The sequence below is a fragment of the Calliphora vicina genome, chromosome 3 (genome assembly GCF_958450345.1).
Source record: "Calliphora vicina chromosome 3, idCalVici1.1, whole genome shotgun sequence".
Taxonomy (NCBI): domain Eukaryota; kingdom Metazoa; phylum Arthropoda; class Insecta; order Diptera; family Calliphoridae; genus Calliphora; species Calliphora vicina.
Genome location: NC_088782.1, coordinates 1,956,706 through 2,027,081, shown reverse-complemented (window position 1 = coordinate 2,027,081; position 70,376 = coordinate 1,956,706). Strand labels below are relative to the sequence as shown.

Sequence of the window (70,376 nt, the reverse complement as noted above, 5' to 3'; positions counted from 1 at the left end):
AAAGAATTGAAACGAAATGTAACTGGTGTGCTAAATTTGATTTTCAATTACTTTAAACTGAAAACTATTTTGAAAATATTACAAAGGTTTACAGCTTGTTGGCTTTGAAGCTATTAATACAATTTTCATTGAATTATTTATCTGAAACGGGTACTGTTTTTTATCGTTTGTTAACTCTTACCTGATTTTTAACAAATTGAAATTGATATTGAGAAAAGCAAATTTATATTGAGAAAAAACCAATTGAAATTGACAAATCAAAATTAATCTAGGGAAAATACAAATTTAAATTCAGAATAGCAAAGTAATCTTGAGAAAAACCAATTGAAATTGAGAAATCGAAATTTATATTCAGAAAATTAAAAATGAAGTTTAGAAAATACAACTATAAATTTCTGTTAAACAGACTTGAATATTCGTATCAAGTATTTTATAAAAACAAAACTAAATTAAAACAAGTAAGTAAGTATGGTCGGTCAAGCCCGACCATATAATACCCTACACTAAGTAAAAGAGCAAAAACATTTTTCTTTTAAAATTTCAATCATTTATATTTTTGAGTGATTTTCGGAAGTGTGCCTTATATGGGGGCTATGACCAATTATGGACCGATCACCATGAGTATACCAAAATTTTTAAGCGATTTATGCACGTTAAAGTGATTTTCGGAAGCGGGTCTATATGGGAGCTATGGCTAATTATGGACCGATCGTAACAAAATCTAGTGATATGAATTTTGTATATATAAAACTTATTTGGACCGCAATTTGTGGAGATACATTTATAAATTAAACATTTATGACCGATAAAGTCCAATTTCGGAAGGACATTTGTATGGGGGCTAGGTGAAATAATGGACCGACTCAGAAAGTGATTCTTAGTCGATCGGTATACTTTAAGTTGGGTGTTAGACTAATATTTTTGGGCGTTACAAACATCTGCTGTGTAGGGTATAAATAACATAAGAATTTTTAATTCTCGACATAATTTTTATTTACTCAATGTGATTTCATTATAATTTTTTTCTATTCTGAAATACAATTTTCTTATTATTAATTTTATTTCTGAATTTCAAATAGTTTTTTTCTCAATATTAATTTGCATTTCTGAATTACAATTTCTATTTTCCCCTGTGGCGTAACTTTTGAACGCTGTTTTTAATAACATATGTCATTTTGAAGGTTACATATCTGTCATTATTCTCACTTTTGTACCAACGAATCGTCATATGCGGGAAGTTTTGCTTTACTTTAATTTGAAAAAAAATGCCGCAAGCATACCGATTGCTCACCAAAGATTATGGTGAATGTTTCGGTTTCATCGCGCAAGAAGTGGTGATTTTGACACGGAAGACAAAGATCGGACTGGCCATGCCAAAAATGTTTGAAGATCAATAATTGAATTGATTTCAAAACATTTGCGGGCAGCAGGATTCATCCAAAAGCAGGGAAATTGAGAACCATTCGAATTTAAGCCGAGACACTAGGATATTCTGGTTTAATCGGTTAATTGAGCAAATTATTAATCGGATTCTAGATATAATCGGTTAATTTTAAATTATTCGTTTAACCGAATAATTTATATTTAAATTTTAAAGTGAAAATAAAACCAAGAATTGTGTATACTTATTTAAATATTTTATTAATAATAAAAAGAACAAAAACGTGAAAAATAAACAAATCATAACACAACATAATAATTCAACCCAAAAATAAATAATGTTTTTAAGTTTTATTAAAACTCGACTTGGAATAACTCTCTTGCTGATTGTAGATGTTGGAGAAATCGAAAGTAAGGCATGATGAAGAATATCCAATATCTCAGTTCTTTTTTAAGTTATTTTAAAATCATCAGTTTTGAATTATTCAAACAATTAACCGACCAAATTAATCAGTTAACCGATTAACGATTAATCGATTGAATACCCTACGAAATGAGGCTCGAACGCTATAACAGAATACCATTTTTGCACCGAATCATTACTTTCGATGAAAAACGGATCCATTACGATAACTCGAAGCGTAAGAGATCGAATCGATACCAAAGTCAAATATCCATGGCGCTAAGGTCAGGCTCTGTATTATAAGCTGCTGAAATCTGACCAGACCGCTTTCTCTGGTATACAGAGTATCCGATAATGGCTTGATTCGTTCTTGGCCTCAAAACATGACCAGTTCATTTGGCTCGGAATCGATATGAACTCAAATAAAATTCGAACTAGGTTGAATTTCGAAAAACCGAAAAAAAAGTTTCGGTAAATTTTATAAAACGAAACGACAAACGTTAACAAAATTTTGGGCCTCATTTTATAAAACGAAACGACAAACGTTAAACAAATTTTGAATGGAAAATATTCAAGTTTCAAACCCTTTCCCCAGTATTTTTCATACAAATTGCTTACGTTTCTGAACGCTTCGTTTTACAAAATATTCAAGTTTCAAGTTTTTCCTAGTATTCTTCATACAAATTGCTTACGCTTCCAAACGTTTCGTTTTATAAAATGAGACCCTATATCAGGATTATAATCTGTTAATCTATATATATAAAAATGAAATGGTCTATGTATGATTTCTTTATTATTCGATTCAAAATTTTCAGGAGATGGTTTGTAAAGAAAAAAATTCTAAAATTCCGGGTAAAACTCGGATTTTTTTTTGAGTCCAGCTCCCATACTTTAGCAGTACAAATTTAGATATTTTATTTGCAAATAAATAAGAACAGGTAAATGCATTAGTAAATGCTACCGGGCGAAGCCGGGCGGGTCAACTAGTCTATCTATATACAGTTACGAACAAGAAAATAGCAGTACCACTAGGAAATTTTTTTGAAACAGCGTACAACGTCTTTAAAACTGTTAAACTTAAAATTTTGTTTATGCCCATAATCGGTCAAGCCTGTAATTTTTTTGTGATGTAATCTTTTTGTAAAAACAATGGTAACTTCGGAAATAAAGGCTCTTATATATGACAATATGTATTTTTTTATTAACATTGAAATAGCAGTGCCGGATTATTAAATTAATTTTTTTTATTTTTTTTTTAAAGAAGTCAAATATTTTTTAAGATTAAAGTACAATTTAGTTAAATATGCTGAATTTATTGTATATTTAACATTAAAAATAGTTCTTTTTTATATAATTCATTGCTTAAGGAAAATTAATTTTAAAGTTATAAAAATAAGGAAAATCTTTTCCACATATTCAACTTTATATCAAATGCTATTGAATAGAAAGAAAAAAATAAAAAATGGGGACTGCAAACGGAAAACTGCACCTCAGGACGATCGAAATATCGTCAGAATCATCAAATGCAATCCATTTAATCTGTCAAGCTAATAAAAACCGAATGAAATTTAGAAGTTATTGATATGACAGTAAGGAGATGATTTCTAGATGCAAACTTCACAGAACGAAGTCCAAGGAAAAAGCCACTATTAAAACAAATATATAGTGGTACTCGTTTGGAGTACGCTGAATGCCGACTGGTTTGCAAGCAAATATCTCAATATTTTGTGAACTGGTGGGTCTAAACTGGTTTTATTTGGAAGTTCAGGCTGTAGTCAATATATTCGACGTCCACTCTCTTCTGTATGTCAAATTCAGTACACTGTGAAAAAAGTTAAAATATTTCAAAATTTCGTGGTCTGCTATTATCTTGTTCGCAACTGAATGTATATAAAAATGAAATGGTCCATGTGACCATCAGCACGTGAGAACGGCTGAAGCGATTTGGCTGATTTTTTTTATTCGATTAGAAATTTTCAGGAGATGGTTTGTAAAGAAAAAAAATTCAAAAATTCCGGATGAAACTCGGATCTTTTTTTTAGTCCAGTCAATTGTAATAAAAAAGCTCCCTAAAGTATGCAGTACAAATTTAGATATTTTATTTGCAAATAAATAAGAACAGGCAGTTGTATGTGGGTTGAAGAAACTTGAAGAACTAACATTAGTAAATGCTACCGGGCGAAGCCATGCGGGTCAACTAGTTTTAAATAATTATAAGTCAAAATTTAAAATTTTTGCCAAAAATGTTAACTTTGGAATATTTTTAGACTTAAACGATTATTTCAGATACGTCATTGAAAGCGCTTATCACTTGATATCAATAATTCATATGCAGACTTTGTGAAAAATATGAAAAAAAATCATGAAAACATTTAAAAAGGACTTTTTTTATCCTTTGATTCAGCTCACCAAATACTTAACTCAGGGCAAACATTTTGCGAAACGATATTTTTTGGGGCCATCCTAATATAAATATATTCTCTAATTTCAGAAAATTTAAATATATACATTTGTAGACTCAGCAATTTATTGAATTCAATTGTAAACCACACCACATAGCATTCATCAACCAAATCGATTATTTATTTATGGGTATGTGTATGTATGTATGTTGTAATTCAAATCATAAATAAGAAAATTAAATGAAATGAAATAGAAGTGGTTAAGAAATACAATCTACTATGTATACTTATTACTTACTAACCTAGTAAGTAAGATTTTGTAGTATCTGACGAAAACACCAGCACATTCAGAAGATAATTTAATTTTATTGTTAATGGGTGTGAATATTTATGTATTTCATGCTCGTCCTTGTTTTCCTGTTACGCATTTCCTTGTGTCGATTTCTTTTCTTCTGTCAATTGAGTAAGATGTTTGAATATTGGGTACTAAATGAATTTTAAATACCCTTCACTGATACTCAATATAAAGTTATTTTTGTCTAAGAATTTTAAATTCCTCTGTTGTATATTTTTAACAAAAAAATTAACAAAATGTAAATTTCTATGTATATGGGTGAAAACAGTGAAATGTAAATGAAACAAATGTATATCCTTATAATTAAAACCCTGCACTTGAAACTGAATTAATTAAAATTTCATGTTGCATAAACTGTAAAAACATATGTATGTCCAACCTCTCACAGTACTTGCAAACTCATAGCGGTGGGAGTTTACCATGAACTATGAAGTGTTAATCAAAAAGTCAATGAAAGCAATAAATGAGTTGTAAAATGGAATCGTATACATACAATAAAATTTTCATATGGAACAATATTCCTATAAAATTTAACAATAGAATTGGAATTATGTATATTCCTTTTAGACATTGACAAAAAACAATTGGGGGATTCAAACGGTCTCCTATTAGGTCGTACTGTCATAAAATATTTTTTTAGTTTTAATAAATTTTTGTTGGGTTTCAAACAAAAAAGCAGACCGTTTGAATCCCCCAAATATAAATTTTTAATATTGATTTATGCATTCTTGTGTTGAAATGCTCGTGCTTATATAATTTCAATGCAAAACTAGGGGAAAAAGGAAAAAACTCCCGGGGAATTTTTATTCATAATTAGGCTGTATTTGAAAATAGTTTATTTATTTTTTTACTATGTCTTTTTTTACTATTTCTTTTATTTACTATGTCTTATAATTGTGTATCATTCTCAGAATACGGAGGATAACAATGATTTGCTAACAAAGATTTCAATATTAATCCCTATATACATACATAAGGAGTTTTTAAATTTATCATAGGTTTATAAAGTAAATTTTGTATGAAAATTTCAAATATTCGGGGTATTATCTAAATATTTCATACATATTTAACTAATTTTTTATATCACTGCAGAGCTGTTAATGAATCTTTAGTTTTTGAATTAATTCGCGAATTATTCATGCCCTGAATTTACAAATTCTTAATTAATTCTTTTCACGGAAAAAAATTAATTGAATGAATTTTGAGTCAATTCAAATTTGATTTCAAAAATTCAATTTGATACAAATTAATTGTAATTGTAATTAATTGTTTCTAATTCAAATGAATTTGTCCAGGTGAATTGCAATTCATTTTCAATTCATTTAAATTGATTTCATTTTGAATGAAGGTTATTCATTTCAAAAAAATGGAAAATTACACTCTGATTTTTTTACACTTTTACACAACAAAAACTTGAACAAAATTCCATAAAAAGTACGACTTTTTTCTTGTTTTTGTTTTTTAAAAGTGTAAAAAAATCAAAGTGTAATTTTCCATTTTTTTTAAATGAATACCCTCATTAATTCAAATGAATCAAACTCATTTGAATTGAATTGATTGAAATTTTAATTGATTTTGTAAGTAAATCTACACTATCGTTTTGTTATTCAACTAATTTTTTATGTAAAAGACAGCAAGCATTACTACTCTCTTTTTTTATCACCTAGTATAGTACAAAGACAAAAAATTCTTGGATTTGAAGTTCCCATGATATACTGGAATTGTCAGGTAGCGGTAGATTAGGAATTGAATTATTAGGTATCGGCGTAAATCCTATCAAAATGGGAAAATTTTGTTTATTTGCTAAAAGAAACAAATTTTGTATGGACAAAATTCAAGTTTAAAACCTTTTCCCCAGTAATCTTCATACAAATTGTTTATGTTTATGAATGTTTCGTTTTATAAAATGATGTCCTTAAATTTGTATTTTACATTTCCCCTAGATCTTCTCTTGAATTTTATTTCATTCGTTTGAACTACAATTCATTGTTCTAATTCATTTCAATGAATTCAAAATAAATTCAATTCAAACGAATTGGAAATGAATTGAAATTTATTTTAACAAATTCATTTGAATTAGAAAATAATTGCAATTCATTTTACAGATTTATTGGAATTGAAAACAAATTGCAACTTCTTTTTACAAATTCATTTGATTGGAAAAGAAATCGTTTCTACCTAATTCGTTTGAATTGATTAAAATTTCATTCAATTCTTTTTTGATGTCAAAAAATAATTAATTCATGGACTCATTTTCTAAAACGCAACGACAAACGTTAAACAAATTTTGTATGGAAAAAACCTTTTCAAAACCTTTTTCCCATTATTCTTCATACAAATTGCTTACGTTTCTGAACGCTTCGTTTTATAAAATAAGGCCCTCAAAATTTACCTAATTCGTAACGAATTAAAATCAAAAAAGAATTATTCATTTACAGCTCTGATACACTGCAATGCCTTAAATGTGAATTTTGGGAATAAATCCGTAACCATGGATTTATTGAAATCAAAATTTGGCGATATTTTGATTTCGAGAAATGTACCTGCCAATTGGCCTCCAAGGTCGTGCGATTTGACACCTCTCGATTATTTTCTATAGGACCACGTGAAGTTACTGGTTTATGCCGATAAATCAGTAACAATTGTGGCATTGGAGGCCAAAAGTAAATTAAAAAAAAAAAAAACGGGCTTTGAAACCCCAAGATTATCACCTTATTTGATACATTTTATGCTTTATTTTGAGGATTATATATGAAAATTGTTCTACTAGTATTGAAACTAAATCGTTTCTTTAAAACTAGGTATCTTCATCTATATAACTCAAGGACCAAAACTGCTGAAAAAAAAACTGCGTCGATTGGTCAATGTTATTTCAAAGCACCATTTTTTGTTCTTGTTAAAAATTCCCACACATAGCCAAGAACTCTATTTCACTTCTATTCGAACTACGCAGTAATCTCCAGTATCATAAAACATTTGGAACACATCAATATAGGTACCAGTAAGTTTATATTTTCATACTTTTTTCTGTTAATATTCATATTTTCTGTATTGCCGGTTTTTGGACGGGTGTAGAGAATTAAATTTCTGAAGTAATGTCATATAAATTCAAAAAGGAATTTTTGGTTCACAATGTTAATAAGCAGTACCATATTATATACCATATAAAAGGTATTTTGATACCCATAATCAGAGAAATTTGCTATATTTATAAATGATGGATGTGTGGCACGAATAATACTAAGGAATAATTTTTACATTTTCAAAACAGTAATTTCATATTTTCAATTCTACTCTTCAATTCAGGAGTAGTTAATTTTTCATTTTGTTGCTTTTCATTTTTACAGTTTAATAATAGGTATTAAAAAAAAACAATCTAAAAAAATGTATTTTACATTTAAATAAAATAATAATAAATTGGAAATTGCCTGGTCATTTTGAAATTGACGACAGCCGCATCACCGTGAACTAACAACCGCTTCTTTGCGAGCGGCATCTTGTAAGAGTTGTGTGTCGACTTCATCGCCCGGCAATTGAACGTAACGCACTACGGAACCGCGTATAAAACAATTTTTTACCGACAACATGTGCGGATACTTTTCCGGATCGGTTACACTGATATCGGTTAATTTTATGTTTAAATATTGATCGACACTATGCAAAGTTCCACAGATACTGAAAATATAACAAAAATAATTAATATTTAACCGGCTTTTTGTATAATAGACAAACAACACGCTCTCACCTTAAATCATTTTTCAATTCAACAACCACATCTTTCCCAACCAAAGATTTAAAAAACGAATAAAACAACTGAAAGACAAAATGGTTTAATTAATTGCAACAACTTATATTTCAATTACTTACCATTATATTTTAGTTTGTTTATAAATTGTGGAATTTACTATTTTTTATTTATTTTTTTTGTTGGCAAACGTTTTACCACAGACATGAAAAAATATTTAGCGTCCTAAACAGCTGTTCGTAAACTAAAGTGAAGTTGGCTGCAGTTTTCATCAGACCGAGAAAGTGTTACCAGATGCACTACAAAAATAATGTGTACTAAATGGTATATGTCTCTACTATTTACACCAACGACTGCATTAGTCAAGTCACTTACCTTAAATTGTGTGAATTTGTATACAGAATGCCGGGCAATTAAACGACAAACGTTAAACAAATTTTCGGTCTCATTTTATTAAACGAAACTACAAATGTTAAAATAAAATTACTTATATGGGAAATATTCAAGTTTTAAACCCTTTTAACGGTCCGCAATGAGGGCATTTATTTTAACGTTTGTCGTTTTATAAAATTAGACCCTTAAAGGGGGGTCAGACGGCATGTATTGCTTGTGTTTTGTGCCATGTATTGGGACATTTTTCCATATGTAAACATATACATACCGTGTGATCCATATGAAACTTTGTGTATGTAAAATACATGTGTATTACTCGTGGCATTTTTGGCAATTAGAGCATGTTCTATTTTCGTGTGTATAACAGTGTTGTATTTTGAAATACAACACTGTGAGAGTGCAAAATAAAAAAAACAAAACAAGAAAGAGTAAAGAAAAATCATAACAAAATAAGTTTCATTGCATTAAATATATTTATTGTTATTTAAAAATGTTTTAAATAAATATATTGTTAAAAACAACAAACATATAAACTAATAGAGGTTATGTCACATGCAATGACATATGTACGTTTGAACGTGGAAATTATGAATCGTATGTATAACGTGAATTTTGACATACACATGGAATTCCATATGTATCGAATACATGTCCCAATACACAAGCAATACATGCCGTCTGACCCCCCTATTACTGTGGTTGCAGTAAGATTTTTGACAACAGAAGCAGGTTTATGACAATTACATCTCGTCAATATGCTACCCTACGTTAAGAACCTTGTAATTTATGGTAAATATTCAAGTTTCAAACGCTTTTCCCAGTATTCTTCATACAAATTGCTTACGTTTCGGAACGCTTTGTTTTACAAAATGAGGCCCTAAATAAAATATTAAAGTTTTAAACCCTTTTTAAAGTATTCATCATATAAATTGCTTACGCTTTCAAACATTTCGTTTTATAAAATGAAGCCTTAAGTTTTTTCCGTAAAGATACAGTATTATTTCTGCACAGATAAAACTGATTCATTGCGATTTGTTGCCAATCGAATAATTCGATATTATCCATAGAACTTTTGATACTAGCCACTAAAAAATTAGTTGATACAAACCAAAAATTGATTTTTAGTATAAAAAAGTGAAATATCATAATCGTTAATAACTTTGTAAATACTGCGATTTGAGACAAGAGATGCTCAATCTGTGATCACTGATATTTCATACCAAAAATTGATTTTTGGTATAAAAAAGTCAAATATCTTAAATCGTTAATAACTTTGTAAATACTGCGATTTGAGACAAAAGAAGCTCAATCTGTGATCACTCAAATGTTATACTATAAATCGATTTTTAGTATAAAAAAGTCAAATATCTTAAATCGTTAATAACTTTGTAAATACTGCGATTTGAGACAAAATAAGCTCAATCTGTGATCACTGATATTTCATACCAAAAATTGATTTTTAGTATAAAAAAGTCAAATATCTTAAATCGTTAATAACTTTGTAAATACTGCGATTTGAGACAAAATAAGCTCAATCTGTGATCACTGATATTTCATACTAAAAATTGATTTTTAGTATAAAAAATTCAAATATCTTAAATCGTTAATAACTTTGTAAATACTGCAATTTGAGCAAATATAAGCTCAATGTGTGATCACTCAAATTACATACTAAAAATTGATTTCAATTCCGGTCGATTTCGTTTATGTTCTTCAGATTTCGTGTAATTTGAAGGAGCAAATTTCGGAATTAATTCCACTTTCGATCGGAATTGAATTCTGTGACAGGTCTGATAAGCTCAACCTCTGATTTTAAGGAAACTAATCCTCATCTGTGATCACTCATATTTTATATCAAAACCGAATTTATCGAATGTAAATAAATTCCAAGTAGCACATCAGTGTTTAGTTGAACTGATTAGGGAATTAGGGATTTAAATCCCCAGTGGCTTCAAAATAAAAATAATAAAATCTGCTGAAACAGAAGTACTCACACTGATAAAACTCCTCTTGATCGTCGAAAAAAGTACGCCCCTTTTAGTATAAATAGCGCAGCCATTTCTAGATGGACATTAGTGCGCGAGTGAATTTCAAAACGTTAACATTAGTGAAGTAAAAATAAAAAATAATTAAACAGTGAAGTGAAAATAAAAAAACAAAAACAGAATTCCCAACTAATACCGGGTGTACACCCCCAAAAGGATTTTGTATAAAAAAAACTGGGAATAAATTCAGTGAAAAATGTGTGAAAAGCTTCAGTCCTTTTTTGTATGTTTTGCTGCAATTATATCCTTATGGCCAACAAATGTCCTGTGTGATTATGATAACCAACCAAAAATTAAACTCAAAAATGGTGATCTCGTATTGGAGGCAGCCCACGATCGCAACATAACCTTTCGTTTATCACGCGATTCTTCGCTGTTCCTTAACAATGTGAATTTAATGGAAAAAATACGTCAACGTTATACGCCTGCCATTGTGGATAGTGAGACTAAACAAACGGAAATGTACTCCACAGATGAAATTAAAAGTGAAATTCATAAGTTACACGATGATCTTGAGCGGTTTGCCCACAGACTGATGACATCGCAGAATCGCACAAGGCGTACTCTGCAATTGGGTGTGATTCGTAGAAATTTGGGGCGTATCAATAGATTAAATGGCAGATTGTTGGCGTTGGAACGTAAATTGAAAAAGGATGAATGTGCTGAAGCCACAGAACCTTGTAAGAATGGTGGAACGTGTTATGATTCTTACAACGGGTTCCATTGCGAATGTACGGAAGGCTATACGGTATGAATAGGAGATAAACAGTAAATTTTTACATTTAAACATTGAATTAACAATTAAGGGGCGTATTTAAATAATCGATATTAATGTTTATGGGTGGTTTGTTTTGTTTTCATCAGGGAAAAACTTGTGAAGAAGATGTGGATGAATGTTACTTGTTGTCGGGCACTGATTTAGGTTGTCAAAATAATGCTGTTTGCATTAACACACCGGGTAGTTACAAGTAAGTTTGACATGCGATTGCAACGTTTCTAGTTTGTCAAATAATTTCACTTAATTCGTAGATGTAACTGTGCCAAAGGATTCAGTGGCACCCATTGTCGTTTACGTAATGTTGTTTGTCATCAGGACCAATCACAGGAACTCTGTGCTCATGGCACCTGTGTACCGGCCAATAACCAACAAGGTTATACTTGTATTTGTGAACAGGGTTGGACACGAAATACCACTTCCATTAACGCCACCAGCCTGGCATCGCTGGCTTGTGATGTTGATGTAAATGAATGTGAAGGGTCGAGCAATCCCTGCCATAGTGAATGTATTAATCTACCGGGAAGTTTTAAATGTGGCCCTTGTCCGGCAGGTTATACTGGGAATGGTATTACCTGTTTGGATATTGATGAATGCAGCAGTAATAATGGTGGCTGCAGTTTGTTGCCAAAAGTTCGTTGCATAAATACAGAGGTGGGTTGGATATTTTTTATTATTTGGCTTCATGTCAGATATTTAGGAAATAATTTCTAATTCCCCCCTAGGGTTCCTATCTTTGCGCAAGTTGTCCACCGGGTTGGGTGGGGGATGGTCATACATGCGAATTAGCTCCTTCCAATTCCTGCAACGATGAAAAGATATGTCATCCTCAAGCCAAATGCGAATACATATCAGAAGTAGCCTCTTGCACTTGTCCGGCAGGCATGTTCGGTCATGGTTTCGGACCACGAGGCTGCCATACCAACCCCTTAACGGATTCATGTGAAAGTCATATATGCCAGGTAAGAAAATAGACATACATCTCTCTGAAAAACTCTAAATTCCACCAACATTTGCAGAACAATGGCACTTGCTTATCATACGGCCGTACCACATCATGTCTATGCCCCAACGGATACTCTGGAGCTTTGTGCGAAATAGCCGATGGCTGTCATCCAAATCCTTGTGAAAATGATGGTACATGCAAACCATTGGCTGTTAAAGGATTCAAATGCGTCTGTCTACCCGGTACAACGGGTAAACGTTGTGAAGTTCTGCGCAGTGTTTGTGCAAAGACCATGCGACTGCCTACGGGTGTACTTAAATATCCTACCGATGATGTTCCAGAGTATTCGGTCAACGAGAGATGTGCCTGGATTATTCGCACTACGCCAACACATATACTGAATGTCACATTTACCAAATTTGATGTTGAAGGTAGCGACGATTGTACCCGCGATTGGTTGCAAATACATGACGGCAATAGTTTGGCCTCTCAACTAATAGGAAGATTTTGTGGCAATGAATTACCATTAGGAGGTAATATTGTGTCTTCACATCATCTCTTATTCTTCTGGTTTAGATCGGACAATGCCACAAATAGGCCAGGATTTGATATGTCTTGGGTTTCACAACCTCATGTGTGTGGAGAGACTCTTGAATTGTCCAATAAAGATGCAGGAGTCATAAAGTCACCCGGGTATCCAGGCAAAACACCTATAAACCGTGAATGCCAGTGGGAACTTTCGGCTCCTTATGGTTACCGTTTCGCCATTCGAGTGTATGACGTCAATCTAGGTACCCTGCCCAATTGCACTGGAGACTCTTTAAAGGTACAGAATTTATATAAAATAAAAATCAATATTTCTTCTTAATTTCTTTATTTTAAGATGTTTGATGCTGATTTATTGCTCAAGCAATATTGCCAAACCTCTAAGGCTGAAGTTTTGCGTTCATCCTCCAATAAAATCTCCCTGCATTATCACACAGATCGTTTTAGTGCCGACAGTTCTTTTCAATTGCATTACGAAGTAGAATCCGGAATACCACATTGTGGTGGTATATTTACGGAACCTTCTGGTTACATAATTGGTCCATCCGAACAGGCCACCTGCTTATATCTAATACAACAACCCCAGGGCACACAAGTGAAGTGGGAGTTCTTAGATTTGAAATCTTTCGAAGTGACAAATTGTAATTTGAATAGAATTGAGGTAAAATGTAGGTTTAATTTTTCCACAATGCCAACTAATTTATACATTATATGATTTAAGATTTTTGATGGCAAATCCGATGAAGATTCTCAGCTATTAGTGGCCTGTGGAGGAAAAATTCCGGAACCGGTAGTAAGCAGCTCTAATTATATGTTGGTAAGATACAAAAACTCACTATCCGATGAGACTAAGAATAATAATCCAATCAGAGCGAAATACTCTAGAGGTAAGTCAGTGAATAAGTTCCTCTTAAGAGAAATTCCTTCATAATCTTGAATAATTGCAGTCTGTGAATTCCGAGTATTTGGCCCTGACTCGGGTGCATTAAGCACTCCTAACTATCCCAAACCTTATGTAGAGCATATAACTTGTACTTTCCATATCTACGGTCCCGGTGATTCTTTGGTTTTAGCCAATTTCACCGATTTCTCTCTAGAAGAAACCATAACCGTAACAACTAATATTAACGATACTGTGGATAATGTGGTCGCCAACAATAGTATTACCGAGGTTGATAAACTAAATGATGACTCTATATCATATGTGGATGTAAGCTGCCTAATTCTATTTATTTTAAAGCACTTTTTAACAGTCAATTTGTATTTGTTCTTAATTTATTTTCAGGTTTATCTTTCTGATGCGAATAAACGACGATACCACAAAGGTTCACCCATGGTACTGAGATCTGAACGTAATCTAATGACCATCGTATTCCATGCAACTACTAATAGTGAAAAGGCTAGAGGATTGCGTATTGAATACAGTTTTGAAACTATCGAATGTGGTGGTGTTTTTACAGAAAATAAGGGATCGATAGATAAAACCGTAAACGGTGAAGACTGTATTATAATTCTTGAAGCTCCCGAAGGAAAACACATCAAGTTGGACATGGAATACACCATTTATGGAGATAGTGGCGCACTTTTAATATATGCCAATCAAACAGCCGGAAGAGATTTCCTTTTGAAAAAGTAAGTTGAGACTTTTAGCTTAGGCATAGATTTCTATAACTTTGATATTGAATTACATGGACTTGCAATCTAGAAGAATCCTTCCTATGTTAAAGCATTTTTTTAATATCTAATTTTCTAATCAATCAATAATACATATTTTTTCTAGTGTCACAAGATCATCTGAAATACGGGAAACATTCAACTTTAATACAATTACCCTTATAATGAATCAACGAATGAAAATATCCGGATCATACGAGTTTATCAGTACAGTACAAGGTAGGTACAGGAACTCATGCAAGTTGTATGTAAACAAATGTTAAATAACTAAACTACATTTTAGCTTGTGGTGGCAATTATAGTACATTGTATGGAGCCGTCACATCGCCATCATGGCCCAGAGCATATCAAGCAAATCTTGACTGTGTTTGGGTAATAACAGCACCTTTGGGAAACAAAATCGAATTACAAGTACATAATTTCACCTTGGAACCCTCATGTTCCGGAGATATTTTAGAAATAAGGTGAGTGAAATTCAAAATCTTATAATTACACTGTGTATAATTTTTTAAGTCATGTAAATATAACCATATACGGACACCAAAAAAAATCGAAACTACTTTTTTAAAGCTTCCTAAAGATATGCTTTAGTTTATAATCATTTAATATTTTATGGTCCAAAAGACTTCATTCCTTTAGTTTTACATTGACCTACCTAAACGGTGTTAAGAATCATTTCTAGGACGTTCATATGTTCTAGAAAGATGTTTATTGAGATCTTCTGGGGATATTTTAGAAATAAGGTGTAGTTGATTGTCTCCATGAATTTTGAACGGTTTGCTACCTATGGACCTGAACAGGGTAAAAAACGATTTTTTTTTAAGTTTTTTTGCGATTTTGATCTTGAAGCTGAAGTTTTTTTGATTTTATATGTTCACAATTTTCGCGGAAAATATTTTTTAATCGAATTTTTTACTTTTTGACCAAACAATTTTTTTAACAATATATTTATCATTAAAAGTTTGAATGTGAAGCTCTCTTACTTGTTTTATTTTTAAAGACTTTTAATAATTGTATTTTACATGTCTCTTAAAGGAATGGAAAATTCTCAACTTCACCATTAATAGGGCGCTACTGCGCCAGTGAAATACCCTCCCGCTTAGCATCGTTTACCAACAGCTTGTATATAAGATTTACTAGTGACAGCTACATCGAAGGTCCGGGATTTTATCTTAACTGGGAACAGACTACAACAGGATGTGGTGGCAAATTAACTGCATATAAAGGTTCTATACACCCTCCACACTATGACTCCACTCCAGAGGTAATAGCCATACATAATATTCACATGATTTGCGATTGGCAAGTAGTTGTTTCTCAAGGATCATCCATAGATTTGAGAGTAACAACTTCCACAGATGAGTTGGAGTTTTGTCGTAAAAATAATTTGAGAATTTATGATGGTGGTTCCACCTTAAGTCCTTTACTTCAATTTAACTGCAGTAACATTCTAAAGGGACAGATTATGCAATTAAAATCTACCTCAAATCAACTTTTAATTATTTATACTTTAACACAAAACTCCAAATATGAGACTCCCGAGTTTGTACTCGACTATGAAACCAACTGTAAAACTGTTATTGATAATTATCGTGGTGTAATTGAATCGCCCAATTTCCCTGAAAACTATCCCGAGAATCAGAATTGCGCTTGGGATCTTAAGGCGGGTCGCAACAACAAATTAACATTAGTATTTTCCCACCTTAATATGGAGGTGGATGATATGACATGCGAATATGATTATGTCGAAGTTTGGGATATGAAAGACATGGATATATTGAAGAAACATCATTTATGCACCTATACATCGGAACCGTTAACATCTGAGGGAAATCGTATGATAATACACTTCGTTACCGACTATTCCAACAACAAAAATGGTTTCCGATTGGAATACACGCGCAAGGGCTGCGGAGAGCATATGGATAATGCATTTGGTTACATCACTTCACCCAATTATCCCTACAGCAATGATTTGGATTGTGATTGGTTTATTGAGGTGCCACCGGGAAAACAAATATTTTTGAATGTGGTGGAGTTCCATATAGACAGTGATAGTCCGGATTGTAACCAGAATATGTTACAAATTAAAGAATTTAAAAATTCCAGCATAGAACTTGGTAAAGAATGCCAAGAACAGCAAATTCCTTTATCGATTACATCCCCGGCCAATCGTTTATATGTACATTTTCGTACGAGTGCCACAAGATCTCGTAAATACTTTAAGGCATTTTATCACACCAAAGTGGCCTCGTGTGGTGGCTCATTTAGAGGTACATCTGGCTTTATTAGTTCTTCAAATTATCCTTATTCGCCCAATGCCCAGTCTTACGATTGTATTTGGGACATCACCGTACCCGACTCGTATGGCATTCGTTTAGACTTTAACGAATTTCATCTTAGTGACTCTCCAAACTGCACTGAGGCTTCAATGGAATTTTCGAAAGTTACGGGGGCATCTATTCAATATTTGGACAAATTTTGTGGCGTAGAAATGCCGAATATTAAACTTGTGCACGGCAATCATTTGAGAATCGAATACAAAGATAGAGGCAAGCAAAGTTTGGGAAAATTTGCCATAGAATTTAAAAAACAATGCGGAGGTCTAATAACGGAGTCAGTTGGTTACATTAAGTCTTTGGCCACAGAAGAATGCATTTGGGAATTTGATGTGAAGCCAGGTATACTATATTTATTTACAAACCCCAGAAAACTATTTCAAACAAGTAACAATGTATTTCCATTTTAAGGCACTCTAATAAGTCTCAACATTTTACAATTGGATTGTTACTGTCGTATGAATAACGACAACGTGGAATTGTGTAAAAATGGTTTAGGGGTAAGTTTTGCTCTAATGGAATCTAAATTACAACTAATTAAATAAAACAATTTTGCAGTTTAAAGAAAATCATTTTGATGATAACCTACAGTCAGGCAATTATACTCTGTATACGTGTGAAGATCACCAAACCGATCTGGTCTTCGAGGCATCAAAATTACACATCTTTGCCAATAATATTAATTTCCGTGCCAAATATTCCACAATACAGCATTCATGTGGTGGCTATATAGAATCGGCGAAGGGTTCATTGGCTTCTCCCTACTATCCTTCGACATATCCACCAAATATTGAATGTACTTGGGTGTTGCAAGGAACTAAAGGTAGTTTCCTGGAATTGCAATTCGATCAATTGGATATTGCCAACTCAGAACACTGCAATGAAGATTATTTGGAAATAAGAAGCTGGTCAGAGAGCAAAGTATTGGGTATATATTGCGGCTTAGAGAAACCCGAAAATACTTTGGTCTCTTTTGAGAGATTTTGGTTAAGATTCCATAGTGCGGATGGTAGCACCGGCAAAGGTTTTAAACTATCTTGGAACTATGGTAAGATTAATTGGAAAAACATAGACAAATTCATTGCAAATAATAATTCTAAATAAATTTTAGCTCATCTAAATGATTTAGTAAATATTACTCAAGGATACATATCAAATCCCCCCATTAATATGGTTCGAAATGATGAGGAACCCTATGCCTGGCGCATTTTAGTTCCCAGAGGTGAATTCATTCAATTGAGCTTTCACGAATACAACAAGGGGTTAAATGTGAGAAAACACTTTTTTAAATCTGCGTTAATTCAATTTAACTTTTTACTTTTACGTATTACAGCTTTATGATGGTTATGATGAAACAGCACTTTTGGTTGACATACTTCCATCTCCTTGGCGTTTTGTATCAAGTTCGAATGTGGTCTACTTACAAACGGACAACGACAATTTCGAAACATTCTCTATATTATGGAATACCACCACGAACAAACCTCTCGACAGCAATACAACACTGACCAAATGTCATTCAGAAGAATTTATAAAAGTGCATCGTTTTAATGCCATTCGAGTTATTTCACCTGGCTATCCCAAAGGCTATGAGCATGGTCTTCATTGCGATTGGATTTTCAAACCAGTTAATCCTATAGAACATGTCGCAGTAGCTCTGTATGATGTTGACCTAGAAACCACAGGCGATTGCTCTGCGGATTATCTGAAAATTTCTACATCCGTTGAGTTAGTGTCTTGGCATAAACAAGAACAGTTGTGTAATGGTTCCAATGTTCGCAAATGGATGAAAGAATCTCCCTTTCTATGGGTACATGGTACACCACACATTAAATTGGATTTTGTGACAGATATGTCCGTTAATCGTACTGGATTCCTAGCTAAAGTTGTGGCCAAATGTGGTTCCAACATGACCGATTCCGTTGGTTTCATAGATGGCAGTTTGTTGTATGATTTCAATGATGGTCCTAATACCCAGTGTATTTGGCATGTCAACGTTAAGCCGGGTAAACGTATACGCGTGCAACTGGATTATCCCAGAGTTACACTTGACAAAGACGATTTTGATGAAGAGTGCAGTACACATGCGATGCTTTACGATGGTGTAGATGATCATGCACCACTCATATCACCCGGAAGATTATGCTATCCGCAAAATATCACCTCAATCCATGTAAATTCCACCAGCAACCATTTGACCATCAAATATAAACTAAATCTGGATAAGATAAGTGCAAAACTTTCACGTACTAAGTTCTGGAATCTGACATATCGCGAATATTCCGAATGTAGTGAAGAAATACGTTTAATACCACAAGCTTCAGTGATAAATATCACCTCGCCACTGTATCCCAATGTGCCACATCCACATACTGAGTGCGAGTGGCGAATAGTGGCACCCCAAGGAGAAATAATTGAAGTAGAGTTCTTAGAGCGTTTCGACATGAATTCCAGATATTGCTCTCAGGAATATCTAGAACTCTTTGATGGTTCTACTTCATTATCGCGAAATTTAGGACGTTACTGCCGTAAACCTTCTAACTTAAGGACCACACAAAATATATTGTACATGCACTATCTGACGGACATAGCGGAACCTCGCAATGGATTTAAGGCACGAATTTCAATTAGCCGGTGTGGTGGTACATACACAGAAAACTTTGGCAATATTATGTCTCCCGGATACCCGGCATCATATCCATCATCTACACAGTGTGATTTTGTCATTAACTTACAAGGCAAAAGCCTAATACGCTTAAATCTCATTGATATAAATCTGCCCTTCGACGAAACTAAACTGAGCTCATCCGACCATTTGGAAATTATTACCATAGATGGTGCTGATGCTAATATTCCACCCATAATGGTATATGGCAATACTACAAATAGAACTGAATTCCTGATTGCATCCAATAAGGCCATTATACGATTCCATACCTTCTTAAAAACAGTCAACTATAGAGGATTTTCAATGAAATTCAATTCGGATAGTACCTATTGTTCCAATACAATAAATGGTGTTTCCGGCCAGATTACCATGAACCTTGCAGCTAAGCCTCACTATCAGAATACATGCACTTGGAAGATTACTGTGCCTAAAAAGCAAAGAGTTCGTTTGGATTTTCTAAATATGGAAGATATAAAGGATCAAAATTTGACAACGTAAGTAAGAATAACTGCTGAACTGAAAAAACTATCTATATCTATATATAGGTTATAATGCTATCGTATTATTGATAAATATTAATTGAAACAAAAAACGTATTTCCTTTCCTTTCCAGCCCATTCCGTATTTCCCTTTTTAATAATTTCGATTTAACCTCAGAAATTACATCATTCACAACTAGTACGTTTAATCCCAATACTGTCCTACAATCAACGGATAACTTGATGTATTTGAAAATCGTGGTACCAAGATCTGATTCAATATTGCGACCTTTAAAAGCCCGTTATAGCTCAAATGAGGAATCTCCCTGTCCGACCGATATAGACGAAGAGCATAGTATAGGTTCAATAAATATACCTGGCTTGGATACCGTCTTCAGTGACAATTTCTATTGTGGAATTAAAATAAAACTGAATGAAGGTGAGACCATAGCATTCAATATCTCCACACTTGTTGTCACTGGTAACGGAAGAATGGGATTATATAAGAATCCATTAATATTTAAGGACCTCTATTTGAACACATATTATGGTAATAATCTAACCGATTACATACATGCACAATCCCAACCTACGGGTTCTCTTTCGATCAATCAAAATGCCGCTAGTCGCATACAGAGATTGAAGATGTCTTATAGGAAGTATCCATGTGGCGGTGTAGTCACTGTCGTAAACACTGGCAAGGATATTAACTATCCTCAAGGAAATACAAACTATAACGGGAGACAAATCGTATGTGTGTGGACCTTAGTGAAACCATTTGTATCGTATGGGACGGACAAGAGCAGAGAATTTAAATTAATCGGAAATTTCTCATTCACAGAATCTTGTGAGAATGAGTATGTTGAAATAATTGAGGGTCAGTGGATGAACCGTACCTCAGCTAGAAAGATTTGTAAAGACAGTTCCATTGATAATTTTGAATACTTAATATCAAAGCGTAATACCTTCCTGGTATACAGTTCCAGTCATTATCGTGCGGAAAAATCAGCTTTTGCCTTGAGAATAGAGAAGAGCCTCTCGTGCTCTAGTGAAACTATGGTCGATATGACCACTTCCTCCATTAGGATTGACCAGACTTCCTATAAGAACAATCAAGAGTGCTCTTGGATATTCCATACCAAACCGGGTCTATATCTGCAAGTGCAGTTTCTGGGCAGATTCTTTATTGAGAATTCTCCCAACTGTACAAAGGACTATTTGGAAATTCAGCGTGACAGCGACGGACTTTGGATGCCCGAGGCACGTTTTTGCGGTAGGGAGGTACCATCCGTATATAATTCAACTTCAAATCGCCTTCAGCTTATATTCCGTACAAATGAAAATGTAACTACTGAAGGTTTCGAGTTTGTTGTTCAAACTCATTGTTACTTGGAGGTGAATGTTACTTCAACCCAACCACAATTCATTGTAAGTCCACCAAACAATGCCAGAAGTTGGCGTAGACTGCATTGTCAATACATGTTCAAAGCAAATGAAACCGATAAACGAATAGTTGTCCGAGCAAAGTTTGACAACCAACCTATGGTCTTTGTTCGAGACTCTTGTAGACTGGGTTTAATGACGGTCAACAAACGTGATGAAAATGGACTTGACATGTTGGGAACGCAACATTGTCAGCTCGAATTGGAAGAGAGAGCTTACAATTATCTACGTTTTACATATGATTCGTATGTAGGACAGAAATTCACTTTGGAATATGCCTACGATACGTGCGGTGGCAATTTGACAGCACCCACTGTCATACGACCTCTAAAACATGAAACGGAAAATACTTATGACGATAACATGAATTGCATCTGGTACATAACAGCACCGCCCGAACACTCCATTGCTGTGAGATTTAAATATTTTTCCACTGAAGAGAATTACGATCATCTTAGCATTTATAGCGGAGTTCAAATTAAAAAGGAAAAACTTGTGGCCAAGTTAAGCGGCAACTACTCCACCAATACCCCTATAGTTGTAGATAGTAATCAGGCAGTTATAAATGCCATTTCGGATAGTTCGGGCTCGGGAAAGGGTTTTGAAGCCCACATTGTATTTATAGCGAATTGCAATGAGCGCATTTCACTCACCGAAGGCAATTCTCCCTTAACATTGGTTCGCGTTTTGAAAATCAACTCTAGCGAAGAGTACATATGTAATTATCGTATAACCGCTCCCAAGGATTATCGCATACGAGTCGAGATTAAAAAGTTACAAATAAATACCGCCAACTCAACGTGTCAAAATCGCCAAATGAAATGCGAAAATAATTGCAATTATTTGGAAATATTTGACAATCCAACAACATATGATGTGTCTTTTGGTAAATTTTGTTCTCCGTCCAGCACGAATACGACGTTTATTAGTTCCCATGAGTTTGCCTCAATAAAATTGAATGCCGATAAACCGGGTCAATATAATTTTGAAATAATCCTTAAAATGGAAAAGACAGAATGCGGTCTCACCGAATACAAATTGGGTGATAATGAGGTGAGCAATCGCATGTTGAGCCTTGCGATGTAAACTCAGAAATGTTTTAATTTTATTCATGAATTACTTTTGCAGAAATATAAATTCACATTCCCGCCCAATGGATTAGCTAAATATGGAGCCAATGTTCATTGCACTTGGCGCTTGATTTCTTCAAACCAATTGGAATTCTTGTTCAATTACATGGACTTGCAAAATAAATCACAAGTCACGGACAAATGTTTGGATTATATAAATATTAGAGATACCTATGTAAGTAATAATTTAGTTGTATTTTATGAATCTTAGGATAGCTGGTTATTGTTGCAGTTGACTGTTGAAATTTTTTGCCAAATCGGATAACTCTAATACGAGCTTTTGTGTTGATTAAAGTAGTTGGGGTGATGTTTTAACCAATTTGGAATGGCTAAGGTCCAATGGCTGGTTAAACAATTTTGTTTCGTCCCTGTTATCCGATTTTGCTCAAATATTCAGCACCAAGAGATACAATACTCTACAAAGAGCGGTCATAGTTTTAGCTTCATTTGTACAATGCTTTTATTTGCAGGCTGTAAATAATTTATGCGGTAAAGCTAAAAATTTCACTATTATCTCCAATAAAAGTTACCAGGATTATGTGGACATAACATTTCACAGTGATTTCACAGAGGAGGGAAAAGGTTTCGAGTTTGTTGTTCAAAGAATTGATGGTAAGAATAATACAATAATAAATATATATCATAACAAATCTAAAATATGTTGTTCTCTTCAAATTCTAAGCTTGTAATCGTACTTATAATTTGCTAAGTAAGAATATTGAATATCGGGGATATGGAAAGGAAAACGAAGTTTGTATGGATACCATAGTAGTGCCAGAGAATTATACACTAAACTTTTTCATCACTTCGCTATATTTCAAAAACTATGACTGTACTAAGTTGCACTTTAAGGTATGTATTTTCTTTGTTTTAGTATTAACTAATTAGATACTTAGGGCCTCATTTTATAAAACGAAACGTTTGGAAAGGTTTTAAACTTGAATTTTTTTCCATACAAAATTTGTTTAACGTTTATCGTTGCGTTTTATAAAATGAAGCCCTTAGATACCCTTACAAGTTAGAATTAATTTTTTTTAACTATTTTATTATTAAAATATGTATTTAAAGAATTCAGCATCATTTATTTATATACCCGAACTCAACCCGGTTAGGGTTAGGGACATAAATACTGTTGTCTCATTAGAAATGTCCACTTTTGCCCTTCACGCACGCTTTAAGTCGCAATGCAGTCTTAAGAATGGCAAACCATGTTAGAGGACACGGTCCACAATTTGTAATCCAGAGTATTCAGATCGGGGCAAATTGTTTGAAAGCCAGGTTTCTGAAAACCCACGGATGGTTTTCGAATGAGGAATGGTTTAGTGGCCGATGTTTTCACCCCTCTGAAAGATCAGAAATACTCGTAGTTTGTTGAATATATCTGAAAAAATAGGTGCATAATCAGGATCTATAGGTCCATAATCTGTACCTAGTTTTTCATATATATTCAACAAAGTACGAGTATTTCTGATCTTTCAGATTTGTGCCCCCATAATTTAATAAAAAAACAATATTGAATAGTCTATAAGCAAAGTCAGCAATTTGTATGCAATGGGCTTTAATGCAAAAAAGTGTTTCATTTCAGTGTTTTAATTTGTATTTTTTTCTTCCTTTCAGATAATTGATCTCAAAACAAATGAAACTTTATTAAATCGTTGTCAAAATGCTTACTTAACTATCAATTTATACACCAAAACCAATGCCGTTCGCATTGAGGCAGCAGAGTATACGACGCTATCCATGGTATACTCAGCAAGTGATCGTAATTTAAAACCCGGTTGTGGTGGAATATTTACATCTAATGAGGCACAATTCACCAGCCCGGACTTCGAAAACGATCGTAATTTTTCGGAATGTCGCTGGGATATTATAACACCCGTTACTAGTCTTAAAAATTTACAATTTTATGGTAAATATATAAAATGACAATATGACATGATAAGAGACCTTGTGAATTGACCAATTGTGATGAATTTATTGCCAATCAATGCAGTTTGTGGAAACGAAACTTCTAACTATTTGTTTTTCTTTTAAATATAGATTTCGATATGGGAGCAATTACTAATTGCCATTTGGATAATGTTAAAATTGTTGAAATTTTGCCCAATGGTACTGAAAAACTACTAAAAACTCTATGTGGCTCCAATGCACCGGATAATATAAAATCAAGCAGTGCCCATGTAGCAATTATTTCTAAAAAATCACCGAATTTCGATGGTAAAGGCTGGACATTGAGCTACAGTACTTTAAATTATGAAACGGAACGAAGTGGATTTGTTATAAATAATCATTAAATTAAAAATTATTATTATAACTCTGTTCTAAATTAAGAATTTGTGTTGGCATTTCTGAAAAATAAAAATGTTATTGCTATTCAACTTTATAATTCAGTGAAGTATTTTGTAAGAAATTTATTGCAATCCAATTAAAATTTTGATACAAATTTTAGTTTTAGAAACTCAATAAATATGTAATATGTAATAAAATCTTTATTTATTAACAAAACTCAATGAAATTTTCAATTTTTGATTCTGCCCCACTGTATACTAGTGCAAATGAAAGCGCAAGAAAAACAGTAACAAGTTTTTTTTAATGACTAACATTTTTATTTATTATTTTGTTTTTGGTTTTTTGCTTTTTTATCAATATATGTGACAAATAAATAATATATTTATAAACTTTATAACAATTTCATTATAATTAGTGAATAAATAAATAAAAAATAAATAAATAAATATTTACAATACAAACACATTTTATACAGGCTAAATTTAAATATACAAATAATTACAGAGGGCTAAATTAAAAACATTCAAATAAAATTTAAACAAATATTATACAGTTAGGATGTTTAAAATATATGCATGCATGCATGTATTTAAATATTTTGACATACACACATTCATTTGTTTAATCACATTTTGGGAATTATTTATATACGATTTTAAAAATAGCTTTATTTCAATACAAACTACAATACTTTAAAGTAATAAACTACAACACAGTTACGTTGTGCTAGATTTTGTTATTATAATTAATTAATTTAAAATCATTTTACGATTTTAGTTGTATTTTTAAAAAAAAACTACTTGCTAGAATTGCCTCCGTTTCATGTTTTGAATTTTCTTTGTTTTTAGTTTGTTGGGGTATTAATTACTTGCTAATAAATTCGTACAATAATTTGTTTAACTTGTTTCCTAAAAATAGTTTAAGATTCACCTTGAAAATATGAATTTTGCATGAGATACAATTTATCAATGGGATTTATAAGGCTGTTATTTAAATTGGCTAAAATATCTTGAGGATTGGAGTTGTGATGGTGACCCGATGACGAGGACGATTGCAATTCCAAGTTGTTAAGTGATAATGAATCGGCATCATCATCTAAATGATCGAAATTGCTGCCATCTAAAGAAAGATCTGAACTGCAGAAACTATCATTTGAATTGGCGGGATAGTCTAAAAGAGAGAAATAAATAATTAATTAATTGTTTTTTCTTTTTCAAAGATAAAATAAGAAAAAAACACTTACCATCTGGTGAAAAAGGTAGATTTGGATTTAATGGTTGCGTGGCATATGAACTATCCATGCCCAAATAACCATTTTCACTACCCGAAGCTGAACCACCCTCCTGTTTAATACCCTCCTTATCCAATTTATCCTTGTCTTTGTCGTCTCCTCCATTGCCGCTACCGCCACGACTATTTTTAGCTTTACGCTGTATCTTCTTCATTTTGGCTCTTTGGTTTTGGAACCACACTTGCACCACTCTCACCGACAGCCCGGTGTCTTTGGCCAAAGCTTCTCTTACTTTACGACACGGTTTGGGCGACTGTTCAAATGAGGCCTTGAATTGTTTGCGTTGCTGTGAGGTCAATATTGTTCGCGGTCTCTTGGGCCCTCTACGACCATCTCTGGGTCTCATTAGATCATCTTCATCTAAGCCCAAATAACCACAATGTTGGGCAGCCGCGGCCGCTAAAAACATTTCCTTTTCCAGATCATGTCTAAAACAAATTATTTGACCGTCCCTTAACAGAAATTGTTCGCCTTTTTGCAGGGGAATGCGACAGGCCACACAAACGAAACAGGACAAATGAAATATTAAATTGTTTAGGGGACGCATGACCATGTCTTGAGGCAGTATGGGATGACAGCAAGCGGCACATTTGAAGGAGAATAATCTAGAAATTAAAGAAAATAAACACTGTTGAAATGTATGTTTCAAATAAATGTTTAAAAGAAGGGACCGTAAATAACGGTTATACACAAATCCAATAGATTCGTATAGCATGCTCTTTCAGAATCTATGGTGATATTAAAATAATGATCAGAACTCCACAGTTAACAGTTATTTTTCAACATGAAAATAAAAGTTCTCATGAAACTCTTAAAAAAAGAGTTTTAAATAGTCGTCATAAAAAAACTCATTTGAGGAATTTTATTTTTCCCGTCAGAAAAAAAACTAATTTGAGGAGTTTTATTTTTTCCGTCTGAAAATAAAACTCTTTTCGTTTATTTTCTACTTTTTTCAGTATCATTCTTTATTGAGTCTGTCTGATATAATTTTATATGTTTAAAAAAAAACAACAATTTAACAATAGACACAATAGCAAATTAAAATCCCACTTGTTTTTATTTTAATGACAATTTATTCAAAAATCCTCATTATAAAACTCCTCAAATGAGTTTGTTTAAAACTAATTTAAAGCTAATTTTTCATGCGAACTTTTATTTTTACGTTGAATAATAATTGCTTTAGATGTATTTTTATTTTTAAAGTCACAAAATAACTGTTATAAAATAACTGTTTTGATATCACTTATAACCGTGTTGGTACATCTGATTTCATGGGCCAAAATGTAAGAAACCTTATGTTGCAGTTAGTTTTCTTTTATTTAATTGTTTTGCACTTACCTTTCGTAGTCCATTTTGCAATAGAGCTTGCCATTGCGCGTATAACAAGTCTGATGCAGTTGCATACCACAATAGCAACAGGCCAAACAACTTTCATGCCAATTCGTATCGCCCACATTCATAAGATAACGATCATGGATTTTCTGGCCACAGCCTTCACACACCTCAAAATTTTTCTCGCATTTTATTTGATCGACACCTAAAATACAAAATTTTAACAGATATTAATATCTAAAGCATATACTAAATAAAATAGTAAAAAATTAAGGCAATACCATAAAACATATAAGTACTAGTACATATTTTGCTAAATATACTCGAATTTATGCTAAGTTTCCTTTTGAAAAATTACTGTTATTCAAATTTTCAAAATTTTTATTTATTTTTATTATTATTTTTTGTTTAATAAAACCATTGATTTATTATCATTATTGTTCGCTCTTTTTGTTTATTTTTTGTGATAGATTTTGTTGCCACAATTCAAATATGATTTACTAAGCATATCAATAAATCGTTAGTTTTGTTTTTGTTTTTGTGTTCTCTCGCTTTTTTATGGTTATTATTGTTGTTGGTTTTGTGTTGATAGAATTTCACTACAATAAAAATGCGCTTTTTTCTATGAATTTTATTGCACACACTAAGTTTTTGAAGTGTTTGTGTGTACGAGTGTGTGTTAGCATATTATTCTAAACGTACAACACACACATAAATCAAAATGCCAAAGACTCTTGAGCTCGTATTTTACAGTTAAGCCCCCTCTAATACTAGAGAAGTTCTCTTTTATTTTTATTTTGTTTTTTTTTTGTATACATTTTATGTACATATTTTGTTTGTATACAAAAGCTCAACCATCCTTGCCCCCTAATACGAACTTGCACAACCACCAACTACTACACACTTCTTATTTCTCTCCTTCCTCTCCTATTCATTGTTTAAATTCTCCTAACTCTCATATATTTTATTTTAACAAGTGTGTATGAGTTTATTCATACAAGTACTTGTTCTACGAGAAGTTGCACTTGTTGGTTTGGTTTTGGTGTTACGATTACCCAACATATACTATTTTTATTTCTCAGTCATCGTTTAACATTTATTGATAAATAAAAACTGGAATTACTATCTCATAAAAGTTATAAAAATTGCTATATATTTTGAAAGAAAAGGCGAAAAACCTGAACAGTCTTCTGGAGTCATGTAAATAATATTTAGAAAAATATTAATCATACTACTCGTAGGCCACTTAATGTTTGAATTTTGAAAATGGAATATCCCTGCAGTTCTACATTGACTACATAAGAAGTAATTGTCACTTCAGTGTCTTTAATTAATCTAGCGTGTAGGCACTTTACAAATTTTTTGGAACTACACTTTAAGAAGTACTTATTTTACCCCCAGAATTTACTTTTTTGGAAAGGCAATTGTCACTAAGTTTTTTTTTTGTAATCCGTATTGTGATTTATGTGGAGTCTTGCAATAAACACATTCACGGCAGCAGGCTACCGACTACGCGACTGTAAAAATCACTAGCAACAATTGCGTAACTTGGCTACAGCGGCATCGGTGGTCAAGTAGCCTTGAAGACGTGTTGTCGTTAAAATGTTAAAATAACTGGTCACATAGCTATGTAAATAACTAGTGGTGATGTCAATGGTAGGTAGAACAGCTGGGATATTTTGAAAGAATTATTCTAGAAAGATTTGCAAATTCTTTACAAAATACGCATATATCCAAAATGAATGAGATTTATCTTAAATAAATATCATTGTAATACGCAGTTTTGTATTGAAAATCAACATAATCGCATAAAACAAGTAAGAATGTATATTATGTCAAGAACGACTTGACAGACTTATGGACAGATCGTCTCAATATTTAGAAATGCGAATTCGGCTTATATTTTGCTGAATATATAAATAATAGAGTAAATTCATGAAGCTACTAGAAGGAAGATGGTGCTGTATAAATAATGGCAGCGGGTACAGTCGGTAGTCAGTTTATCCTAGGCGCAATTAGAGTTAACATCAACTACATTCTTGTACATTATAAAGTGTAATTTAAGTGTGTGTATTATTGTGAATTACAAATGTGTATTTATATAAAAACACATAGTGACTATTTAAACTTTTGTTGTGTAAATTTTAATAAATAAAGAGTAAATTTTAAACTACTAAACTGCTTTTATTTGCAATCGAAAGTATACGTTTTATCTAAAGGAAATAAGCCACCGTTTTTAAAAGGTAACAATAAAAAACGTAACAATATTTTAAAATTAAATTTATTTCAAAAACAAAAAAAAAAATGTCATGAAATATCAAATCTAAAATTACCTCATATAGTTTGAAATGCAAAAGTGTAAAGTAAGAACTTCTACCATAGACAACAACTAGATAGGTAACTGAGAGCCAAAAACCTAAGTCTGTTGTCAAAAACCTAATTCATGAAAATGTATTGCATGTATTTTGTTATTGTATCACCCGTATGTGTGAAAAGAGAGTAATTTTTCCATATATATTACTCTCTCCTTCCGTTCTATGTGTTTATTCTATGACTTCTACCTTCTAAATTATTTTGTTTTTGGTTCTGCTAAAGTGCTCTACATTGTGAATACCGCTAATATTTCTTTATACAAAATACGACCTATTGAAATATTTTCAAATTGTTTGCTGGGTTAAAATATCTACATTGAGTGTAGTTTTTTACTTTTTCATTGCATTTGTGTTATGTTTTATTCTTTTTGGAAGATTTCAGTTAGAGTTTTCAAAATAATCCTCTTTGTATTAAAGGTTGTAATTTTTTGTAATTTCTCTTATTTATAGTAAATTTTAAAGTAATATTTTTTAAAAAACAATCAAATTATGCAGTTAAAAAATTGATTTGTATTTTATTTATTGTATAATTTCAATAACTTATCATCACACAGTCAGTCAGTCATTGCAGTCATCACAAACAGATGGTGTCTCCAAATAAAATAAAAAGATTACTGCTTTTTTAAGGGTCTCACGTCGACAACAAAGTAAGTACACGAGTAAACTTTTTTTTTGAAGGGGAAAAAATGTTAATAAATACTTGTAATATTATAAAGAAATCATAAAGCGCGATTTGCTGTTTATAATAATATAGAAAAGTTAAGGTTCTTTTGCGTGTGTCGCAAACCATTATGATGGAATAAAAAATATATTCAAGATGTTGACTCTGAATTATATGTATATGTAGGTACAACAAAAAAATACAAAAAATTATTGAAATAAAATAATTGGGTGACATTTGTGTATCAATTTGAATGGCATGTTGTTTATCAGCATGGAATAAACAAACAGTATTAGGGAATAAATACGTTGTAAACTGCGTTGTAAAATGGAATTATTTTCAGGAATGGTAGATAAATATGACAATTTAAGACAAATTTCGAGTGCTACTTACTACAAAAAAAAAACAACAAAAAAAACAATAGAAAGAAATAAAGTATAGTGGGTCAAACCGGAATATATCATACCCTACACTGAGTATATCATCGAAATATCTTCAAAATTACGACCTGGACATTATTAAATCTATTTTAAGTTATTGGGCTAATATTTTTGGGTATTACCCTCCCTTCTATGCTGGTGTAGGGTATAAAAACTGAACTAATCGGACTAAAATGGTTCCCATTGTAACAAAAATTCAATGTGTGTTTTTTAAAATAGTCTGACTGGAAATCATACTGAGATTTTAAATTGAAACCCAAATAAATTTCTAGACCATAAATATAAACTTAAATTCTTGTATTTTTCGTACGTACTTCTTAAGATAGAACTGTTAGAAAAAATAGTGTTTTTTTCACTTTAAATATTTTATTTAAAATATACAAAACAAAAAACTTCTTTTTTTCTCTACAAATATGCTTATTTGATATTCTTTTTGTAGATTTTTTTTTTTAATTTAAAATATTTCATTTTTACAACTTTTGTTTGCACTTCCGTTTTATAGGAATAACACAACAAATACAAACAGACCAAAACATACATACAAATGCTAAATACACACACACATTTGCATAAACTCACAGTATAATATTTTTGATTACATTGAATCCTGTTTAGACAGCCTGAAGTTTCATGATTTATAACAAATAAACTCTACAAATATTCAAAAATCCGTATATAAGGAGTCGGGTGTACTCATACAGTTTGAGCTGAAAGTTTAGTAAAAATATGCTTTAGTTTTTCTCCATTTCTCTCGTATGAATTTTATTTTTATTTTTTTTAGAACATAACAACAAAATATGTTGTTGATTTTGTTGTATATTTGGTTTTTTTTTTGTTGTTGGTATTTTTTTGTAAAAATGCTTAAGGATTTCCGTCAATGATTTTTCCAATATATACATTGATATTTTGATTGATTGATGGCTTTATATTTTTGTACTATTGAACGCTATGCAAAATCTTTTTCTTAAATTTTATTAAACATTTAAAATTAATTCTTTTAAATTGATTTTGAAAATTAAAGAAAAATCTTTCTGTTTTAATTAAATATGCAGTGTAAAACACTTGATTTAGTTTATTAACAATAATTACCCAAAATAATATTATTAAATATTTATGCAACATCAAATACCTTTAAAACATATTCAAAATATGTATTTGTAAATATGCATATGTGTATATTAGGGTGGCACCAACCAAATTTATGTTGGCTGTTACCATTTGAGATTAAATTTTAATTCATTCTAAGGTAAAGTTTCTTAAAATTTTTGTCCTGGTGTTAGTTTAAAGTAAAGCCAGCTAAAAGGTCATTTTTCAAGATTTTTGTGAATTTTTTCATATTTCATCATGTGAATTTTGCAAAAAATATTAAAAGAAAATATAGTTGCTTAAAACAAGGTTGGCTACTGATTCATTTGAATTTGGAGAAGAATTCAGATACGGCATAGATAACACTTTTCAAATACCTTTCTCATGATACCAATATTATATGTTTCCTTTTGAAAGAAATATGAAAAAATTGTAAAAAAACCCTTATCATTTCCGTACAAACGGGCCTACCCTAATGTATATGCGTTATTGATTTACATTTTAATATTTAAATAATTTTATAAGGAATTTCAAAAATCTATAAATACATTTAAATGTGAATGTATGGCAGAAGGGACTGTAAACTCATTCGAATATTGTATTTATTTATAGCCGTATTGTTAGTTTTTGCGTGAAGATGTGTGTAAAGTTTCAAACATTGTTTTAGGAAATAAAATATACATAGTAATATTATTTTTGTTTGTGAATATTTTGGCAATGAACCTGAAAAACGATAGTGCAATTACTTTTTACTATGTGCTTTTAGATACACATGCAGTATGAAAATTAAAAGCTGAACATAGTTGAGAACAGTCAAATCTTGATTGGAATTTCTGTTAAGCATGATAATATTAAACTTCTATTTTTTAAGCCGCTAAATCGTCTTTCATTTCGCTGCTTTTGGATGAATCCTGCTTCTCTCAAACATTATGAAATTGCTGCTAGAGTAGCTCCCAATGATTTTCCAAGCTCTGGTTGAGTTTTACAACAATCTTCGTGGTGTAATGAATCCAATTCTTTGTATTCCGTATCAAAATCACCACTTCTGAACCGCACAAACACACTTTCTCGCACTTTGAAACCGATGTAACCCATTCACCATAAGCTTTGCAGAGCAATCGTTGTGCCTCAGCGGCATTTTTTTTGTTTTCTTTCAAATTAAAGAAGTAAAGTAAAAACGTTATTCTTTACACTATAATGTTCAATAACTAAGTGAGAATAAATGACAGATACATACATATATACCCATTTAAAATGGCATAAAGGTTATTAAAAACGAATACCGCGTTCAAAAAACGCCAAGTATTGTAAATCCCGCATTTTTAAGTCATACATCCAATATATTTTCTAATGAAATGACTTTGAATGTTTGAATTGAATTTGTTATTATAACCTTCACCAGGAGTGGCAAGGGTATATGTATATAAGTTTTGTAATTTCTACATTTTTCATTTGAGACCTCACAAAGTACAGTGGTGGCCACCAATTTAAGACAAATACTAGAATTTTTTTCATCAACTGAATTTTAAGTGCGATAGAGCCAAAATAAAAGGACCTCTAAGGATATGAAATTTATTATTAATGTTTCTAGTTTCTGAAAAATGTTTGGAAAAATCGGTAAAACATATATGGACAAGTAAAACATATTTGGTCTGAATATTTTATAATAATAAAATTATAATGATATAAATGTGAGAAAATATGTTTATTTAAAAAAAAAAATTTTTGGTCGAGTTGCAGAAAAAATTGTATGTGTTCATGGTGAATATGTATGAATTGACACAGTCGAATAAAACACACTTGTGTGTTAAAACAGTCCTCATGCATACATATTTGTGGAAATATTTGAAAAAATAATTGACAATTACATGGAATTTAGCAAACAATTTTTGTCTTAAATTCCTGGCCACCACTGTATATATATTCTGGATCGTTATAGATAGCGGAGGTAATATAGCCATGTCCGTCTGTGTGTTGAAATCAACTTGCCGAAGCCCCCGATCATCCCGCTCGTTTGCTATTTAAAATCGAGAAAATCGGTCCACAAATTGATGAGATGTAACGAAAAAACCAAGACAACCTCGATTTTTTACCTATTTTTGACATATATCTGGATTAATAAGTCATTAATATAGTCAATATGGATATCTAATGATAGATATTTCAAAGACCTTTGCAACGACGTATATAAGACTCGGAATAATATTTTTTAACCCGATTTTTTTTCACTAAATATTAAAAAAAAAAATGTTTAAAACTAAAACAAAATTTTTTGAGAATAAAAAAAAAATTTTAAATTTTAAAAAACAAGTGGAAAAAAATTTAAATTTTGTTTACCTAAAAATATTTAAAATTTGTATTTTAAAGTATAATTTTGATCCAATTTACTTGTTTGGAAAAGAATTATAGACATATCGCTCAACGTAATAATTAAAAAAGCCCAAATTTCGAGTTAATAGCACCATAGTAAATAAGTTGTGTTAATAACTGACAAAGTCTTGTGAACGTTTTGACATTTGTAACAATAAATCTATCATACTCCGAAATTATGAAAATTTTTATAAAATTTTGATAAAATAAACTGAAAGATTTTAACACTGAGAATGCTCACCAATTACTTCTAGGCTTCATATGATTTGCAACAAAATACCATTGAATTGATCTTGCATATTTTGGTATAATTGCATATTTTGCTTTTATATGCATATAATTTATTATAATGAATATCTGATAAATATTTGAATTGAAACTGTTTACAAAATAGTTTTTTATTAGTACCAGAACTTAAATGTTTTGTTTTGGTAAATGTGTTAAATTGTATAGTGCATTTATATCTGATTTTCTAGTTCATGTTTTAGCTGCATATTTCCGTTTTTTTTAGTATATGAAAAAAATCTCAGCTTATGACCCACTTGCGGCTCAATTACGAAATGACTGATGTAGGATTCTCCATAGGAGCGTAGTTACTTGCTAGATCAATGTTTTATTTAGCATGTTTTAATGTGAATTATTAAAATTTTGCTAAAATATTCATTAGCTTTATTTTGTTTATCAATACCAAATCATTTTACTGATTCATAGCTTAATTAATCCATATTGCACTGTAGTTATGAACTATTTGAATAAAATGTCTAAAACTATTAAACAATTTGGTAACAAAATGCCATGCACTTATTAGAAATATGTATGTATGTATGTGCGAATATCTGCATATTTAACTAGCTATCTATGTGTGTATGTATAATACATATACCTACGTACATATATCTATATCTATGTAATGTCCTTTTCAGATATGGTCGAATGAACACCAGCAAACATCTAACGGAAATAGTTAAAATACAATACATACCTAGACATGTTGTAGAAACATGTTAACTATTTAAGAGGATGTATCTGACAAAATTTTCAAAATTACCATTTTCTAATGCACACATGTTTAGATCAGAAGTTAAAGTAGACTTTGAGTTAGTTTAATTGTTTGAGAAAATTTAAATGGTGGCAATATTTATTTTTATTTAAAACCTTCCAAATAGCATAATAAATGCTGAGTAAAAAAATAAAAAAAACATTTGTATTTGGTTATCTATTTGTGTGTGTTTACTTGACTACGTCAAATTCATATTGCTTGGATTATTTTGATATTCGCCAAAATTTGCTACTATCTGATATTTATCACAAAAATTTCCTACAAATTATCCAAAATTTGACTACTGATTGACAGTGTCGTTGAAAATGTGATTGAAAGACGGGACAATCAAATATATAAAAAAAGACAATTGCTTTTTAATATTTTATTATCATTATTTAGCATAATTTAAGTTATTGTCTATCAGTTTTTTTGTTTATGTGTCCATAATAGTATTATTAATTACGAACTATAGTTTAGACGACTATTCATACACATGTCAATAAAAGTGGCTACACATAAATAAAGGTATCTATTTTTTTATAAAATTCTCTGCATGTGAAGTATATGTAGTCCTTATATTTTGTGTGTTTTTTTCTATATTTTATATTTTGTTTAACCATAAACTATTTGTTTATTAATCTTATCAAAAGTTTATCAATATTTTTTTTTCATAAGTTAAACGTTTAATCGTTTGTTATCTAAACTGTTTTATACTGAAGTGTAGGTTAGTTACCAAAAAAGGAAGGGTTGTTGTAATACTCATTTGATTATTTATCAACATCAACATCATCATGTCAAATATGTAAATACGTTTGTCATATTTCAAGTGCTTAAAGTGTAAATAGTATTTTCATCATAAGATACTCACTGCTGCTCCTATATAAATACATATATTGTTTTTGGAAGTTTGGGGGAGTTAGGTAGGATTAAAGCCACATTGTTATTAAAGGCTTTTCAAGTGGATTCTTAGAATTTGAATGTGAGTTCTATTTTCAGTTTGATGCGTAGGTAATTTATCATAATTATGACAGAAAAGAAATCATATTTAATAATAGTTTAGTAAACATGGAAACAGATTTTGCCAACTTTTATCTAATAATAGTTTTTTTTTCTTTATGGATTTGGAATATTAACAAAGTAGTTATTAGAGGTTTTCGTTAGTAGGCTTTTTACAAATTCAAAATTTTCCAAATATGGCAGGGCAAATTAAGGGCGATTTTAAAATATTAAATTTCAATTAAGCAAATCCAAACTGTTTTAAACTTTTAATGCTGTCGTTTTTAAATAGATATGAACAAAATCCTTAGTGGCTTTAAATAGAGTTTTCATTTGGAACAGTGGAACTTATATTTTTAATTGTATAAAACTTTAGCAGCAATTAATTTAAAAATTTTATTTAAGATGACTATCTTATATAATCAATATTGAGTTATTTGCCAATTACAATGTTGTGCTACATATAATGGGATCGTTCCTAATTCATTTGCTATATATCTTAAAGAAAAATTAAAATTTTAATGTAATAATATTCCAAGGTTTAATTTAACTCTTTGCGGTTTAGTGGTCACTTTACTAACCACCTTTTCTATAGTCTTTAAAACATAGTTTATTGGCATTTTGCTCAACAATTATGTTTTTTGAAGTCATCGTTTATGTTTTTCTTTGCAAAACTTTGCCGTCAGGATGCTGTGGTTAGATAAATAGATATATTCATTTGAAAATATTGTAAAAATCAATTTTTCTTTCACGCATTCAATAAAAAATGCACAGAATGTTTATTGTTAATTGAATTCAGTGTTACTTTGCTATTTCGTTTGTTTGGTCAGAAAATTTAGTCAAAAATATTCGATTTCCAAAAAATTTATGCGAAACGAAAATTTGTATCATAGTTATTTTTAATGCCAACCGCCAGGCTGGTTGGCTATTGGCAAACCCCTTTCCAAAAAAACCCTTGGAATTCGTTGATTTTTTTTTGTTTTGATTTATTTTTTTCTTACTTTTTATAATAAACTAACCTTGATTAACGTAAAAATGCAATTCATTTAATTTTAAACTTATACACAAACAAGTAAGGAAGTATGGTTGGTCAAGCCCGACCATATAATATAATTTTAAAATTTCAATAATTTTTATTTTTGAGTGATTTTCGGAAGTGGGCCTTATATTGGGTCTATGACCAATTATGGACCGATCACCATGAAATTATCACTCAGAAAGTGATTCTAAGTCGATCGATATACTTTAAGGTGGGTGTTAGACTAATATTTTTAAGCGTTACAAACATCTGCACAAACGCATTATACCCTCCCCACTATTATGGTGTAAGGGTATAAAAAGGAATACAAAACTGGTCCCGTAATTGGCTCCTCAGGGGTAGTGAGGTTACGGAACTACCATGAAATTAACCACATTTGTTTCAAATACATTGATAAATTTTCAAAATTTTTACACAATACTGCTTATTTTATGGGCCACGGAGAGTAAAAAATTCTCATTCTACCTGGTCTTACTTTTAGTCTAATTGATATTTTTAATGCAAAATATTTTGTGGAATACTTATTCATAAGTGTTTGTACAGATTTTAGTTTCAATCTGAAATTTACTGGAACAAAATAACCTTGCTCTGATAAGATATAAAACTGATCATTTCATTTTCGCATGAGAATAGCAATAATTTCTTCCATACGGATTTCTAATTAATAGTTTCGTTTATAGTTGATTATTTTGTTTTCTCGAGAGGAGAACAAGAATTTCTTTTACACAGATTTTTAATTAAATGTTTTATTTTCACAAGAGTAGAATGAGAAATATATCAAATATTCCCTAATTGTTTTGTTTCAAATTGCATAAATGATGTTCATAGTTAATTTGTTTTAAGAGTGATTTGCTCAATTTTGTTCTATTTTTAATCCTTTAAATAAAAATGGTATAATATTTATCCCGTGATTGCCGCTTTCGGCAGTTTGTTGCAGGTTAGGGAACTATTCCTGAACTAGACCACATTTGTTTCATATTCATTGAACAATTTTCAAAATTTTACCAGAATTGGCTCGTAATCCTCTTTACACGAGTTACGGGACTATAGAGAAATCGACAAAGATTTACCGCAGAGTAAAATTTTTTTATTTAATTGATATTTTTTACGCAAATTGTATTGTGCGAAATACTAATTCGTAAGTGTTTGTACAGATTTTGATTTTCTTAATTTTAAATGGCATCGTTCTTAAAAAAATCACATCTAATAAATAACTATTAAGCCAAAAATGCTTGATATTGATGAGAACCTAAAATGTTAGAAACATCGCCTCTCGGAGTCTCATCGGAAACTCGCCTCTCAAAGACCTAACTCAGTTGTCAAAAACCTAAGTTGTATTTCGAAAGCACGGCATTAGAAATTAAATGAATGAATGGAAAGTCAAACAAACAATTATTTTATAAAACTTATTTTATTTATTTCAATAAATAGATATTTAGTAGCAACCGAATTTCTTGCCAATCGAATGATTCGGTTGCACACAAACAATTGTTCGGCTCTATCAACTGAAAGTCAGTTGATAAAGAAGAATTTCAGTTGAAGCTGCCAATCTTTTGTTAACCCTTCTAAAATTTTGTAGCCACAACTATAAAATTCGGCCACTGAGTTAGAATCATTCGATTGGCAACAATGTCGGTTGCCATTACGAATCTGTTTATCTGTGTATCTATTCTTGCTTAATTACTTAAGGTGTAAAAATATTTTGTAATTTTCACCCGTACCTTTTAGGAAAATTTATCGGTATTTTACACCATAGATATCGATTTGTTAAAATTATGGGACTAATTCCCGCAGATAAATTTACCTAAAATGTAACTTGACATTAATTTCAAATCAAAATCTGTGGGTAAAAAATTACCAAATATTTTTACTCCATAAGTAACTATGCACTGATAGATAAATATTTGTTGAAATTACGGGCATAAGTCTAGGAATACTTCAAAGAATACAAAAATACACCAAATTACTGTGTTTGGTTTGAACCACAGTGCTTAAGAAATTCAGAAGCGCAAACAATTTTTCTAAATTTGTTAGGTTATTTTTACAAAAGCTCTAGGCTTTTTTTCTTTAAATAAATCATTAACACCTACAAAAATTAAATGAAATCCTGACTGATTTAGACTACATACTTTACTCGCTTTCAGGATTTTCTTTTCCTTTATCCATTAAACTGGTTAATAAAATGTTTAACATCTTTGTTAAAAGTTTGTGAGTAGAAAATTCACTCACAAACCCTTTTTTAACTTTGGCGAGCCTTTTATTTACAAACAAACACCTGGCAAAAGTATTTCAAATAAAAATTTTAACCAAGAAAATAAATTAAGGTAAAACATACCAACACCTAAAGTTTTAAACCAAAAATGTTTAAAGATACCAACAACAAACAACCAACAAAAAAAAAAACGCAAACTCACATAAAGATAAACAATTCAAAGATGCAGTTTAGTTTAAAAATGCAAAGGAAATGTGAGAAGTGGCGAACAGCCTGCCTAATTCAAGGTGAAGTGAAACACAATAAAAATTAAAGGAAACTTTTTGGCAACTTTTTAACTACTGTCTGTTAAAAGTCTGTGAAAATAGAGCAGGGATAGAAGAGTAAAATATGTATTACATGCGAACTAAAAATAGTAAAAGTTCAACAAAGAAAATAAAAGACAAAATGATAAAACTATTTTTGGAATACATACCTGTGCGTCCATTGCATTCTAAGGATAATTTTGAGCAAGATGAAAGTAGTGTAGCAGAATTTGTACAATTATTCGAGGATGCTGTTGATGCCGAGGAGGTGATGGAGACTGAGGCAGGAATGGCAGACGTAGCATTTTGTTGAGTCGTAGTAGAACAATTACTAGACGACGATGACTGCTGCTGCTGCTGTTGGTGTTTGCTGTTATGGCTGTTACTAATTGTTAAATGTAATGAGGTGGAATTGGAGGTGGAGGCGGATAGTGAGGAGGAGGAGGATGTGGTGTTAGAGGTTTCTGGGTTAACATCATTACTTGTAGTCGTGGCAGAAGGTAGACATGAAGTTTGTGCTGTTAATGAAGCTATTGAGCAGGTGTTTAAGGAATTATTATGATTTTGTGGCGGACATGCTGCTTGGCTGGGTGAGGCAATCATTTGCTGTTGTTGTGAATTTGTCTGCTGCTGATGTTGTTGTTGTTGCTGTTGTTGTTGTTGTAAGTGTTGTTGCTGCTGGTGAGTCATGGTGTTAATGCTGTTTATATTTTGTGGGGCAGGATTATCCAAAAATCTGGCACCACCATGATTTTGCTGATGAGGATACAATGAAGCGCCATGATTTAAATTTGTAGGCATGGGATAAAATTCCAACATTTTAAGAAATATAATAAATATATTCTGTTTTTTTATAATTGACTTGTTTCGTTTTTTTTTTGCACTAAACTTTTTTACAAATTGTAATATTTTTATGCACAAATTCCATTTATAAGTGTAATTATTCCTTTTGATTTATACCTATAATATTTTTAAAGATTTCTTTTTTCAAGTTTTAGGTTTTTGTTTTCTCACAACTTTAAAAACACTTTGAATAATTTTCGTAAAATCGTTTAATTTCTTAATACGTTCTGTGTATATATTCTTTTTTTGAAATTTTACTCCGCGTCGTTCAACCGTTTTCATGTGCTGTCGTTTAACAAATGATCGACAATCAGAAAAATCAAAGCATTTTTACTTCGTTTGTGTACATTTGTGGGTCTCTGTCTGTCTGCGTGTATATTTGTCCATCAAACCGACAAAATTCCAATTGCAATGTAAAACCTCAACTAGAATTCAACCCTCTCAGAAAAAGGAACAAAAACAAAAAAGAATCAGCAAAACAGTTGTTGTTGTCATTTATTTTTCACTTCATTTCATAATTCCCTTTGATGAAAATATAGTCCACACAATACAACCACTCAATTGTGAGTGCTCTCAAAAAAATCCCTAAAATTCCAACCCCCTTTCATTCATTCAATCGTAGTGATAATAAGGGTTTGTATTTTCTAATGCCACACATTCTCTTTTTTTTGCGTTTATGCGCAGTGATATTATACTCAAACTTCTTTCTATTGCATAGAAAATTTCTCCTCTTGCTAAATTGCACTCATCTGTGTTTTCTCTCCACAGCTCTGTTTAAAAGAAATGGTGAAATAAAATAGTTATTGAATTCAAACGTTAGAGTATAAATAGTTAACCTAATTGTTTTTGTTGTTCTATGAGTACATGTTCTTCTACTAACTTTTTGATGATCATGTCAACAATTTATTAAAACGAAAATATTTCTTTTCGTAAGAATATAGTTGCCAATAACTGATAAATTCACTGAAATTTTTTGTTGGGGAATAAGCTACTTCCTATGCGCATTTCAATGGTTGCTTAGGCCAGATCAAAAACTAAAATTTCTCATTTTACTTCATTTTAACGTATGTGCATGTACAAATCTATATAAAGATATAAGTTTTTGTTCGTAATAGTGTTTTGGTTTTGGAGCCACTTCCTTAGTTATATATTTTAGTCAACTAAATTAAATACTATGTCGTGTTTATAAACCAGTTAAACCGAAAATCGGATTTTCTTCTAAATTTCGGTTGTTTGCGGTTAACCGGTTTTTATCACACAGTTAAACGGTTTTTAAAATTTAGCACTAAAATCAATAAATGTCATGTTTTGCTAAATTTTGTATTTATATTCAATGTTTTGCACAATATACCAAACATTGACTCTGGTTTAAAATCTGAACTGCTGATATATAAAGCCCTTTCAATACAATTAATCAAGCATTACAATTGTTGAAAATAGCAGAGGACGATGATTCATGTACATATAAATCATTATCTTTTTTTGCATAAATTTGACTGATTAGTGTGTTTTGTTCTTTACATTTTATTTTATTAATCATTATTAAAATTTATTAATTATTTTCAAGTTTTTAGCTTTTATTTTGAAACATTCACAGAAAAAAATTACGTTAAATTAATTTTCATATTAATTACCATATTCGTTAATACAATTAATTTTTTAATTAAAAATACGGTTTTATGTCTGGCCTATTATACTGGAATTTTTTCAAGCGAATCAGTTGCATTCAGTACAGGTTCCGAATCTATAGGATAGTATCTATATTTTTTAATCTCGATTACCGTTAGTTCTAAAATACCGTTACGGACATATCTTCAATTAGTTACCGTAACAGTCGAAAGTCTAAAAAATCTAAGAAAACATAGTAATACCATCTTGGTGAATTATTGTAAATTTTATTTAAGTTTAATTTTAATTAAGTCATGCTAAAATTATCATTGCACTGTATTTTTTTTTGGAAATTTTTAATTTAAAAAGATTCGATAGCTCGTGAGCTGCTTTTGAGTTAATTTGTGCTTGGGTTCGTAGTTGTTATTTAAAAAAAATTACCAAAAATTCAGTTCTTATCTTAATATCAAGACATTTTTTATTTAGATAGTATTTGAAAATATCTACAAAAGACCTCGCTTACATGTCTGGGTTATGTAATTTACTTAAAGAGATATTATATTTGGTCATCCAAAATTGGCCAAGTGTAAAGAAAAATTTCAGATTTATCTAAATAGTTCTAAAACAGGAAAGATCCAATTATAAAAAAAATATTTTTGAAAGGCTTTAATACATACATAGTTTAAATAGATTAAAAGTTAATAAAATATCACAAGGCAGATCGTCCTCTTCTATGAAAAAACTATAAATATCTGTTTTTGGAATGTCTGTATTTAGGTGAAGACAATGGCAAGGTTAACCCATTGAATAAAATACCTTTCGATCATATAATTTAAAAATATTTTTTTCAGATATTTATCTTAATTCGTTCTAATTTTTAAATGTTCTTCACAAAAATCTCAAAATCATGAAATTTCAGTTATTTTTTTTTTAAACAAAAAGCTGCAATTTTTCAAAATAATTCGAACAGAAAATTGCAGCAAGAATTTAAACAATTGAATAGAAGCTTAAAGGGCCCATTTTGAAAAAAAACGTCAAAAATAGTTTTTGATTTCTTAAAAAATATGTAAAAATTTGTTGTTATTTTCTTCGAAAGAACGAAGAATAACTATCTAAACTATTTGGGACACATTTTGGTAAGAACAATAGGTAATTAGTTAAATGGATGAGAAAAAACACCTGTTTGGCCAAAATGTCAAATTTTGACCCCTCATACTCAGAGAGTTCTTCGCCGATCTTGTTGAAAAATGTGTCTAACCTTGGTGCTAATTTCATCCCGATCTGAAGACATCGATTTCAAAAGTTGGTTCGCCCCATATATGTATTTATTTTATTTAAATAAGACCCCTTTCCTGTTGACACGCTACGTGCCACATTGGCCATTTTGCTAGATCGATTTGAGGTCGTTCGATTTGGCCCCGTTATGTATTTTCTTGTGGGGTTTTCTTAAGTCGCAGGTCTATGCGAATAAGCCATCGTCAAATTAAGGCTGATACCTGCGACTTAAGAAACCCCCACTAGAAAATGTGTAACAGTGCCGAATCGCACGATCTCAAATCGATCGTGCATAATGAAACTTGTTGAAACCAAATCTCGTTGGTGTCCATATCACTCAATTCAGGTCAAAAGAAATTGATAATCATCGACCTATAGCGCTAGCCGTTGCCGGTAATGTCCTGGAAAACGTCCGCCAGCCCAAAATCGACACAGTGACTTTTTTGGGATGCTTTGGAAGCTCTTGGATCTCATATGGTTTATTGTCGTCCCAAATTTGACAATTTTTTTTGTTGACATATCCATTCATCCAGAATTTGGCCTCATAGCTGACGATGATTTTTAGATGAAAAACTATTTATTCAACAATAAAGCCGCTATCAATTGTCAATGTTCGGAAGTTCTTATTGAAAGATCCTTTATAAATGTTGGTATCAAAATTTAATCACGATACATTTTTTAATAGCTTTTTTTAAAAATTGTATACTTTTTGGTTTTTGTAATATTAACCGAAAAAGTACAATTTTTAAATTTCATTTGGCATCCCTTTCAAGAAGCTTCAAAATGGACTTTACAGATTTGGGTCAGGATTAAGTTGTTATGCTTTCTAGAAATCAGGTAACACTAATGATCATATACTGCTATAAGATAAAATCAATGATTTAAGACTGTTTTAAAAAACGAACATTTGATCCACTACTATTCATATGCAACTGTTTCTAATATTTAAATTGGTATTACAAAGTAGCAATCTTATATTCGGCTTTATTTCTATGTTTATTGTTTAATATATTTATGTAAATTATTTGTAATAGTTTAGAAACATTATTAATGTTTTCAACTGATCACATTACTGTGTCAACGGGAATTGTTGTGTTTTATTTCAACACGGATACAATACACCACAAATGAGTTAAAAATCACTTCCTATGAACAATTTTCAAAACTCCGGAGACTTTTCGGGGCGATAATAGTACTTTTTCATTATTCCCACAACAATTGAGTTAAATTACTCAAACACATGCTGTATTAAGTGATTTGTTACAAATGCTCTCACCAGAGAGAACACGCCTTTTCTTTATTTTGATTGGTTGTTTTTTTGTTTTTTTTGCTTTTCAACTTCCCCTGAGTCAATGATTAACTGTAATTCACCATTAAACACACCATTTTTCCATGAATGTTATTTATGTGGTTGTTGTTGTTGGTTGAACGACTGTTGTTGTTGTCGTTTGTTTTTGTGTGTGTGTTTAATATCCTTTTGAGCATGTCCCTCAATTGTATGACGACAGACGACACAATAATAATGCACAAAAAACAAACGGCAACAACAACAACAACATTAATACGATGCAATAAGAACAAAAACAACTACATATAACAATAACAAAGGTAAAAGAAGAAAAAGAAGAGCAAAAACCAGTTCTAGTAAAAATTTGAATTTTGTTTATTTGTTGGCTTTATGCTTCACTGACTTTTTAATGGGCATTGGTTCGGGTTCTTTTGGCTTTTCATTCGCATTCATTCAAGCATTTACAACAAGATCGTACTTTAAACGTTTTTTGCTTTATTTTTTGGTCGAAATGCTAACAATAAAAGCATAAAATAACAACAAAAAAACATATTTTTTTTGAGAGAAAAAACTTTTACAAACGACATTTGAGTATGTCATCATCATTGTCATTTAGAATCCTTGTGAGTGTTTGTGTTGTTGCTGTTTGACATTATTTTGTTACTGGACATTTTTGTTGTTTTTTTTTTATCAACTTTTACAAAGTAAAGGAAGTTTGTAAACGATTTTAAGGCAAAAACTAAAATAAAATGGTGGCCTTGCTTCAGTTTCATCTTTCTTGTTTCTGTAGTACTTTTTCCTTTTCTTTTTATTCGGTTTCATCGTTTGACTTTTCCTTCTTGAAAGTTTTTCTTATTTTATTTGTTTTACTGTTTTTTGTTGTTGTTGTTCTGTTCTATTTTGTTTTTATTTGTTTATTTATTTTTGCTTGTATTTTTGCGGCTGTATGCTTGAGAGGCTTCCAAAAAGAACCAACAAAAACAAACTAAGAAAATATCCTCAAGTATGACTTAAATTGCTGAGAACGAAACAGGGTCACTGGAATATTGTTAAACTTAAAACATTAGTTGATTGAATTGATTTGTCAATATTTTAAAATAATTTCAAATGTATAAATACGAACCAAAAGACGGGACTCATATTTACTTTTTTTATATTTATTTTGAATTAGAGTCAACTTGGATAATATTAACCAATGCCGCATCGGCTGTGAAGTTTGGAAATGTGTTTACAAGAGGACACATTTGGATTTCTCCCGAACATTACATAACCCAGGCCACATGTAAAAGAGAATGCGACAACAAATTTAATCGTTGGGCAATTATTTTAATACAATGCATTTCGATGCTCATTAGTACTGAGTCAGTACTCAATCTTTTTCCGGTACACAATACCAAAAATAACTACTCAATATTTTTAGAGTTGCATTTTTCACTACAACTCGGAAACAACGCGGAATTAGGTTGTACTTGTTAGTGAATTTAGATGAAACTTCCGAAAAATATTTCATAAGTTCAGAAGACTTATGAAATAGCAAAAAAGTTGTCGAATAATTTTTTTTATGGAAATTATGACCCAATAAACTCAGAACAGCCATCAGAAACTAATTTCCAAATTAAGTTTAGGAACCAGGTGCAAAAAGGTGAAGAGCGCCTCAGGGCATTGTTGACGGTTTAGGTGTAAACAAATATTTTTAAAAGGATTTTATTAAAAAACTGATGAAAAAATATATTAAATATTTAAAATTTTTTTTATTTTTTTTAAATTGTACATGCTAAAATTATGACATCACTCACAAAACAGCTGACAGAACAAAAACTAAAATTCAGAATGCAGGGTAATGTTAAAAAAACTGTAACTAAAGTCACAGTTAAATTTAAAACAACAAATTATAATTACTTTTTGAGATAATTGGTGTTTAGTAATGCATGTCTTGAGGCACTCTTGCGGGTTAGAGGGTTAAATTTAAGTCAAAATTATACATTTAATGTACTTGGAGTTTAATAAAATTACACTAATTTCCGAATGCATTTAAGAAAACGGCAGCATACCTTTTGTCTGATCACCCTGTATATAACAAATATTCCAAGAAGAAACTTGATTTTTTACCCCAAAAAAGTATAAATAAAACAAGTATAAAAGAAAAAAAAGAAGTTTTGTGCATGTGTACACTGTGAAAACGGAAGCTCAAAAGACAAACCAAACATGGCGCACTTCAACAATTTTTTTTTATTCCTTGCTACGACTTTTTATGCCATTTTGTTCATGTACAATTTTTTCTTGTAGTCCTTTCGTAAACGAGCAAGATGTAAACGTGTGTGTATGCATATCTATGACGATGTGTCACCGTGAGTTTGCAGGAAAATGTTTGTTTGCATTTGGTATGCAATACCAGTTCTTGTAGTAGAAGTCGACCCACAGTGGAACCGAATATAAACAATTGTGATAAATATGTATGTTTGTATTTAAGGAGAGGTCTCATATCTAACAATGCTATAATCCTAAGAGTCGGTTAAGCCGAACTGCCGCGCCGTGAAATATTATCACATTATGACAACCTTATGAATTGACCAAATATATCATTATTATATTTGTTTTTGCATGAAAAGAATAAAACTTGTACTTAAAACTAAAAAAAATCTTAATGCTTGATTTTGGTATTTCGAACGTTTGGGAAACGAAACGAAAATGATTTTTTTTTTTGGAATAAAAACGTTACATTAATAGATAGAAATGCATTTTAAATTCTTGAATTCAGTGATGCCTACTCGAAAAATTTAGTCCTAATAACGGAATTTTCTAGTTGTAGCTCCAAATTTTAGATGGGGCTACAAAAAGTTTAAGTTTATTATGGTGATCCTTATTTTGTACCTTTTAATGCATCCAAGGTGTAAAATTCTTCTGTGTCATCTAAAAATCAAGTTCAGAAAATTGTAGCATAATCGGATAGCGTTTATAGGTTGCATATTTAATCGAAGTTTCGATTTTTGGGTCAAAGTAACAATATTTAAAAAATAATAATTTTGAAAAAAATCCCATTGAAATAAGTTTTTGTATTTTAAGAAATTTATTACAAAAAATTTTAAAATGAAAAATTTAGAATTTGAGACACACGTATTCGTAAAATTTTAGGATTTTTATTGGTATCAAGTTATAATGGATTATCAATGTCAAAATGAAATACAAAAACTAATTTTTATTTTGCTCGAAATTTCGAATACAATTTGCAACGTCTTAACGTTTTTAGATTTTGCTCAAATTTACAACATTTACCTTTTAGATGAAGACAAGATGAGAACAATTTTAGACCTTGGGAGCAGTAAAATTTTAAAATTTACAAAATAAGGGCATTCAAAAATTTCGATAGAAAAATGGAATTAATTTTACAATAAATTTTCTACATAGATTTGTCGTTCCTTACTAAGTTGATTGTGTTATGTTTTATATTTAAAACATTGAATTCAAGATTATATTTTTTTAATTCTTCTAATACCAATATTGTTGCCAAAAGTTTTTAGTGGACGATTTTGGTTCGAAAATACTTATGGTCAACAAGGCAACATGTACATTAGGGCTATAACCAAATATTGGCCCTAGCACCTCACGATGGCAAATGTTGTGTTATTTACGATAAAATTTATTTCGGGTCATTTTGCAATAAAAACCTCATCCACAAAAACGATTTTTTAAACTAAAAATGTTCTCAAATTTTTATTACTTTTTTACAGTAAAGCAGCGGATTCTTTCCCGTTACCACAAATTTTATATACAAAAAAAAATAAAAAAAATATATTCAAACATTATCGCGTTTTGTGGGTGAACTTTTTTGTCAACCGCGAGTAATACCATTTTTATACCCTTCACCTTCGTGAGAAGGTTATATATAAGTTTGTCATTCCGTTTGTAATTTCTACATTTTTCATTTCCTTATAGATATCGGAGTCGATTAAGGCATGTCCGTCTGTCTGTCCGTCTGTTAGTTGAAATCAATTTTCTGAAGACCCCAGATATCTTCGGGATCCAAATCTTCAATAATTCTGTCAGATATGCTTTCGAGAAGTTTGCTATTTAAAATCAGCAAAATCCGAATAACGGAGATATGAGCAAAAAACCGGGACAACCTCGATTTTTGATCTATATATGGATTACTAAGTCATTAATATAGACAATATGGATATCTAATGATGGATATTTCAAAGTAAGTTGAACCTACAATGGGTCAAAATCGGGAAAAATATTTTTTGACTCGAATTTGTTTTTCATCAAAAAATTTATTTTGTCATAATTTTTTTTTCCAAAAAAAAACAATTTAGAAAAAATTTTTTAAAAAAAATTAAAAAACAATTTTGAAAAACAATTAAAAAAAAAAAAAATTTTCTTTACCTAAAAATATTTTAAAGTATAATTTGGTGAAGGGTATATAATATTCGGCACAGCCGAATATAGCTCTCTTACTTGTTTTTTAAAAAAAATTTTAATGGTCTATTCGGCTATGTTAGGGCCACTTTGAAATTTGCAAAAAAGTTATTGCCCTAATGTACATATTCGTACCTACATATTTGTTGTGGCATTGTGTTCTAGATTTAAAATTCAATCTACTTTCACACAGACACGTATTGTCTTGCGTTAACATGTCTTGATTTGGTTGAGAACATACATGTGATCCAAATTATTTTGTGGGCTGGTTTTTTTTTTATTCTACATCTTCTGCTGCTCCTTGTCAGTTGGCAACATCGAACAACTTCGATGACTCTTATTTCTTTCAAGTTTTTGTGTAGAAAAAATATTGAAGAATCTTTTCGTTGCCTTTGAATTGTTGGTGCTTTTGTTTTTAACTTGTTTATTCAACTTTGTGAAAACTTTATTTACCGTTTTATAGCAAACTTACATATAAACAATAGAATATAAGAAAAAATGTATATAAACAAAATATTAAACAAAAAATGTTTATAAGAACAAGAATACAGACAAACAAAATTTTTAAAATATTATGTAGCAGAAACAAAAGGAATCAGATGAAAAGTAGATTGATTATTGCCGAAATGTGAATACACTTTACTAGAGAAAGTCTCAATAAAAGTTTGCATCTATATTAAATATAATAAATATTAAAGCTTTAAAGGAAATAATATTTTTTGAGATTTTTGTGTTTTTTTTTATTTTACAAACGCTTCAGAAACTACACACAACCTTTAATTTCCCAATAGCGCTGCATATAAACAAAAAAGTTTGTACAAGAAACAAACTTAAAAAAGGAAATGTTTGCAAAAATAAACAAGTAAAATATAATATAAGATTCGGCTGTGACGAATCTTATATACCCTTCACCAATATAATACTGATACCGATTTTTGTACATTTTGTATAAAAACATTTATTTTTATCAAATTTACCAAATTATTCTATAGAAATGTATGTATTATAGAGCCATATTCGGGGTCGATATTTGTATGGATGCTAGGAGAAATCATGGACCAATTCTTACCATTTTCTTTACAAATTGTTATCTTTCTTTAAATATATTTAAAGTAAATTGCAAAAAAGTTTTAAAAAACATCAACTTATTTCGATGTTGTCTCTTATTTAATTGATCGATTTCTAATCAACAAAGAATATTTGGAGGCAATATCATCTAAGTTCTTTCATGTACCGTCAGACGGACAGATCGTTTTAGAATTTCATGGGTCTGCAGTGAATATTTCGATGTGTAACAAACGGAATGACTAAATCAATATACCATACATATTTTTGGTGGTGGCTATAAAAAAAAGTTATAGAAGGGAAATAAAAATTTGAGAAGAAAAAGTCAAGAATTTTAAGAAAAGAAAAGTTTAAACAACAAAAAAAAATGTTTTCAACTTTTTGAAACTAAATGATCTAAATAAACTTTCGGATTTATTGAAAGGTGTTTCAATGTCTTCAATGTTCGATGGAAAATAATTTGATATTGTGCTAATACTTTTTTAATTACCAGCATTATAAAGAGCAATATTTTAAAAAAAATATATAATTAAGAACATTTTAAATAATCTATACATATATGTATTTAATATAAATATTAAAATGTTAATACAAATTTTTTAAGGCGGCATGAAATAACCCCCCACGAAATAATTCCCCAAAAATAAAATGAAATAACCCCCCAAAAATTAGTACAGAGAGCAACAACAACGACTTTTGGGGTGTTATTTCATTTTTTGGGGTATTATTTCATTTTTTTAATTGGGGGACAACTTGATTAAGATAGAACTTGAGGATATAATACAATTTGTTATAAATAATTTAGATAAAGTGAATAATTCATTTACTAAAGAATTAGTTACTCATTTTAAAACCCGACATAAAAAAGTTCTTAATAAGTTTATATTGTACTTGAATTCAGGATCCAAAACGGAAACTATAGGGTTAGCTGGTCAATTGTTTTTTAGATTATTCGGGAATATTTTTGATGAAAATTCAATGATGGACTTTGTTTTCGAATGTTTTTTAACATTATCAATACTTGAGTTGTTAACTTTAACGTTATTTTTTGTTTTTCAAAACTTCATTCTTTACTTTCTTAAAAAAATTTAAATAATTCGAATAATTCGATTAATTTTAAACGTTTGATCGAATTATTCGAACAATTTAAAATGTCTTATTCGATTTATTCGTTTTATTCGAACAAGAGAAAAATCGAATAATTCGAATACCCTACTATCTATTCAAATAATGTCCTGGGTCCGGAGGCGACCTCCTGTTTGGTCGAACTACATATGAATTGTTCTAAATCAACAGGGTACTTGTTAAATTCCAATTCAACTACTTAATAATTTGTTGGACTTCCCTAGCTTTAGATGGGAATTAGATGCCATTCGCAAATATGAACAATCTTGCAAAAGTGAACTGGCCTGGTTTTAATTAATTCATATTATCGCGAGTGCACTGTCCTTTTAAAATTATTCGATAATTTTAAAATAATTACTTTTATTCTTAGATAATTATGTACATTGTTTAAATAACAATTTATGCCAATAACACGTACCCCAAATTTTCTATTTTATAAACAAATTCAAATAAATATTGTAAAAGAAAGTTTTAACAATTGGACATCTGAGAGTAAATGAAAAAAGGTTAGATAAAATTTAATATAATTTTGTAGTTACGAAAATAGACAAGATAACAAATAAAACAACATCATTAAATTTGTCAATGCCTTTTGTAGTTGTCATTGTCATTAAACCCTTTTTAAACTGCAATTAATGCCAACTGATCCACAAAAAAACACACAAAGTCACAGCTGCTGAGCTGAAAGAAGTGGGATGCAATGTCAATATTGCAGCGCAAACACAAAAACTCACAGAGGCAACACAAACTAATTACATACATTTTTGTTTTTCATTTACGTTTAAATTTTTTATGAAGATTTTACCCACGAAAACCCACAAAAATTTGCAGCATCACTTGAGCTACAAGTGTGTAAACAATAGGGTATTCAATCGATTAACCGTTAATCGGTTAACCGATTAATTTTGAACGGTTAACTGTTCGAATAATTTGAAATTGCCGATTTTCAAATAACAAATAAACCGATTAATTTGTGTCGATTAACCGATTAACCGAAATTCTTTTTTTTTTGCACTTTAATAAATTTTTTTGTATTTATTTTTCCGTTTCAATTCAAATACAAATATAATTGACATATTTAATTTACATCTATTTGAAACTTTGTATTTCCATGTATAGACGAAACTTTTTTTGAAATGAGTGTTTTATCATAACTAAACGAAACTATTAAATTAATCAAAATCTAAAACAATCCAAAAAGGAATTTTCTTTATTATGCTTTTGATTTCTCCAACATATACAATCAGCGAGAGAGTTTTTTTTCAAGAAAAGTTTTATTAAATCTAAAGAAAAAATCGTTTAAATTATATTCTTTTTATAAAAGATTATTTCAGAAGATCTCACTAAAACCCTAAACAACTCACACATCGCTCATTTGCTGCAACAACGTCATAATTCAAAAAAAGTCGTTTCGAGAAAAACATCTTTGAATATTTTATGACATTTTACTATTTCTTAAATAAATTTTCAACAAATCATGTGATTTCAGAAATATAAATAGTAGATGTTAATATCTTTCTAATCTGTATTTAACCCAAATTTTTACTTATCAAATATACGAGAAAACATGAATTTTAATTTTGATGTTTACAACAAAAAACACTCTCACACAAAAAATAATTCACTTTTTTGAAAACAGATGAAACTATATGAAAGATTATAGAACAGCGCATATTTTGTATTACTCAGTTCATAAAACAAGGATTTTGAGTTATGACGTTGTTGCAGCAAATAGGCGATTGTTTACAAAAATGATCCCAAATAACTTATTTGCTGTTTTTTATGTTTTTGTACACAAAATTCGTTGTTGTATTTTCAATTTAAAATGAAAATAGAAATTATTCGGTTAACCGAATAATTTTAAATTAACCGATTATTAACCGAATAAATCTAAACCTCGATTAATTATTTGCTCGATTAACCGATTAAATCAGAAACCCGATTAATTGAACACCCTAGTAAACAATGAAGCGCAAGCGTGCAAACGCCAACAACAACAACATCGTTAATAATAACAACAACAAGCTACAACTAAACCATAGAAATACTCATCTGCCCCATGTTGCAACAAAAAATAGAATGTACAACAACACTGCAGTGCAACTGAAATGAAGACCACAGCAGGCCTGCTGTTTAAGAAGTGAGCTAATTTTTCAAACTCACAGCCACATGAAATGAAATCTTATGAAAATAAAACCAACCGTACTACTCGTCGTCGTACAACAAAAAATATTAAATAATGAATGTAAAGAATTGTTTGTTCAATATTTTGAAATGTGAACAAAAGCCATGCTCATCATCTCAAACATAGTTTTGTTGTATTGATACGTATTTGTTTAAGTATCTCTCTCTCTCTTGGTGACTCTTAATGTGTTAAAGGATTTACAACTGTGTAAGAAATATTTTCATTTCTACGTTTTCCATTGTGTTGATGTTTTGCGTTGTGGCAGCGAAACCGTGGCTCTGTAATAAAAGGATATTTTTGCAGATGCTTGAAAATAAAATCTATGTTTACACTCTTGCTGACTGACATCACCACTTAACCACCATGAATCAAAAAAAAAAGAAGATATATAAACTCTTAACCAAACGCAGGAGTAGAAGTGAGTAAATACTTCACTGCATATAAATTCTGGCTAAATTAGTTCACTTATAATTCAAGCTGAAATGATTGCAAGGACTCTTAGTGACTGTCACATGTTGTGACTGCTGTTCAGTTTTAGTTCCATGGAAAAAGCTCTCAAGTTATAAATTTATAATTGATATATTTATTTATTGATGAAGTTTTATTAAATTGTCGTAACTTCTTAAAAGACCAACAAAATGAAGCAATCATATTGAGTTTCAAAATATTTATTTTGATAGATATCCCACTCGCATCCCACTAAGCGACCAAAAGGATCTTCAAGGAAAATGTCTCAGCTAAAAAAAATTAAAAAAGGGCTCATTTTCAAAAAAAAAAAAATCAACAAAAAGTCAAAATTTTTATGTTTTGAGTTACAAAACATTTATTTGGATATATACTAGGGTATTCGATCGATTAACCGTTAATCGGTTAACCGATTAATAACAAATATACCGATTAATTTGTTTCGATTAACCGATTAACCGAAATTCCTTTTTTTGCACTTTAAAAATTTTTTTTTGTATTTATTTTTCCGTTTCAATTCAAATAGAAATTTCAAATTAAAATTAGATATTTTTTGAATATCCAATATACATGATTAGTGAGTATGTATAATAACTGACATATTTAATTTACATGTATTTGAAACTTTGTTTGTATTTACATGTATAGACGAAACTTTTTTTAAATGAGTCTTTTATCATAACTAAACGAAACTATTAAATTAATCAAAATCTAAAACAATCCAAAAAGGAATATCTTTATAATGCTTTTGATTTCTCCAACATATACAATCAGCGAGAGAGTTTTTTTCCAAGAAAAGTTTTATTAAATCTAAAGAAAAAATCGTTTAAATTATATTCTTTTTATGAAAGATTATTTCAGAAGATCTCACTAAAACTATAAAAAACTCACACATCGCTCATTTGCTACAACAACGTTATAATTAAAAAAAAATTCATTTCGAGAAAAACGTTTTTGAATATTTTATGACATTTTACTATTTCTTAAATCAATTTTCAACAAATCATGCGATTTCAGAAATATAAATAGTAGATGTTAATATCTTTCTAATCTGTATTTAACCAACATTTTTACTTATTAAATATACGAGAAAACATGAATTTTAATTTTGATGTTTACAACAAAAAAAAACATACAAAAAATTATAAATTAAATTAAGAACAGCGCATATTTTGTATTACTCAAACACGGAATTTGAGTTATGTCGTTGTTGCAGCAAATAGGCGATATGTTTACAAAAATGATCTCAAATACCTTATTTGCTGTTTTTTATGTTTTTGTACACAAAAGTCGTTGTTGTATTTTCAATTTGAAATGAAAATATAAAATATTCGGTTAATCGAATAATTTTAAATTAACCGATTATTAACCGATTAAATCTAAACCTCGATTAATTATTTGCTCGATTAACCGATTAAACCAGAAACCCGATTAATTGAATACCCTAATAGATACCGAACTCGCATCTAGAGTGTCCAAAAAACCGGCAAATTTGAAAACCCGGTTTCCGGTTTAACCGAAAAAGTGTGTTTTTGAAAAAAACCGGTTTTCATTATAGTATTTTAAAAAAACCGGTTAAACGGTTTTTGTCTTCAAAAAAACCGGTTAACCGGTTTATATTCAATTTTTATTTAATATGAAAAAGTTCTCTTAAATTTATTTTTATTTGTGGACGCTATTGGGAAATGTGTTATGAATTGTGTACTAAATCTTCGGAAATTTTACATTTTTTAATTCTTAATAATCTATCTTTATGTAATTATTTTATATCTTTTACGAAATATTGTCAAAGAAAATATATTTCATTAAAACCGGTTTGTAAAAAAACCGAAAAGTTAAAAAAAACGAAACCGGTGGAGTTTACAATGATGAAAAAACCGGTTGACCGGTTTCGGTTTTGGATACTCTACTCGCATCCCACCAGTGTGATACCAATTCTTGGTGGACAAAAAGGGCTAAATTCTTAGGAAGAAAAGGCTAAAAAAGGGCTAAAAAGGACTAACATTTTTAATTAAAAAAATACATACATTTGAAATAAAAAACAACTTTGAATGTTACATTTGGCTATGCCGAATAGACAAACAAAAATGTCTGAATATAACACACGTTCAAATGCAAGAAAATAAGAATATTTATTCCTGTATGTTGATCCTTAACTTTAAAATAACGTAATATGTGGCCACACGTATATCATATGCCGATGTTTTTAAATCCTCGTATTTATCACATGGTCTGCAAAATGCTCCTAGGCAAATTGTTTATATGACAAATTATGTATAAAGTAATCCTTTGTGATAACCTCGAAATCGATGGAGAATATTTTGATAAGTGATATGGCAAATATACCTCTCAAGTAATGCAAAAAAAAAATATTCTAAAAAATACACACGTCGTCGGACAGAATTGATTTTCATTGGCATAATATAAATTTTGCCATTAGTCAGTAAACATTTCAAAACTAAGGTAGCCAAAATATTTGAATGCGTCCTTGGTGCAAATAATAAAATGCTTGAGCAAAAAATTTAAGATATAATTTGAGAACTAGAGCAATTTTGAAGAATGGATGGAAGGTTCCAACAATTTGTATGTGATTAAATTGTTTACTGGTTCAACATTTTTAGTTAATTTTTGTCATAATATTCCTGCCAATTTTTTTGAACTGATTTTACTAATTTTCAACAGCAAAAATTTCTGATCATTAGAGTAAATATATATGGCTAAATGAAAATAAAAAATGCTAAAAAAATGGCTAAAGGCTAAATTTATTTTTTTGTGTCTTAACAAGATTGAAAAGGGCTAAATTTAGACAAAAAAGGGCTAAATTGGCAACACTGCATCCCACTAAGCAACCTAATAGGTCTTTAAGGAAAATATCTAAACTATATTTTAAGAAAAAAAACGTCCATGAAAAAAAGTCCAAAAAGTTTTTGATTTCGGAAAAAAATATTCCAAATTTTTTATTTTTTTTTTAATATTTTTTTTTTTTTTAAAGATTGAAGAAAGAGCTATCTAAACTATTTGGGACACATTTTGCTAAGAACAATAAGTAATAAGTTACATGGATAAGAAAAAACACCTGCTTGGCCAAAATGTCAAATTTTGACCCCCTCTAACTCAGATAGTTCTCGACCGATCTTGTTAAAAAATTATGTCTGAATTAATATTTGCACCTTGCACTGTGTTCCCAAATCAAAATCTAGGTGGACAAAATTATTTGGCGCTTTTTATACCCTTCACCTTCGTGAGAAGGGTATATATAAGTTTGTCATTCCGTTTGTAATTTCTACATTTTTCATTTCCGACCCTATAAAGTATATATATTCTGGATCCTTATAGATAGCGGAGTCGATTAAGCCATGTCCGTCTGTCTGTCTGTCTGTCTGTCCGTCTGTCTGTCTGTCTGTCTGTCTGTCTGTTGAAATCAGTTTTCTGAAGATCCCAGATATCTTCGGGATCCAAATCTTCAATAATTCTGTCAGACATGCTTTCGAGAATTTTGCTATTTAAAATCAGCAAAATCGGTCCACAAATGGCTGAGATATGAGGAAAAAACCAAGACAACCTCGATTTTTGACCAATTTTTTACCTATATCTGGATTACTAAGACATTAATTTAGACAATATGGATATCTAATGATAGATATTTCAAAGACATTTGCAACTACGTATATAAGACCATAGTAAGTTGGACCTACAATGGGTCAAAATCGGGAAAAAAATTTTAACCCGAATTTTTTAAAAAAAAAAAAAAATTGAAAAAACAAAAAATATTTTTTTTAAATTTAAAAAAAAATTTAAAAAAATTTTTTTTTTAAATTTAAAAAAAAATTTGAAAAAAAAAATTTTTTTAAATTTAAAAAAAAAAAAATTTTAAAATTTAAAAAAAAAAATTAAAATAACAATCGAAAAAAATTTTTTTCCAAAAAATTAAAAAAATGGAAAAAAAATTAAATTTTGTTTACCTAAAAATATTTAAAAGTTTGAAGTATAATTTGGTGAAGGGTATATAAGATTCGGCACAGCCGAATATAGCACTCTTACTTGTTTTATATAGAATTGGTGTCTCCCATTCCAAAAAAAAAATTTAAAAGATCAATATAAATTTTTTTTCAAGTTACAGTAGGGTCTAAATATATAAAAATCATTAACAAAAAAAATTTTAAAAAATACGTTTTCATGTTTTTCTGAAACTAAATTTTTAAAACGATCTGTATTTACTATATTTCAAGTTACAGTAATAATCAATAATAAAAATATTAAAAAAAAAAAAAATATTTCTAAAAATTCCATTCCGTAAAAATTTCTTTACAAAGACATTCCCTAGAAGCTTCTTTAAGTGATGTATATAGTCATTGGACGGGCTTCGATGGTATTTTTTTTGGCAAGCTATATTATATTCTTAGAAAAAAAATATCAGTATATTTGAGAACCAAGTTTAAGGACTATAACAGGAAAATGAAGAGGTCTATAAATATAAGATATACATTTAATAAAAGCCTATATCAATGTTTATCTATGTTTTGAAGTATGAATTTCTATATGGTAAAACAATTGAGATATATGTAATTTAGTAAAGCAATAAAATATTAAAAATAATTAACGAAAATATGATTAAAAATTTTTGGAACTTCTGGCGCTTCTGTCGAGATAACGAAATGTCCAATTGAAAAACCCATTCGTATTGGAGGAGAGCAGCAGACAGTGCCTTGGTGCAAATTTCATCACGATCGGAAGAAATCGATTTCAAAAGTTGGTTCAGTTGACATGAAATCCCCCATTGAATAACACATATATTCAATTATTCGTTACTTTTTTTAATACAATAAATTTTGCTGTAGCTTATAATTTGCTCCATCATTTTCATAAATATGAAATTGAAACTGTGAATATCCGTAATAAATAAAGATACAACTGTCATAAGAGTGTCATATTTTTACTCATCATCATTTGGGGATTTTTTGTCAACATTTAACATTAAATCCACTTCTCTACTTGTTTTTCGTTGTTGGTTTATCCCAGCGTCATGCTGTCTACGGCGTTTTTCTACAAAATCTCGCTGTGTTAAGAAGAGTGAGTGTTTATTTGTATCTGTAGTAATTTATTTTTTCAATGGCCATTCTTTCTTTCTATAAATAATCTTTCTTAATACGAAATCTACAAGCACATACACTGCACAGTGGGGCCTGAACGGACAAATAAACGGTAATAAATATCTAACACTGAAACTTGGAATGTTAATAAAGTAGTTGTTTGAAGATCAGACGATGCTACAGTTGGCCTTATAACTTTCGGAAATATCAACCAATTTTTACATTTCTGAATCATGTTTAGCTCTTGTACTTTAGGAGATATTTGACTTCAATAATTTTACAAAAATGTTAAAGATTTTTAAATTTATTTATTAACATTTATGCAATTGGTCCCACTGTGCTCTGGCATAAAAACACACAGATTTTAATATGCACTTACACTCGTAGCCAGTTCAACGCTAATATTTTTGTTTATTTTTACGACAAAACGGTTCACATTCAGCATTCGAAACAAAAACAAGTAAGAGTACTATATTCGGCCGTGCCGAATCTTAAATACCCTCCACCTAAATATGATGGTATAAAAGCTGAAATAATATAACTATTGTTAGAAAGACTAGTTTACGCAGAAGATATTTTATTTCAAATGTACAAAAAATTGTATCTAATTCAGCAATTTATAACTGAAATTCCTATTAGAACGTTTGATACAGTTAATTATTGTCTTTTAATTGAGAAATTGTCGTCTAAATTTAATTTTTCTAAATCTTCGTGTAAATTATTATTTTCTTATATCTTAGATCTGCAATATCTGAGTGTCAAAGTGGCGCACAGTGGTATGAGAAAAAAAGAGGGAAATAAATCTGTAACTTCTAAACCCTTAGTCCGATTTTAATGAAATTTCACATGCGCAAAGGGGAAGTGTTGTCGAGTTTAAGTCTGGACCTCATGAAATGAAATTTAACAATTTATATACTTAATAATTAGTTAATACGTTTGGATCAACATTTTTCCCTTTTAACCTCAAGTGAAGAAACAGAGTATAAAAAAGGGTATACAAATATATTTAGACAAATTTCAAAATATTTGGTTGTGGGACTTATGCGGGAGCTATGACCTATTATGGTTTAATTGTCATAAAATATTTTTACGTGATTTTTATGTATTTATATGGACCAATTATGGACCAATATTCACAAAATTCAGTATTATGATTTTTGAATACAAATTACTGATCTGTGTACTATTTTGGTTTAATATATGGATGCTATGACCTATTATGGTCCTAAGTATTTAAGGGCTATTTTTGTAGAATTTCATATAAACAACTCTATTAGCAAGAGTGGACCTTATATGGGAGCTATGCCGAATTATGGACTAATATTTAAAAAATCTTGTAGTACGATTCTTGGATACAAATTACTGATCGGTGTAAAATTTTGGTTCAGTATAGATTTTTATGGATATTTGTGCAGGTTAATGTGTTTTCCTGAAGTGGGCCTATCATCATAAGATTTGGTACATCGATTTTTGTATATATTGAATAAATTTGTTTTGAATTTCAACCTGATAACTATATTTGTAAGAAATTTGTGAGGATTTTAGTTATTTTCGGGAGTGCACCTTATATGGGAGCTATGGTTAAATATGGACCGATATTCACAAAATCCAGAAGTATGATTACTGATTAGAAATTACTGATCTGTGCGTAATTAAATTTTGATATCGATATGTTTTTAATACTTTTTAAGGTTAATATCTTTTTTCGGAAATGGACTTATAGGGGAGCTATGACCAATTATCGGCAAATCTGCATAAAATTTGGTACAGTAATATCTATATATATGAGTATAATTTTTGTCGAATTTTAGCATGATAAATGTATTTATAAGAGATTTATGAGTAGTTAACTGATCTTTGGAAGTGGACCTTATATGGGAGCTATGGTCAAATATGGACCGATATTCACAAAATCTAGTAGTATGATTTCTAAATATAAATATACGGATGTGTGTGAAATTTTGTTTTGATATTGATATTTTTTAGGTATTTATGTAGGTTATTGTGTTTTTCGGAAGTGGTCCTTATATGGGAGCTATAACCAATTATCGGCCGATCTTCATAGAATTAGGTACAACGATTTTGGAATATATGGGGATTATTTATGTCGAATTTCAACTTGATAGCGACATTTATAAGACATTTGTGCTTATTTAAGAGATTTTCGGAAGTGTACTTTATATGGGGGCTATGGTCAAATATGGGCCGATCCACAAAAAATTTTGTAATATAATTTTTTTTTACCACGAAACTTATTTTTGCTGAATTTTCTATGGATAGTGCTATTCTGTAGGCATTTATAGACCATAGGACCATATTTCGGGAAGAAAGTTGTATGGGGGCTAGGAGAAATCATTGACCGATTCTTATAATTTTCACCAGAGTTACTCCCTTTATCACAAAAGTAACGAGTGCAAAATTTTGTGATATTAGCTGCAATATATTTACAAAAAATGTCCAAAAATATGTGAAAATTATCAATTTTTTTTTGAGGTAGTCCCACATTTTAATTCATAACTTTGGTTCCACTATACCGATTTCGCTGATTTTCAATACCAAACTGCTTAGGACAATAATAAACAGTTTTCTTGCAACTCTACTAAGTTTGTTTGCGTATTTTGGACGTGAGCGTGTTTTACACAGACGGACAGACGGACAGACAGACGGACATGGCTCAATCGACTTAGAATTTCATAAGGATCAATAATATATATACTTTGTTGGGTCTCAGATGAATATTTCTCAATGTTACACACGGAATGACAAACTTATATATACCCTCATTCACCACTTATGGTGGTGGAGGGTATAATAAACAAAAACGACCAAACAGCACAAACAAGAGTAATAAAATCCAAAATCTCCACTTCAGATTTTTCATTAAAAACGTTGGCGTTTCAGCAATGGAATCATGCAGTCAGATTTTTCGTTTGTTTTAGCTTTAGAGATGAGCTTAATTCATGTTTTCATTGACTAGCTGCTCTCAGGCACATTTTAAGCCTTTATGGGGTGTATGTGCTGTAAAAGCTGGTGGTGTATGGATCTAAAATCTTTTGATTTATTTATGTTTGAAAGCAGTATTTTGGTGAGTAAACAAACGATTTTGAAACTTATGATTTTCATAACAAAAAAAATGCCTTTATTGCGGATGTTATTGTGGCCATTATTTTATAAGGAATTTGTTTGTTTATAGAAACCAACAAATTACAAAATCAGACAAAAGACATAACATTTATTTTGTTCACACTGTTAGTGGGTTGTTAACCTTTAGGAGACCGATTTATAAAAGTTGGTCATCAAAAGTTATTTTTATAAAAGATCTGTTTTATATTATTTTATTACTTCATATAAAATAACTTTTACACTATTCTTATGTTAGTTAATACGACCCATAATACAATTTCAACTTCACCTGTTTCAATTTTTTTCATTTCATAAAAATGCTACTGCTAATAAATAAATATGTACATACTTTTGCAATTTCAGAAGCTACAAAAATCATTCCTTACAGAACACTGAACATTTTCACTACCCGTTTCATTTTTTTTTTTTTTGATTTTCTACTTGAATTGATTTTATGAATCATTTTTTCATTTAATATTTTCTGTCTGTTGTTGTTGCCTTTATATAAAACATAAATAATAAATATTCGCAATGTCTAATAAGCCACAAGGTGGTCTAATACCTCTTTAATATCATGTCCTCAAGCCAAATGAAAACGCACCGACAACAAACAAAAAACTCTACCTAATTTGTATTTATAAAATTTCATTCATGCGTTTCTTAAGGATGTTTTTTTTATAACACTACAGGATCACAAACGCACACGAAACCCAGGATCTAAATAAAAGAAGTGAGTTAAAAAAAATTTGCCGATTTGAGAAAGTACTCGTAGAATAGACAATGAATTGGAAATGTATTTTATTTTGCCTCTTTAGTGTTTATCATGGTTAAATGATTATTTAAGTGTTTTTGTTAGCTATTGTTGTTGTTATTGTGGTTGTTGTAGGTATCGTTAGTTTTTAACCATCATAAACTATGTAGAGTGTTTTGTTTTTTAAATAGACTTTACTTTACCTTTGCCCCATTGTCATTGTTATTAAACCCTTAACAAAAAAATTATTGTTCAATATTATAATCATGTACCCTACATTAGGTAGGCTGTGCTGGTTAATTGTGGTGCATTTGAAAATTAATAAATTTGTATTCCAATAAATAACTTCAAATTACCAAAAAAGCGTAGAGGTTTTTTTTGTATGCAGAACATGATAAAATCTGAAGACAGGCTTTCGGATATATATTAATAACTTGTCATTACTGCCTAACATAATTTGTAATGACTACTGCATACTGTCTGCAATAATTAGAAGCAGTTTTACTATTTCATTTTATGAAATTAGTCAGTTATTTTAAAATAAAAGTGGATTTATTATCTTTGAACTCAAGCTAGTAATATAATTTATCATTAGCTTGAGTTCAATGATTCTAAAAATAATACGTATTAAAGATTTTGTATTAATACCATTGCAGTGTGTTCCAAATCCGACTTATGCCGACTATCGCTTCCCGTATTTACTGTAGAACATGTTGTAAACAATAGGTGTGTGTTAGTTGTGGAACCCCTTTTATGACCATTGATTTTATGTGTCTGCAGTTTTTTTTTTTGCGATATTATTAAATTTTATTTCGTTAACCAACTGTGAGTCTCTTTATTATGGTTGCACAAGGGAATAGGATAAGGGAAAATTTAAACACATGTATTAATAATTGTCTTTGAAATTAAAATGAAATAATATTAACCACTCACTAAAAGTAAATTTTCGGAAATATCAATAACATCCCAGCATCCCACTAGTTCTGTTAATATGAACGTGCCATGAGCAGGGGTCAATTGACCCAACATAGATTACAAACAGACTGTCTGATAGCTGGTCCAAATAATTCAACGCTTGGGATTCAGCCGAATCGTATATACCGTACACCAAATTATACTTTAAAATACAAATTTTTAATATATTTTTAGGTAAACATTTTATTTAATTTTTTTAAAAAAAATATTTTTTTAAAATTTAATAGTGAACAAATTTTATGGCAAAAAAGATTTTTTTGTTGATGAAAATTCAGATTGAAAAATATTTTTCCCAATTTTGACCCATTATAGGTTCGACTTACTATGGCGTTATATACGTTGCAAGGTTTTTTGAAATATGTATCATTAGATATCCATATTGTCTATATTAATGACTTAGTAATAGGTCAAAACTCGAGGTTATTCTGTTGAACCGGGTCTATATGTTTATGTACAGGTATGTTGATGTAGCGGTTCTCATTTAGCACTTTTGTTTTATAGTTTTTCTTATCATTTCGTTTAGTATGTACTTTTTTTTATTAGCAAATGTAGTGAAATAACGATATTATATGCATATGTAACCCAGTATGCAACATTTCGAGTCAGTTCTTTTTATCGAACTTATTTCGAATTAAAATCGAAAATATGAATTTATTATGATGCTCTATCCAATCTACATTTTTTAAAATATCATATTTTAATATTTTATAGAAATGGCGAATAATGTTCGAGTTTTTTTTAATGTCAAATTTTATTTTTGCACAAATTGACAAATTCATATACATAAGTACATATTATTCTTTTGTCAATTTGTGAGAAAATAAAATTTTATTTCTTATCCTATCAATAACATATTTATAAAAATATAGTTTAACACGAAAAATGGATTAAAGACGTCTTAAAAGAAAAGCGCAGGCAATTATTGATGTTGTTTTTGATAATTAGAATCTCATAATCAGCCAACATCAGAAATATGTGCAGAGTTTATTGCATTTGAAAATGAAAACACATCTAACGCAGCATTATTGGATAATAATAAAGGTATTGAATATGCATTATTTCAAGAAGAAATTGCTCGATGGTATAAAGTATACGAAATTGTTCATATATTTAATCGAAATCGAATCAATTTAGAACATTTTTATATCGAATATACCGAAGTATATCGATAAAAATTAGAATCAGAATAATAAATAATTTTCGACTCTTTATCGCTCTGCACTCTACTTAGGAAAACACGCACATTCTCGACATTATATCGAAGTCGATATCGATAAAATTTTACGAAAAAATGATTCATTTTCGACATAACTTCGAATCATTTTGCATACTGGGAAGTACTGTTGTTTTGAAATTCATTTTAAAATAGTCTTTTTTTTATTTAAAAATATTTGTTTTGCATTTCAAACGGAAGATACTTTTTGAAATTCTGTTGGAAAATTCCTGTGTTACGGTCGTTTAAGATCAGAACGCACTTTTTTCAACAAATTTTAATTTTCTTCACGCTCAGCGCGTTCTATGTAAAAAAGCTTTCCAAAACATATACTACATACATTAGAGTGTCCCAAAAAAATTACAAGGGGAAAAAATGCAATTTTTTTCAGCTTTTAATTTTTGTGCTGTTATTATAAATCCTAGACATCATGTTATACTTTTCTTCAGTTTCATCAAAATCGGACGAAAAATATATAACATTTCGCTATTTTTCCATGAGAAATTCCAAATATTGAAAAATTTGACCTTTGACCTTCTCGATTTAAGGGTTGACGTTTTCCGATTTTAGTAAAACTTTCAGACTATATTTAAAATTACATGGACTATAATATTCTGAATAGCTTTTACTTAAAAATCATAACAGTAAGGAAATTCGGCTCATTCGCCAAAATATGGCCAAAAAATTAGTTTTTCTCGAAAATCGCAAAATTTAAATCGCAGGTACGGAAAAACTATAGGAGGTATTGACATAATTTTTTCACACTTTTATTTCCTATTATATTGACAATAAATCCCCAAGTGATTATCAAAAAATTCTGAAATTTGTTTAACAAAATTTTTAAAAATTTGAAATTGGAGTTTTGAAACTGCCGTTAAAAAAATATTTTTTTTTGGTCATACCTGGGAATAGGTTAACGGTATCCTACGAAGACAAAAACTCATATACAAGTAAATATGTATATATTTTAAGTAAAAATAAGCTCTTATTTTAATATTTCTCAAAATATGTTAATTTTGTTAATACGTTTCTTGTTCTAGTGGCCTGAGACGCGTTAATTTCCTGGCGATTTTTTAATAACTTTAAAATTGTTTATCCAATTTTTATGCTTTATGTCTTATTAGAACGACAATTGTGTACGTACACATATGGATTCTTTTAAATTAAATTGCAAAAGTAACAATTTAATGGCAAAATTTTTACAAAAACTGAAAAAATAAATCGCAAGTCGGCACGGGTTGCAATCATGATAGGAAGACAAAATTTCATATTTAACTATAGTTTTATATACTATATAAAAAATTAGAAGGTATGCGAAGGGACACTCTATCATACATATATAATGTCCTTTGATTCCTATTGGGAAGAAAGGGCTGAGGTATCTGTGATCATAGTTGGGGGTAGTGCACTAAATGTTGATTGAAATCAGCACTAGTTTGCACTATTTTTTATCAGCTTTAGTGATAATGCTTATTTCATAACTAGCACTAAAAAATAATAGTGATAGTGATAATTTTTTAACTATCACTAAACGAAGATTTAGTGCAAAAATCTGCACTACAATTAATTAGTGCAAAATTTTAACCTGCAATCAAAAAAAGCTGCATTAAACATACTATCACTAAATTTTCAAAAATGAGTAGTCATGAAATTGTTGAATCCAAATTCGAAAAATAGAAATTTTAAATATTTTTTGTTATTTTTAATGAAGTATTAGTCTTAAGTTTTAAATTAGTGCACAGAAATAAACTTAAACCATTTTGAACTTAAAAATTTAGTGCACAATTTGAAGTTGCACTCAAATTAGTGCAGAAAAAAAAGTTGCAATAAACTGATGATTGCATTTTTTTAAATCAACTAATTTAATTTTGAGTGCACAATTTTTTAACTCACTATCACTAATGTTTAGTGAGGCTGCTAATTTTCAACTCAGCAATAAATATGAACAAAATGATTGCACTATCACTAAGTATTAGTGCAAACTGCAAAATTAGTGCACTACCCCCCATCTATGTATGTCTGTGATCACAAATATTGATAAGAGGATACGAGGATATTCAGGGCAATTTTGTTGCGAAAGCAATTGCTGGGAAGGGTGGAGAAGGCGCTACACGATTCTGATGTTGCTTGCGTCTGTGGTATTCCTCTCTCGATTATAATCGGCGCGAATAGCTTAACTTTTGCAATTACATCGAATACAAATACATATGTTACCTAGTTTTATAGAAGTTGTTGGTTTACGGTATATGCCAGACACTTTGGACTTCCTTACAATGATTTTTATAGAAGCCGTCATAATGAGGAGAAGAAGTAGGAAACTACAATTACTCTATGCTCGTGTCCTTCACTGGAATCAAATCGAGTGCGTACTTTAAGTCGTTTGTTCTTTGATGATCTTTCGTATATATCTATGACTTAGAAAGTGAGTCTGAATAAATATTATGTCGTTTCTCATTATTTTCCCTATGGTGGCGTAGGGTTTCTCAATATGTTTTAGTTTTAAATTGTTTAATGCATTGAATGATCAATAATGACTTGTTTCTCGATCACAAATGTTTAAAAATTGTATTCCTCAATATCCAAAATAGTCCATCGACTGAATTTATGTTTGTCGAAAACGTTACATTTGTGCCTGCTTTTAACATTTGCGTTCACAGTGTTGAAAATAGAGAAACCGAATTTTGTATGAAAACAATTACGTTTTCGCCCGATTGGTCGATTATGTCATCGTTCGCAGGGAAGAGGAGTTAATGAAAGGTAAATCGGATTTAATTCGACATTATATAGACATAGTTGAAATTGTTACACAATTTAACTTCTTGAATTGTTTTTATTCATCATCTAAAATAGTCAATACATTTTTGTGAAAATATTAATTATTTTAGCTTTAATATCTTTATGTATTTTATAGTCACTTATAGTTATAAAAATAATTAGTGACAACAATAGGCAAACAAATTTCTTTAATCGTTATTTAACAATTAACTGTTGGTGTATTTAATTATTTTAATAACGTTTAAGAGAGTAAGTTTGCAAAAATTTGGTGAATTTATTTATGTTAACAACGTTTAAAAGAGTAAGTTTGCAAAAATGTGACCAGTAATTGATGTGACATTAAAAATAAAGTAAAATATTTTTACTTTTTAAATAGAGGACATATACTTTTTTAAAAACCCTAAAAGTAAAAACAAAATGAGAATGGCCCATATATAATATAGTTTAATTTAATTTAATTTAATTATAAAATGCTTTTTAATTTCGATTTCAATTTCATATTTTATATAGTTTCATATTAAAAAGAAAGTTAAATTGGCTTCTAATTATTTAAGAAAGTTCCTGTTCTTGCAAAAGTTTTGTAAAACTAAATTTCATTTGAATTAACCAATGACTTCAACCAAATAAAGAAAAACCCACAGAACACCAACCAATAATCACACAAAAACTAACAAACATCTAAGAATCTTCATTAAAGAAACCAAAAACAAAAAAAACGTAATAATAAAAATTGTTTACTTTTTCGTGAACTTTGTGGCAACAACAAAGAACACAAAAAATACGACAAGAGTAAAAAAAGCAGCAAAAGAAATGTCAATGAAAACGGTTATTGGCATTTTGTGTTTATTTAAGTGTCACCCAATAACAAACATCATCCAACCATTATAATCGTCATCATCATCATGATCTATTTCAAACCCCAGCAAATCAACTTAAAGCCCCCTCTCCACAACACCAGTCAGTAATTTTTGCTGTGAATTGAGTTCAATTCATTTGAAACTGTTAGCTATAAAATCAAGCCAAAGTTAAATAAACAACTGAAATGAACGAAAACTAAAATACGAGCATTAAAAGAAATTTTGTTTTCTTTGCAACCAAAAAGTAAATGTTTATACTAGATTGTTTTTCATCTTTATTTACTGTGACACACACACACATTCTAAATCAACCAGAATTTTAGTATTTATTCTTGCAAATTGTTTTTTTTTTGTTTTTGAAAGCTTTAAATATAAATATGCATTTTAATTTTAACCTCTTGATGGAAGTCTTTTATGAATACTATAATTTTCATTTAAAAACCATATGTTTTTAAGGACAATTAAACGAAGAAAGTATTTTTCCAACCAAAACCAAGCAAGAAGAAAGAACTAAAAGGAAGAGGAGCTCTTATACCTTATCAGCGTGTATGTTATGGTCAGGAGTTGACATGGACTGTATTACGTCTACAAGCTAGGTGGCACTGGATCACGAGGAACACTCTGATAATTTGGCTCAACGTACTTATCTGAGACTGGAACACTTATTTGCTACTCCTAATGTAACAGAATAGATCAGAGCCTGGGTCATGTAAATCAAAATTTCTTGGGGAAAATACACTAGTCTATAGCCGTTTACTAGTGGTGCCCTAAATTGTTGCCACCACAACTGCTGGGATCTCTCTAACAAGTTTTTCGAATATTTGCATGTTTTCCCTGCACCTACAGTGTGTTTTGCCTTCACCCACATGTAAAAAAAAAAACATTTTTCTTTCTGTCTTTACTGAAACACACTTTTAGTGCGTAGTTTTCATTATTTATTTGCTTTGTATTGTTCTCTTCGAAAGTCAATAAAAGCTGAATGATACACTCTTCTAAGTTCATTCATTAAGCTCAAACGAACGATTTTGGTTCCATTACGAAAATTCATAGCGTGTTGTTTTTTGTGCCGAAATTGTCATTTTTTATTTGTCTAAATTGTGGTTGCGCCTTCAATACATTTGGTAAGGTTTAGTAGTTGGTGTGTGTGTGTGAGTTTCCAAGTCA

General features: G+C 30.3%; 4 protein-coding genes across 4 annotated transcripts; 2 read left to right on the top strand and 2 right to left on the bottom strand.

The window, feature by feature from the left end:
* Window positions 1-7,791: 7,791 nt before the first annotated feature.
* Window positions 7,792-8,499, bottom strand: LOC135954402 (U6 snRNA-associated Sm-like protein LSm2). Its single transcript, XM_065504568.1, has 3 exons — window positions 8,408-8,499; window positions 8,286-8,353; window positions 7,792-8,215 (listed from the first exon to the last, which is right to left on the bottom strand). Exons 1-3 carry the CDS (start codon window positions 8,408-8,410, stop codon window positions 7,999-8,001), a joined length of 288 nt encoding a protein of 95 aa, XP_065360640.1. The 5' UTR covers window positions 8,411-8,499; the 3' UTR covers window positions 7,792-7,998.
* A 2,260-nt stretch (window positions 8,500-10,759) lies between these two features.
* LOC135953875 (cubilin homolog) lies at window positions 10,760-14,264 on the top strand. The gene is made up of 9 exons (XM_065503898.1): window positions 10,760-11,471; window positions 11,588-11,691; window positions 11,753-12,152; window positions 12,224-12,460; window positions 12,518-13,270; window positions 13,328-13,651; window positions 13,712-13,877; window positions 13,938-14,200; window positions 14,244-14,264. Exons 1-9 carry the CDS (start codon window positions 10,920-10,922, stop codon window positions 14,262-14,264), a joined length of 2,820 nt encoding a protein of 939 aa, XP_065359970.1. The 5' UTR covers window positions 10,760-10,919.
* Window positions 14,265-14,340: 76 nt separating this feature from the next.
* Window positions 14,341-25,209, top strand: LOC135954388 (cubilin homolog). The gene is made up of 14 exons (XM_065504538.1): window positions 14,341-14,622; window positions 14,771-14,883; window positions 14,948-15,128; window positions 15,700-17,345; window positions 17,415-17,503; window positions 17,562-18,051; window positions 18,115-18,272; window positions 18,337-20,165; window positions 20,285-22,646; window positions 22,722-22,898; window positions 23,194-23,335; window positions 23,406-23,575; window positions 24,341-24,632; window positions 24,764-25,209. Exons 1-14 carry the CDS (start codon window positions 14,351-14,353, stop codon window positions 25,015-25,017), a joined length of 8,175 nt encoding a protein of 2,724 aa, XP_065360610.1. The 5' UTR covers window positions 14,341-14,350; the 3' UTR covers window positions 25,018-25,209.
* Window positions 25,210-25,931: 722 nt separating this feature from the next.
* Window positions 25,932-41,004, bottom strand: Lmx1a (LIM homeobox transcription factor 1 alpha). Its single transcript, XM_065504916.1, has 4 exons — window positions 40,329-41,004; window positions 27,642-27,840; window positions 26,256-26,908; window positions 25,932-26,182 (listed from the first exon to the last, which is right to left on the bottom strand). Exons 1-4 carry the CDS (start codon window positions 40,975-40,977, stop codon window positions 25,932-25,934), a joined length of 1,752 nt encoding a protein of 583 aa, XP_065360988.1. The 5' UTR covers window positions 40,978-41,004.
* Window positions 41,005-70,376: the final 29,372 nt, after the last annotated feature.

Bases quoted from the DNA above. Each gene is read 5' to 3' on its own strand.
- LOC135954402 (XM_065504568.1), bottom strand. The intron at 8,216-8,285 runs GTGAGAGCGTGT...TTATATTTTCAG, and splicing joins GAATTGAAAAATGATTTAAG to TATCTGTGGAACTTTGCATA.
- LOC135953875 (XM_065503898.1), top strand. From the start codon at position 10,920: ATGTGTGAAAAGCTTCAGTCCTTTTTTGTATGTTTTGCTGCAATTATA. The intron at 11,472-11,587 runs GTATGAATAGGA...TGTTTTCATCAG, and splicing joins AATGTACGGAAGGCTATACG to GGAAAAACTTGTGAAGAAGA. The intron at 13,652-13,711 runs GTAAAATGTAGG...ATATGATTTAAG, and splicing joins GTAATTTGAATAGAATTGAG to ATTTTTGATGGCAAATCCGA.
- LOC135954388 (XM_065504538.1), top strand. From the start codon at position 14,351: ATGACCATCGTATTCCATGCAACTACTAATAGTGAAAAGGCTAGAGGA. The intron at 14,623-14,770 runs GTAAGTTGAGAC...TATTTTTTCTAG, and splicing joins AGAGATTTCCTTTTGAAAAA to TGTCACAAGATCATCTGAAA. The intron at 17,346-17,414 runs GTATACTATATT...TTCCATTTTAAG, and splicing joins GGAATTTGATGTGAAGCCAG to GCACTCTAATAAGTCTCAAC.
- Lmx1a (XM_065504916.1), bottom strand. From the start codon at position 40,977: ATGTTGGAATTTTATCCCATGCCTACAAATTTAAATCATGGCGCTTCA. The intron at 27,841-40,328 runs GTATGTATTCCA...TTTGTATTTTAG, and splicing joins AGAATGCAATGGACGCACAG to GTGTCGATCAAATAAAATGC. The intron at 26,909-27,641 runs GTAAGTGCAAAA...TTTAATTTCTAG, and splicing joins TGCAAAATGGACTACGAAAG to ATTATTCTCCTTCAAATGTG.